Source organism: Gobius niger, assembly GCF_951799975.1.
Source record: "Gobius niger genome assembly, chromosome: 1".
Lineage (NCBI taxonomy): Eukaryota > Metazoa > Chordata > Actinopteri > Gobiiformes > Gobiidae > Gobius > Gobius niger.
The window spans coordinates 509,374-581,462 of NC_136852.1; the positions used below are offsets into that span (position 1 = coordinate 509,374).

Sequence of the window (72,089 nt, forward strand, 5' to 3'; positions counted from 1 at the left end):
GTCGCCAATGCAGCGCAAATAGCATTTGCAGCAGCAAAGCGAAAACGTAGAACAGACACGTTTAACGCAAAGGACTGTTTTAATTGTTACACAAAGCGAATAAAGTCACAAACAAAGAGTTCTGCAACGTTATAAATGTTGTAAGAGTGCTTACTGATGATTCATTTCGCAGCTTATTTCCGTGTTTCGTCAAACTCCTCCTACCCCTTCGTCTGAAGTGTGCATCAGCAAAACCCTCGCTTGAAGGGCTATGTGACCTCTCCCTCACCCCTACCCCTCACCACAAAATAGAATGGGGAAACCCCTTCGTCTCTCGTGAACACGCAAAACGAAGGGAAAGGGCTAAGCGGAGGCTGAGGGGGAGAATTGAGATTGGGCCTTAGTGTCTATTCATTAATAATGATATTATATAATATGAATACTGTTGTTAAATATGCTTATTAATAATTTTATTAACAATGATGGTTATTAATAGCATTGTTTTAAACAATGATATTTATTAGTAACAATGTTTTAAAATTCTATGTTCATTAATACTATGTTTATTAATAAAAATTGTTTTCTTATTATTGTTGTTAAATATGAATTGCATTGATAATAATATGATCAATAATGATGTTTATTAATAATATTGTTATTAACTATGATGTTTATTAAAAGCAATGTTTTAAAATACTATGTTTCTTAATTAGCAGTTTTGACAGTTTTAATTAAAATGCAGCTGTTCAGGAGAAAGGCTGGGCGCGCTGGGAGGGCGTCCGGCGCAGCGCGGGCCAGGCGGGCGCGCCGGGCCGTTTTCCACACGCTCTGTTGGATTTCCCGTGTCTTGACGCCGTAGACGATGGGGTTGAACAGCGGTGGGAAAACGAAGAAAACCAAACCCACCACGATGTTGAGCGTTTTGGGAGCGCCGTCGCCGCCGTCGTTCAGGCGCCGCGAGATGAAGCCGAAAAACGACGCCATGGAGAAGTTGGCGAAGGTGATGAGGTGCGGCGTGCACGTCTTCAGCGCTTTCCTCCGCGACTCTCGGGAGGTTTTAAAGACGACGATGAAGATCTGAGCGTACGACAGGACGATGAGGAGCGCCGGGAGGATGATGGCGCTGACGGAGGCGAAGAGTCCGAACGCCCCGATCACAAACGTGTGCTCGCACGCCAAGCTCACCACGGCTAACGCGCTACACATCAGCTCATCCACAGAGAACCTGCAGAGACGAACCCGTGACGCGAGGAAGACCTGCGCCGCCGACAGCGCCACGAGGAAGGTGTAGACGCACAGCAGCGCGAGCCGGAGCCGGGCGGGCGTCACCGCGGCGTGATACCGCAGCGGGAAGACGATGGCGAGGTAGCGGTCGAGCGCCATGAGGCCGAGGAGGCAGAACAGGCAGCCGCTGTAGAGGTTCACCAAGAAAACCTGCGCCAGGCACTCGGCCAGGGACAAGCGCGTCTCGCCGAGCGCCAGGAAGCGCAGCACGGTCGGGCACAGCGCCGAGCCGCCCAGCACGCCGCCCAGCGACAGGTGAGCGAGCAGCACGTGCACCGGGCGCCGCAGACGCCCGTCCCACACGATCACCGCCACCAGGAACAACGTCACCATCAAACCGGCCAAATACAGGAGCAGCAGCAGCGACAGGAGCGACAGGTGCAGGGGCGAGAGCGCCGAGTAGACCGGGAACACCAGGGAGACTGAGGGGAGCGCCACGGAGTTAGAGGGGAACGCCACGGAGTTAGACGGGAATGCCAGGGAGTTAGACGGGAACGCCACGGAGTCAGAGGGGAACGTCATGGAGACTGAGGGGAACGCCACGGAGTTAGATGGAAACGCCGCCGACACATTCATGGTTTGGACCGGGACAAAGCTCCAGAGTCACACACAATGAACACAATGAGACAATATTTACACCAAAATAAAAACTTTCACACAAAGGTTTGGAATGATCTGAGTGAACTTCCACCTGCTCATCCACACACAGATCAATGAGGAGCTTCAAAGACTCACACCTTTAATATTCACCTTTTCCTCTTTAGTTTGAACTCGTGAAGGTGAAATGATTTTTCCCTTTGAATCAAACTGGAGTTAGGAACGTTTGTATCAGAAACACACTCAGGGTTTACAGGTTATGTCCTCTACGTTTGGCTTCATCTGAGCAGATCATTATTAATACATTTCATTAAAACTGGAGCTTTTGTGAGTCTAAAGTTTGGCCTAAAAACCTCATGTTCTGGTTTACAAACACTGAGGCCTTTCGGGCGTCCAGGCCACAGGAAACATTTCAGAACAAATGTGTGAAAGAGACAAACCCCGGGCTCTGAACGAGACTGTTTCACTAAACCTGAAGTCCCTGCAGATCCGGTGCTTTACGGCCCATGAAACGTGCCTCGTCTATGAAGGAAACGGCGCTAAAAGGTTCTGGGGAAACGTATCACAAAAACATCGAGTTCCAGGACCTGAGGAGCATCACATACTTTAACTAATGATGGAAATATATCGAGTCACAAGTGCGTTTAAATGCCTCTTAACTCCCGCCTGAACTGAGCACACTTTCTCCAGCTTTACCCCAATCCAAAAGCTTCTGGAAAAAAGGTGTGAAAATAGCAACAAAACTGAGACGAAAACAATGATGAAAATGAAAAAAAGCGAGAAAAAATTGACGAAAAGAGAGAGAGAAAATGGAGGAAAAAGTGATAAGAATTTCCCCCCCAAAAAAGTCACAAAAATTGGACAAAAATGAGACGACTGCCAAACAAAAAAAGTGATGAAAAAAAATCTGACGTGAGGAAAAAGATCAATTCAGTTTTGTAGATCTTAGCTTTCAAATGAGGCGTTACACTGGCCTACAGGATTTGGGTAAAGCTGAACTGCAGAAAATGCTCTGGGTTCAGGCAGGAGTTAAGAGGTTAAAGTCAAAGCGAGGCACAGAGGGAGGGGGAGTGAAGGAAAAGGACATTTACAAACGTAGCTCACAGTGATGGGACTTATTACAAACAGTAACAACGTAAAACAAACATAATATTAAGGAACTCCATTATAAAAGTCACAAAAGTGTTAATATGGCTGGTTATTGTGAAGCAACTAATAAAGCTTTAACATGAGTGGACATGAGCAGCATCACAGTGTAGGATTAACAACATTCCTGATTCTATAAAGACTCTATATGAAGGGTTATGTTGTATATTAAGAGGTTTGTTAAAGTCCAGATGTGTTTCAGATTAAGGAAAGTCAAAAATAAAACAGGTCCTTTTTTTGTGACTGTTTGAAAAGCAGATGTTTCTCAGTCCAGGCTGAAGACGGGAGAGAAACCCCGAGTGAAAAGTGGCTTTGCAGAAACAGAATGTGAAGGAGAGTGAGAGTTCAGCAGAGGAGCCTGAGCCTCTGCAGATCCACAGCGACGCCGCCGTTTATACCGGTCCAGACGCACACGAGGGAACTGGGGAAAAGAATCGTGTCTCTGAGCTCAGGGACAGACGTCACTGCTTCAGCTCAAATCAAGGAGACACATTCAAGGAAAGTTTGGTTTGTGGAAGAGCTCTGGAGGCCTCTGAGAGAAACGGAGTTGGTGTTTGTAACACAGGTCTTTCACATCACTCGTACGTACGTAGTCGTGACTCTGTCTCTGTCCCGTCACTGAGAGACGTCGGGGAATCATGAAGTTAACGTGAGTCTGACTTTCAACTTCCCCAGAGATTCACCACCATTCCTCCAACTGCACCTAAGGAGCTAGCTAAGGAGCTAGGCTAGCTACTAGCCTTGCTGCAACTAGCCTAGCCAAACATTGCCAAGCAACGCGCAAACTTTTGGGAACTATTTGCAGTGGAAGTCATTAAATAAACCTTTAGGCTTCATAAAAGTGTACGAAGTTTCGTTGTGTGTGTTCAGTTGGCAAATGGCCGAATAATAAGCGGATAATGTTTAGAACGCTGGTCATTATTATGCAATTTTCAGGGCGAAGCATCGGGGTCTGGTTCGTCCTGTGCTTATTTTCACGATAATGACCAGCATTTTATACATTATCCCTTACTTATTAATCCATCCATCCATTTTCTTCCTCTTTATCCGGGGCCGGGTCGCGGGGGCAGCAGAGACACCCAAACTTCCCGATCCACACACACCTCCTCCAGCTGTTCTGACCCCGAGGCCACACCTCCTCCAGCTGTTCTGACCCCGAGGCGACACCAGGCCAGCTCGGAGACATAGTCCCACCACCGTGTCCTGGGTCCACGAGGCCTTGTCCCACTAGGACATGCCTGGAACACCTCCCGCGGGAGGCGACCAGGAGGCATCCGGAACAGATGCCCGAGCCACCTCAGCTGCTCCTTTCCACGTGAAGGAGCAGCGACTCTACTCCGAGCTCCTCCCGGGTAACTGAGCTCCTCCCCCCCAGCCACCCTGCGAAGGGAACTCATTTCGGCCGCTTGTATTCGCGATCTTGTCCTTTCGGTCATGACCCAAATCTCATGACCATAGGTGAGGATCTCATGACTATAGGTGAGGGCGGGAACGTAGATCGATCGGTAAATCGAGAGCTTTGCCCCGACTCAGCTCCCTCTTCACCACGACAGACCGATACAGCGACCGCATCACTGCTGACGCCGCACCGATCCGTCTGTCCATCTCACGCTCCATCCGTCCCTCACTGAGAACAAGAACCCGAGATACTTGAACTCCTCCACTTGAGGCAAGGACTCCCCACCGACCTGTAGAGGGGAAGGAGAACCATGGCCTCAGATTTGGAGGTGCTGATCCTCATCCCGGCCGCTACACACTCGGCTGCAAACCGCCCCAGAGCAGCTGAAGGTCCTGGTTTGTTGAAGCCAACAGAACAACATCCACAAACAGCAGAGACGAGACTCTGAGGCTCCCAAACCGGACGCCCTCCGGCCCCTGGCTGCGCCTAGAAACTCTGTCCATAAAAGTAATGAACAGAACCGGTGACAAAGGGCAGCCCTGAGGAGACCAACACGCACCGGGAACAGGTCTGACTTACTGCCGGCAATGAACCAAGCTCCTGCTGCTCATACAGGGAACGGACAGCCCTTAGCAGAGGGCCCCGGACCCCATACTCCCGGAGCACCCCCCACAGGGCACCACGAGGGCCCCGGACCCCATACTCCCGGAGCACCCCCCACAGGGCACCACGAGGGCCCTGGACCCCATACTCCCGGAGCACCCCCCACAGGGCACCACGAGGGACGCGGTCGAACGCCTTCTCCAAGTCCACAAAACACATGTGGACTGGTTGGGCGAACTCCCACAAACCCTCGAGCACCGGATGAAGGGTATAGAGCTGGTCCAGTGTGCCACGACCAGGACGAAAACCGCATTGTTCCTCCTGGATCCGAGGTTCAACTATCGGCCGGATCCTCCTCTCCAGCACCCCGGAGTGGACCTTACCGGGGAGGCTAAGGAGGGTGATTCCTCTGTAATTGGAACACACCCTCCGATCCCCCTTTTTAAAGAGAGGGACCACCACCCCGGTCTGCCAAGCTCTTCCGGAGGTGGGAGTTGAAGACCCCACTGACAGAGGGATCCGCCAGACGTTCCCAGCAGACCCTCACAACACGCTTGGGCCTGCCAGGTCTGACCGGCTTCCTCCCCTGCCAGCGGATCCAGCTCACCACCAGGTGGGGATCAGTTGACAGCTCAGCCCCTCTCTTCACCCGAGTGTCCGAGACACGCGGCCGGAGATCAGACGACACAACTACAAAGTCGATCATCGACCTCCTGCCTAGGGTGTCCTGGTGCCACGTGCACTTATGGACACCCTTGTGCTCGAACATGGTGTTCGTTATGGACAAACCATGACTAGCACAGAAGTCCAATAACAGAACACCACTCGGGTTCAGATCGGGGAGGCCGTTCCTCCCAATCACTCCCTCCCAGGTCTCACTGTCATTACCCAAAAATCAATCCATGAGAGTAAATGGGGAGTTCTGGTCGTCGCTACGGCAACGCCATCAAACATATGACAAGGGTTTCATTGACTTTCAACTACGTTTTTTACTCCCCATATAAATGTTATTATTAGGCCCGAGGGACTAATTAAAATCGATAACTGGGACAAAAACGCAAGAATTCACGTAGCAAACGTGAAACGATTCGCAAGTAACAGGGGTCAAAACGTAGTGCTCCACAAGCTCTAATTTTGGGTGGGGTTCGCGAGAGAAAATAATAAAAGTTGGCTCTGTGGCGCCCCCTCAAACAGGCAGTTTACATTGAGTCAATGAGAGGCCGGTCACAAAAAAAATCATGGTACAAAAGTGACATTGGCCAGGGACATAGACCACGTCAGGACATGTCAAAAATGATATTACAACCCCGCCCTAAATGCTACAGGAAGTCGGCCATCTTGGCCCGAACCTCAAACCTTCAAAATCGTACTTCTTGAACTTCTGGCCCCTGATCCCCGAGTTTTCAATGGAAAGCCTCCAATTTTGGCCAACATGTCCCAAACTCATGTGGCTTTCAAAATCATCAACTACATTTTTTTTAAACTATTGGGTGTGGTCATGACAAGGCCGCAACTGAGAGGCCATTTTCAGTAAATTTCAAAGCCTCATATCTTTCACAGACTTCCAATCTGGCGCGCGAGCACATTCCCCCTTGAAAGTGGCTTGTAAGTGGCTTGTAAGTGGCTTGTAAGTGGCTTGTGAGTGGCTTGTAAGTGGCTTGTGAGTGGCTTGTAAGTGGCTTGTAAGTGGCTTGAAAGTGGCTTGTAAGTGGCTTGTAAGTGGCTTGTAAGTGGCTTGAAAGTGGCTTGTAAGTGGCTTGAAAGTGGCTTGTTAGTGGCTTGTAAGTGGCTTGAAAGTGGCTTGTAAGTGGCTTGTAAGTGGCTTGAAAGTGGCTTGTAAGTGGCTTGAAAGTGGCTTGTAAGTGGCTTGAAAGTGGCTTGTAAGTGGCTTGAAAGTGGCTTGTAAGTGGCCCGCCCATCCTCCGTGAAAATAACCAGAGTTCTTTGCCTGGCAGCACGAATTTCAGTTTCTCCTGAAATTCGTCAGGCATTAGACGGGAACATATTTTTAAATACTTGCAGGTACAGGTGTGTGAGTGGGAGGGACGAGGGGAGGGGCTTATGCCAGAGTGCACCACGAGGGACACAGTTGATCCCTCTGTAATTGGAACACACCCTCCGATCCCCCTTCTTAAAGAGAGGGACCACCACCCCGGTCTGCCAATCCAGGGGCACTGTCCCCGACCGCCACGCGATGTTGCAGAGACGTGTCAGCCAAGACAGTCCTACAACATCCAGAGACTTAAGGTACTCAGGGCGAATCTCATCCACCCCCGGAGCCACCGAGGAGCTTTCTCACCACCTCGGTGACTTCAGCCCCGGTGATGGGCGAGCCCACCTCCGAGCCCCCAGCCTCTGCTTCCTCACGTGACGGTGGGATTGAGGAGGTCCTCGAAGTACTCCTTCCACCGCCCGACGACATCCCCAGTCGAGGTCAGCAGCCCCCCACCCGCACTGTAAACAGTGTTGGTGAAGCACTGCTTCCCCCTCCTGAGGCGCCGGATGGTTTGCCAGAATCTCTTCGAGGCCGACCGATAGTCTTCCTCCATGGCCTCCCCGAACTCCCCCCAGACACGAGTTTTAGCCTCCGCGACCGCACGAGCTGCAGCACGCTTGGCCTGCTGGTAGGACTCCTTCTTCAGCTTGACGGCATCCCTTACTTCCGGGCGCAGTTTAATACATATATTAATATAAAGTAAAAAGTGTAATTTTTGTCTTTTTTTAAATGTCCAGGGTGCCATCTGTTAATAGTGATGTTAATAATTATGTTTATTTATGATTCTAATACATTTATCGGGACAGAACAAAAAGCATTGTTACAGTAACTGATACAATGCTCATGTTCCTTATAGCTCAAGAGGTTTAGGCCCAATCTCATTTCTCTTTTCTACCCCTACCCCTTCCCCTTGCCCTTGCCCTTCCCCTTTCCCTACACCCTGAAACCAAGGGCTAAGGGCGAGGGTTGAAAAGACCACCCTTAGAAATGGGACAGCCCTCCATTTGACTGCATTTACTAGGTTAAGGTTATGTTAAAAAAAAAACAATAAAAAAAAAAACAAGCGGGACACAGCGGGCGCAGCAGCGATGAACCCGTGTGTCATGGCAATAGCGACGTAACGAGAGTTTGGAAAGAAATTGCAAAAGTCGCCAATGCAGCGCAAATAGCATTTGCAGCAGCAAAGCGAAAACGTAGAACAGACACGTTTAACGCAAAGGACTGTTTTAATTGTTACACAAAGCGAATAAAGTCACAAACAAAGAGTTCTGCAACGTTATAAATGTTGTAAGAGTGCTTACTGATGATTCATTTCGCAGCTTATTTCCGTGTTTCGTCAAACTCCTCCTACCCCTTCGTCTGAAGTGTGCATCAGCAAAACCCTCGCTTGAAGGGCTATGTGACCTCTCCCTCACCCCTACCCCTCACCACAAAATAGAATGGGGAAACCCCTTCGTCTCTCGTGAACACGCAAAACGAAGGGAAAGGGCTAAGCGGAGGCTGAGGGGGAGAATTGAGATTGGGCCTTAGTGTCTATTCATTAATAATGATATTATATAATATGAATACTGTTGTTAAATATGCTTATTAATAATTTTATTAACAATGATGGTTATTAATAGCATTGTTTTAAACAATGATATTTATTAGTAACAATGTTTTAAAATTCTATGTTCATTAATACTATGTTTATTAATAAAAATTGTTTTCTTATTATTGTTGTTAAATATGAATTGCATTGATAATAATATGATCAATAATGATGTTTATTAATAATATTGTTATTAACTATGATGTTTATTAAAAGCAATGTTTTAAAATACTATGTTTCTTAATTAGCAGTTTTGACAGTTTTAATTAAAATGCAGCTGTTCAGGAGAAAGGCTGGGCGCGCCGGGAGGGCGTCCGGCGCAGCGCGGGCCAGGCGGGCGCGCCGGGCCGTTTTCCACACGCTCTGTTGGATTTCCCGTGTCTTGACGCCGTAGACGATGGGGTTGAACAGCGGTGGGAAAACGAAGAAAACCAAACCCACCACGATGTTGAGCGTTTTGGGAGCGCCGTCGCTGCCGTCGTTCAGGCGCCGCGAGATCAAGCCGAAAAACGACGCCATGGAGAAGTTGGCGAAGGTGATGAGGTGCGGCGCGCACGTCTTCAGCGCTTTCCTCCGCGACTCTCGGGAGGTTTTAAAGACGACGATGAAGATCTGAGCGTACGACAGGACGATGAGGAGCGCCGGGAGGATGATGGCGCTGACGGAGGCGAAGAGTCCGAACGCCCCGATCACAAACGTGTGCTCGCACGCCAAGCTCACCACGGCTAACGCGCTACACATCAGCTCATCCACAGAGAACCTGCAGAGACGAACCCGTGACGCGAGGAAGACCTGCGCCGCCGACAGCGCCACGAGGAAGGTGTAGACGCACAGCAGCGCGAGCCGGAGCCGGGCGGGCGTCACCGCGGCGTGATACCGCAGCGGGAAGACGATGGCGAGGTAGCGGTCGAGCGCCATGAGGCCGAGGAGGCAGAACAGGCAGCCGCTGTAGAGGTTCACCAAGAAAACCTGCGCCAGGCACTCGGCCAGGGACAAGCGCGTCTCGCCGAGCGCCAGGAAGCGCAGCACGGTCGGGCACAGCGCCGAGCCGCCCAGCACGCCGCCCAGCGACAGGTGAGCGAGCAGCACGTGCATCGGGCGCCGCAGACGCCCGTCCCACACGATCACCGCCACCAGGAACGACGTCACCATCAAACCGGCCAAATACAGGAGCAGCAGCAGCGACAGGAGCGACAGGTGCAGGGGCGAGAGCGCCGAGTAGACCGGGAACACCAGGGAGACTGAGGGGAGCGCCACGGAGTTAGAGGGGAACGCCACGGAGTTAGACGGGAATGCCAGGGAGTTAGACGGGAACGCCACGGAGTCAGAGGGGAACGTCATGGAGACTGAGGGGAACGCCACGGAGTTAGATGGAAACGCCGCCGACACATTCATGGTTTGGACCGGGACAAAGCTCCAGAGTCACACACAATGAACACAATGAGACAATATTTACACCAAAATAAAAACTTTCACACAAAGGTTTGGAATGATCTGAGTGAACTTCCACCTGCTCATCCACACACAGATCAATGAGGAGCTTCAAAGACTCACACCTTTAATATTCACCTTTTCCTCTTTAGTTTGAACTCGTGAAGGTGAAATGATTTTTCCCTTTGAATCAAACTGGAGTTAGGAACGTTTGTATCAGAAACACACTCAGGGTTTACAGGTTATGTCCTCTACGTTTGGCTTCATCTGAGCAGATCATTATTAATACATTTCATTAAAACTGGAGCTTTTGTGAGTCTAAAGTTTGGCCTAAAAACCTCATGTTCTGGTTTACAAACACTGAGGCCTTTCGGGCGTCCAGGCCACAGGAAACATTTCAGAACAAATGTGTGAAAGAGACAAACCCCGGGCTCTGAACGAGACTGTTTCACTAAACCTGAAGTCCCTGCAGATCCGGTGCTTTACGGCCCATGAAACGTGCCTCGTCTATGAAGGAAACGGCGCTAAAAGGTTCTGGGGAAACGTATCACAAAAACATCGAGTTCCAGGACCTGAGGAGCATCACATACTTTAACTAATGATGTATCGAGTCACAAGTGCGTTTAAATGCCTCTTAACTCCCGCCTGAACTGAGCACACTTTCTCCAGCTTTACCCCAATCCAAAAGCTTCTGGAAAAAAGGTGTGAAAAAAGCAACGAAACTGAGACGAAAACAAGGATAAAGTGAAAAAACGCGAGAAAAAATTGACGAAAAGAGAGAGAGAAAATGGAGGAAAAAGTGATAAGAATTTCCCCCCCAAAAAAGTCACAAAAATTGGACAAAAATGAGACGACTGCCAAACAAAAAAAGTGATGAAAAAAAATCTGACGTGAGGAAAAAGATCAATTCAGTTTTGTAGATCTTAGCTTTCAAATGAGGCGTTACACTGGCCTACAGGATTTGGGTAAAGCTGAACTGCAGAAAATGCTCTGGGTTCAGGCAGGAGTTAAGAGGTTAAAGTCAAAGCGAGGCACAGAGGGAGGGGGAAGTGAAGGAAAAGGACATTTACAAACGTAGCTCACAGTGGTGGGACTTATTACAAACAGTAACAACGTAAAACAAACATAATATTAAGGAACTCCATTAAAAAAGTCACAAACGGCTGGTTCTTGTGAAGCAACTAATAAAGCTTTAACATGAGTGGACATGAGCAGCATCACAGTGTAGGATTAACAACACTCCTGATTCTATAAAGACTCTATATGAAGGTTTATGTTGTCTATTAAGAGGTTTGTTAAAGTCCAGATGTGTTTCAGATTAAGGAAAGTCAAAAATAAAACAGGTCCTTTTTTTGTGACTGTTTGAAAAGCAGATGTTTCTCAGTCCAGGCTGAAGACGGGAGAGAAACCCCGAGTGAAAAGTGGCTTTGCAGAAACAGAATGTGAAGGAGAGTGAGAGTTCAGCAGAGGAGCCTGAGCCTCTGCAGATCCACAGCGACGCCGCCGTTTATACCGGTCCAGACGCACACGAGGGAACTGGGGAAAAGAATCGTGTCTCTGAGCTCAGGGACAGACGTCACTGCTTCAGCTCAAATCAAGGAGACACATTCAAGGAAAGTTTGGTTTGTGGAAGAGCTCTGGAGGCCTCTGAGAGAAACGGAGTTGGTGTTTGTAACACAGGTCTTTCACATCACTCGTACGTACGTAGTCGTGACTCTGTCTCTGTCCCGTCACTGAGAGACGTCGGGGAATCATGAAGTTAACGTGAGTCTGACTTTCAACTTCCCCAGAGATTCACCACCATTCCTCCAACTGCACCTAAGGAGCTAGCTAAGGAGCTAGGCTAGCTACTAGCCTTGCTGCAACTAGCCTAGCCAAACATTGCCAAGCAACGCGCAAACTTTTGGGAACTATTTGCAGTGGAAGTCATTAAATAAACCTTTAGGCTTCATAAAAGTGTACGAAGTTTATGTTGTGTGTGTTCAGTTGGCAAATGGCCGAATAATAAGCGGATAATGTTTAGAACGCTGGTCATTATTATGCAATTTTCAGGGCGAAGCATCGGGGTCTGGTTCGTCCTGTGCTTATTTTCACGATAATGACCAGCATTTTATACATTATCCCTTACTTATTAATCCATCCATCCATTTTCTTCCTCTTTATCCGGGGCCGGGTCGCGGGGGCAGCAGAGACGCCCAAACTTCCCGATCCACACACACCTCCTCCAGCTGTTCTGACCCCGAGGCCACACCTCCTCCAGCTGTTCTGACCCCGAGGCGACACCAGGCCAGCTCGGAGACATAGTCCCACCACCGTGTCCTGGGTCCACAAGGCCTTGTCCCACTAGGACATGCCTGGAACACCTCCCGCGGGAGGCGACCAGGAGGCATCCGGAACAGATGCCCGAGCCACCTCAGCTGCTCCTTTCCACGTGAAGGAGCAGCGACTCTACTCCGAGCTCCTCCCGGGTAACTGAGCTCCTCACCCCCAGCCACCCTGCGAAGGAAACTCATTTCGGCCGCTTGTATTCGCGATCTTGTCCTTTCGGTCATGACCCAAATCTCATGACCATAGGTGAGGATCACATGACCATAGGTGAGGGTGGGAACGTAGATCGATCGGTAAATCGAGAGCTTTGCCCCGACTCAGCTCCCTCTTCACCACGACAGACCGATACAGCGACCGCATCACTGCTGACGCCGCACCGATCCGTCTGTCCATCTCACGCTCCATCCGTCCCTCACTGAGAACAAGACCTGAGATACTTGAACTCCTCCACTTGAGGCAAGGACTCCCCACCGACCTGTAGAGGGGAAGGAGAACCATGGCCTCAGATTTGGAGGTGCTGATCCTCATCCCGGCCGCTACACACTCGGCTGCAAACCGCCCCAGAGCAGCTGAAGGTCCTGGTTTGTTGAAGCCAACAGAACAACATCCACAAACAGCAGAGACGAGACTCTGAGGCTCCCAAACCGGACGCCCTCCGGCCCCTCCGGCCCCTCCGGCCCCTCCGGTCCCTCGGGCCCCTGGCTGCGCCGAGAAACTCTGTCCATAAAAGTAATGAACAGAACCGGTGACAAAGGGCAGCCCTGAGGAGACCAACACGCACCGGGAACAGGTCTGACTTACTGCCGGCAATGAACCAAGCTCCTGCTGCTCATACAGGGAACGGACAGCCCTTAGCAGAGGGCCCCGGACCCCATACTCCCGGAGCACCCCCCACAGGGCACCACGAGGGCCCCGGACCCCATACTCCCGGAGCACCCCCCACAGGGCACCACGAGGGCCCTGGACCCCATACTCCCGGAGCACCCCCCACAGGGCACCACTAGGGACGCGGTCGAACGCCTTCTCCAAGTCCACAAAACACATGTGGACTGGTTGGGCGAACTCCCACAAACCCTCGAGCACCGGATGAAGGGTATAGAGCTGGTCCAGTGTGCCACGACCAGGACGAAAACCGCATTGTTCCTCATGGATCCGAGGTTCGACTATCGGCCGGATCCTCCTCTCCAGCACCCCGGAGTGGACCTTACCGGGGAGGCTAAGGAGGGTGATTCCTCTGTAATTGGAACACACCCTCCGGTCCCCCTTCTTAAAGAGAGGGACCACCACCCCGGTCTGCCAAGCTCTTCCGGAGGTGGGAGTTGAAGACCCCACTGACAGAGGGATCCGCCAGTCGTTCCCAGCAGACCCTCACGACACGCTTGGGCCTGCCAGGTCTGACCGGCTTCCTCCCCTGCCAGCGGATCCAGCTCACCACCAGGTGGTGATCGGTTGACAGCTCCGCCCCTCTCTTCACCCGAGTGTCCGAGACACGCGGCCGGAGATCAGACGACACAACTACAAAGTCGATCATCGACCTCCTGCCTAGGGTGTCCTGGTGCCACGTGCACTTATGGACACCCTTGTGCTCGAACATGGTGTTCGTTATGGACAAACCATGACTAGCACAGAAGTCCAATAACAGAACACCACTCGGGTTCAGATCGGGGAGGCCGTTCCTCCCAATCACTCCTCCCAGGTCTCACTGTCATTACCCAAAAATCAATCCATGAGAGTAAATGGGGAGTTCTGGTCGTCGCTACGGCAACGCCATCAAACATATGACAAGGGTTTCATTGACTTTCAACTACGTTTTTTACTCCCCATATAAATGTTATTATTAGGCCCGAGGGACTAATTAAAATCGATAACTGGGACAAAAACGCAAGAATTCACGTAGCAAACGTGAAACGATTCGCAAGTAACAGGGGTCAAAACGTAGTGCTCCACAAGCTCTAATTTTGGGTGGGGTTCGCGAGAGAAAATAATAAAAGTTGGCTCTGTGGCGCCCCCTCAAACAGGCAGTTTACATTGAGTCAATGAGAGGCCGGTCACAAAAAAAATCATGGTACAAAAGTGACATTGGCCAGGGACATAGACCACGTCAGGACATGTCAAAAATGATATTACAACCCCGCCCTAAATGCTACAGGAAGTCGGCCATCTTGGCCCGAACCTCAAACCTTCAAAATCGTACTTCTTGAACTTCTGGCCCCTGATCCCGAGTTTTCAATGGAAAGCCTCCAATTTTGGCCAACATGTCCCAAACTCATGTGGCTTTCAAAATCATCAACTACATTTTTTTTAAACTATTGGGTGTGGTCATGACAAGGCCGCAACTGAGAGGCCATTTTCAGTAAATTTCAAAGCCTCATATCTTTCACAGACTTCCAATCTGGCGCGCGAGCACATTCCCCCTTGAAAGTGGCTTGTAAGTGGCTTGTAAGTGGCTTGTAAGTGGCTTGTGAGTGGCTTGTAAGTGGCTTGTGAGTGGCTTGTAAGTGGCTTGTAAGTGGCTTGAAAGTGGCTTGTAAGTGGCTTGTAAGTGGCTTGTAAGTGGCTTGAAAGTGGCTTGTAAGTGGCTTGAAAGTGGCTTGTTAGTGGCTTGTAAGTGGCTTGAAAGTGGCTTGTAAGTGGCTTGTAAGTGGCTTGAAAGTGGCTTGTAAGTGGCTTGAAAGTGGCTTGTAAGTGGCTTGAAAGTGGCTTGTAAGTGGCTTGAAAGTGGCTTGTAAGTGGCCCGCCCATCCTCCGTGAAAATAACCAGAGTTCTTTGCCTGGCAGCACGAATTTCAGTTTCTCCTGAAATTCGTCAGGCATTAGACGGGAACATATTTTTAAATACTTGCAGGTACAGGTGTGTGAGTGGGAGGGACGAGGGGAGGGGCTTATGCCAGAGTGCACCACGAGGGACACAGTTGATCCCTCTGTAATTGGAACACACCCTCCGATCCCCCTTCTTAAAGAGAGGGACCACCACCCCGGTCTGCCAATCCAGGGGCACTGTCCCCGACCGCCACGCGATGTTGCAGAGACGTGTCAGCCAAGACAGTCCTACAACATCCAGAGACTTAAGGTACTCAGGGCGAATCTCATCCACCCCCGGAGCCACCGAGGAGCTTTCTCACCACCTCGGTGACTTCAGCCCCGGTGATGGGCGAGCCCACCTCCGAGCCCCCAGCCTCTGCTTCCTCACGTGACGGTGGGATTGAGGAGGTCCTCGAAGTACTCCTTCCACCGCCCGACGACATCCCCAGTCGAGGTCAGCAGCCCCCACCCGCACTGTAAACAGTGTTGGTGAAGCACTGCTTCCCCCTCCTGAGGCGCCGGATGGTTTGCCAGAATCTCTTCGAGGCCGACCGATAGTCTTCCTCCATGGCCTCCCCGAACTCCCCCCAGACACGAGTTTTAGCCTCCGCGACCGCACGAGCTGCAGCACGCTTGGCCTGCTGGTAGGACTCCTTCTTCAGCTTGACGGCATCCCTTACTTCCGGGCGCAGTTTAATACATATATTAATATAAAGTAAAAAGTGTAATTTTTGTCTTTTTTTAAATGTCCAGGGTGCCATCTGTTAATAGTGATGTTAATAATTATGTTTATTTATGATTCTAATACATTTATCGGGACAGAACAAAAAGCATTGTTACAGTAACTGATACAATGCTCATGTTCCTTATAGCTCAAGAGGTTTAGGCCCAATCTCATTTCTCTTTTCTACCCCTACCCCTTCCCCTTGCCCTTCCCCTTTCCCTACACCCTGAAACCAAGGGCTAAGGGCGAGGGTTGAAAAGACCACCCTTAGAAATGGGACAGCCCTCCATTTGACTGCATTTACTAGGTTAAGGTTATGTAAAAAAAAAAACAATAAAAAAAAAAACAAGCGGGACACAGCGGGCGCAGCAGCGATGAACCCGTGTGTCATGGCAATAGCGACGTAACGAGAGTTTGGAAAGAAATTGCAAAAGTCGCCAATGCAGCGCAAATAGCATTTGCAGCAGCAAAGCGAAAACGTAGAACAGACACGTTTAACGCAAAGGACTGTTTTAATTGTTACACAAAGCGAATAAAGTCACAAACAAAGAGTTCTGCAACGTTATAAATGTTGTAAGAGTGCTTACTGATGATTCATTTCGCAGCTTATTTCCGTGTTTCGTCAAACTCCTCCTACCCCTTCGTCTGAAGTGTGCATCAGCAAAACCCTCGCTTGAAGGGCTATGTGACCTCTCCCTCACCCCTACCCCTCACCACAAAATAGAATGGGGAAACCCCTTCGTCTCTCGTGAACACGCAAAACGAAGGGAAAGGGCTAAGCGGAGGCTGAGGGGGAGAATTGAGATTGGGCCTTAGTGTCTATTCATTAATAATGATATTATATAATATGAATACTGTTGTTAAATATGCTTATTAATAATTTTATTAACAATGATGGTTATTAATAGCATTGTTTTAAACAATGATATTTATTAGTAACAATGTTTTAAAATTCTATGTTCATTAATACTATGTTTATTAATAAAAATTGTTTTCTTATTATTGTTGTTAAATATGAATTGCATTGATAATAATATGATCAATAATGATGTTTATTAATAATATTGTTATTAACTATGATGTTTATTAAAAGCAATGTTTTAAAATACTATGTTTCTTAATTAGCAGTTTTGACAGTTTTAATTAAAATGCAGCTGTTCAGGAGAAAGGCTGGGCGCGCCGGGAGGGCGTCCGGCGCAGCGCGGGCCAGGCGGGCGCGCCGGGCCGTTTTCCACACGCTCTGTTGGATTTCCCGTGTCTTGATGCCGTAGACGATGGGGTTGAACAGCGGTGGGAAAACGAAGAAAACCAAACCCACCACGATGTTGAGCGTTTTGGGAGCGCCGTCGCCGCCGTCGTTCAGGCGCCGCGAGATCAAGCCGAAAAACGACGCCATGGAGAAGTTGGCGAAGGTGATGAGGTGCGGCGCGCACGTCTTCAGCGCTTTCCTCCGCGACTCTCGGGAGGTTTTAAAGACGACGATGAAGATCTGAGCGTACGACAGGACGATGAGGAGCGCCGGGAGGATGATGGCGCTGACGGAGGCGAAGAGTCCGAACGCCCCGATCACAAACGTGTGCTCGCACGCCAAGCTCACCACGGCTAACGCGCTACACATCAGCTCATCCACAGAGAACCTGCAGAGACGAACCCGTGACGCGAGGAAGACCTGCGCCGCCGACAGCGCCACGAGGAAGGTGTAGACGCACAGCAGCGCCAGCCGGAGCCGGGCGGGCGTCACCGCGGCGTGATACCGCAGCGGGAAGACGATGGCGAGGTAGCGGTCGAGCGCCATGAGGCCGAGGAGGCAGAACAGGCAGCCGCTGTAGAGGTTCACCAAGAAAACCTGCGCCAGGCACTCGGCCAGGGACAAGCGCGTCTCGCCGAGCGCCAGGAAGCGCAGCACGGTCGGGCACAGCGCCGAGCCGCCCAGCACGCCGCCCAGCGACAGGTGAGCGAGCAGCACGTGCACCGGGCGCCGCAGACGCCCGTCCCACACGATCACCGCCACCAGGAACAACGTCACCATCAAACCGGCCAAATACAGGAGCAGCAGCAGCGACAGGAGCGACAGGTGCAGGGGCGAGAGCGCCGAGTAGACCGGGAACACCAGGGAGACTGAGGGGAGCGCCACGGAGTTAGAGGGGAACGCCATGGAGACTGAGGGGAACGCCAGGGAGACTGAGGGGAGCGCCACGGAGTTAGAGGGGAGCGCCAAGGAGACTGAGGGGAACGCCACGGAGTTAGACGGGAACGCCAGGGAGTTAGACGGGAACGCCACGGAGTCAGAGGGGAACGTCATGGAGACTGAGGGGAACGCCACGGAGTTAGATGGAAACGCCGCCGACACATTCATGGTTTGGACCGGGACAAAGCTCCAGAGTCACACACAATGAACACAATGAGACAATATTTACACCAAAATAAAAACTTTCACACAAAGGTTTGGAATGATCTGAGTGAACTTCCACCTGCACATCCACACACAGATCAATGAGGAGCTTCAAAGACTCACACCTTTAATATTCACCTTTTCCTCTTTAGTTTGAGCTCGTGAAGGTGAAATGATTTTTCCCTTTGAATCAAACTGGAGTTAGGAACGTTTGTATCAGAAACACACTCAGGGTTTACAGGTTATGTCCTCTACGTTTGGCTTCATCTGAGCAGATCATTATTAATACATTTCATTAAAACTGGAGCTTTTGTGAGTCTAAAGTTTGGCCTAAAAACCTCATGTTCTGGTTTACAAACACTGAGGCCTTTCGGGCGTCCAGGCCACAGGAAACATTTCAGAACAAATGTGTGAAAGAGACAAACCCCGGGCTCTGAACGAGACTGTTTCACTAAACCTGAAGTCCCTGCAGATCCGGTGCTTTACGGCCCATGAAACGTGCCTCGTCTATGAAGGAAACGGCGCTAAAAGGTTCTGGGGAAACGTATCACAAAAACATCGAGTTCCAGGACCTGAGGAGCATCACATACTTTAACTAATGATGTATCGAGTCACAAGTGCGTTTAAATGCCTCTTAACTCCCGCCTGAACTGAGCACACTTTCTCCAGCTTTACCCCAATCCAAAAGCTTCTGGAAAAAAGGTGTGAAAAAAGCAACGAAACTGAGACGAAAACAAGGATAAAGTGAAAAAACGCGAGAAAAAATTGACGAAAAGAGAGAGAGAAAATGGAGGAAAAAGTGATAAGAATTTCCCCCCCAAAAAAGTCACAAAAATTGGACAAAAATGAGACGACTGCCAAACAAAAAAAGTGATGAAAAAAAATCTGACGTGAGGAAAAAGATCAATTCAGTTTTGTAGATCTTAGCTTTCAAATGAGGCGTTACACTGGCCTACAGGATTTGGGTAAAGCTGAACTGCAGAAAATGCTCTGGGTTCAGGCAGGAGTTAAGAGGTTAAAGTCAAAGCGAGGCACAGAGGGAGGGGGAAGTGAAGGAAAAGGACATTTACAAACGTAGCTCACAGTGGTGGGACTTATTACAAACAGTAACAACGTAAAACAAACATAATATTAAGGAACTCCATTAAAAAAGTCACAAACGGCTGGTTCTTGTGAAGCAACTAATAAAGCTTTAACATGAGTGGACATGAGCAGCATCACAGTGTAGGATTAACAACACTCCTGATTCTATAAAGACTCTATATGAAGGTTTATGTTGTCTATTAAGAGGTTTGTTAAAGTCCAGATGTGTTTCAGATTAAGGAAAGTCAAAAATAAAACAGGTCCTTTTTTTGTGACTGTTTGAAAAGCAGATGTTTCTCAGTCCAGGCTGAAGACGGGAGAGAAACCCCGAGTGAAAAGTGGCTTTGCAGAAACAGAATGTGAAGGAGAGTGAGAGTTCAGCAGAGGAGCCTGAGCCTCTGCAGATCCACAGCGACGCCGCCGTTTATACCGGTCCAGACGCACACGAGGGAACTGGGGAAAAGAATCGTGTCTCTGAGCTCAGGGACAGACGTCACTGCTTCAGCTCAAATCAAGGAGACACATTCAAGGAAAGTTTGGTTTGTGGAAGAGCTCTGGAGGCCTCTGAGAGAAACGGAGTTGGTGTTTGTAACACAGGTCTTTCACATCACTCGTACGTACGTAGTCGTGACTCTGTCTCTGTCCCGTCACTGAGAGACGTCGGGGAATCATGAAGTTAACGTGAGTCTGACTTTCAACTTCCCCAGAGATTCACCACCATTCCTCCAACTGCACCTAAGGAGCTAGCTAAGGAGCTAGGCTAGCTACTAGCCTTGCTGCAACTAGCCTAGCCAAACATTGCCAAGCAACGCGCAAACTTTTGGGAACTATTTGCAGTGGAAGTCATTAAATAAACCTTTAGGCTTCATAAAAGTGTACGAAGTTTATGTTGTGTGTGTTCAGTTGGCAAATGGCCGAATAATAAGCGGATAATGTTTAGAACGCTGGTCATTATTATGCAATTTTCAGGGCGAAGCATCGGGGTCTGGTTCGTCCTGTGCTTATTTTCACGATAATGACCAGCATTTTATACATTATCCCTTACTTATTAATCCATCCATCCATTTTCTTCCTCTTTATCCGGGGCCGGGTCGCGGGGGCAGCAGAGACGCCCAAACTTCCCGATCCACACACACCTCCTCCAGCTGTTCTGACCCCGAGGCCACACCTCCTCCAGCTGTTCTGACCCCGAGGCGACACCAGGCCAGCTCGGAGACATAGTCCCACCACCGTGTCCTGGGTCCACAAGGCCTTGTCCCACTAGGACATGCCTGGAACACCTCCCGCGGGAGGCGACCAGGAGGCATCCGGAACAGATGCCCGAGCCACCTCAGCTGCTCCTTTCCACGTGAAGGAGCAGCGACTCTACTCCGAGCTCCTCCCGGGTAACTGAGCTCCTCACCCCCAGCCACCCTGCGAAGGAAACTCATTTCGGCCGCTTGTATTCGCGATCTTGTCCTTTCGGTCATGACCCAAATCTCATGACCATAGGTGAGGATCACATGACCATAGGTGAGGATCACATGACCATAGGTGAGGGTGGGAACGTAGATCGATCGGTAAATCGAGAGCTTTGCCCCGACTCAGCTCCCTCTTCACCACGACAGACCGATACAGCGACCGCATCACTGCTGACGCCGCACCGATCCGTCTGTCCATCTCACGCTCCATCCGTCCCTCACTGAGAACAAGACCTGAGATACTTGAACTCCTCCACTTGAGGCAAGGACTCCCCACCGACCTGTAGAGGGGAAGGAGAACCATGGCCTCAGATTTGGAGGTGCTGATCCTCATCCCGGCCGCTACACACTCGGCTGCAAACCGCCCCAGAGCAGCTGAAGGTCCTGGTTTGTTGAAGCCAACAGAACAACATCCACAAACAGCAGAGACGAGACTCTGAGGCTCCCAAACCGGACGCCCTCCGGCCCCTCCGGCCCCTCCGGCCCCTCCGGTCCCTCGGGCCCCTGGCTGCGCCGAGAAACTCTGTCCATAAAAGTAATGAACAGAACCGGTGACAAAGGGCAGCCCTGAGGAGACCAACACGCACCGGGAACAGGTCTGACTTACTGCCGGCAATGAACCAAGCTCCTGCTGCTCATACAGGGAACGGACAGCCCTTAGCAGAGGGCCCCGGACCCCATACTCCCGGAGCACCCCCCACAGGGCACCACGAGGGCCCCGGACCCCATACTCCCGGAGCACCCCCCACAGGGCACCACGAGGGCCCTGGACCCCATACTCCCGGAGCACCCCCCACAGGGCACCACTAGGGACGCGGTCGAACGCCTTCTCCAAGTCCACAAAACACATGTGGACTGGTTGGGCGAACTCCCACAAACCCTCGAGCACCGGATGAAGGGTATAGAGCTGGTCCAGTGTGCCACGACCAGGACGAAAACCGCATTGTTCCTCATGGATCCGAGGTTCGACTATCGGCCGGATCCTCCTCTCCAGCACCCCGGAGTGGACCTTACCGGGGAGGCTAAGGAGGGTGATTCCTCTGTAATTGGAACACACCCTCCGGTCCCCCTTCTTAAAGAGAGGGACCACCACCCCGGTCTGCCAAGCTCTTCCGGAGGTGGGAGTTGAAGACCCCACTGACAGAGGGATCCGCCAGTCGTTCCCAGCAGACCCTCACGACACGCTTGGGCCTGCCAGGTCTGACCGGCTTCCTCCCCTGCCAGCGGATCCAGCTCACCACCAGGTGGTGATCGGTTGACAGCTCCGCCCCTCTCTTCACCCGAGTGTCCGAGACACGCGGCCGGAGATCAGACGACACAACTACAAAGTCGATCATCGACCTCCTGCCTAGGGTGTCCTGGTGCCACGTGCACTTATGGACACCCTTGTGCTCGAACATGGTGTTCGTTATGGACAAACCATGACTAGCACAGAAGTCCAATAACAGAACACCACTCGGGTTCAGATCGGGGAGGCCGTTCCTCCCAATCACTCCCTCCCAGGTCTCACTGTCATTACCCAAAAATCAATCCATGAGAGTAAATGGGGAGTTCTGGTCGTCGCTACGGCAACGCCATCAAACATATGACAAGGGTTTCATTGACTTTCAACTACGTTTTTTACTCCCCATATAAATGTTATTATTAGGCCCGAGGGACTAATTAAAATCGATAACTGGGACAAAAACGCAAGAATTCACGTAGCAAACGTGAAACGATTCGCAAGTAACAGGGGTCAAAACGTAGTGCTCCACAAGCTCTAATTTTGGGTGGGGTTCGCGAGAGAAAATAATAAAAGTTGGCTCTGTGGCGCCCCCTCAAACAGGCAGTTTACATTGAGTCAATGAGAGGCCGGTCACAAAAAAAATCATGGTACAAAAGTGACATTGGCCAGGGACATAGACCACGTCAGGACATGTCAAAAATGATATTACAACCCCGCCCTAAATGCTACAGGAAGTCGGCCATCTTGGCCCGAACCTCAAACCTTCAAAATCGTACTTCTTGAACTTCTGGCCCCTGATCCCCGAGTTTTCAATGGAAAGCCTCCAATTTTGGCCAACATGTCCCAAACTCATGTGGCTTTCAAAATCATCAACTACATTTTTTTTAAACTATTGGGTGTGGTCATGACAAGGCCGCAACTGAGAGGCCATTTTCAGTAAATTTCAAAGCCTCATATCTTTCACAGACTTCCAATCTGGCGCGCGAGCACATTCCCCCTTGAAAGTGGCTTGTAAGTGGCTTGTAAGTGGCTTGTAAGTGGCTTGTGAGTGGCTTGTAAGTGGCTTGTGAGTGGCTTGTAAGTGGCTTGTAAGTGGCTTGAAAGTGGCTTGTAAGTGGCTTGTAAGTGGCTTGTAAGTGGCTTGAAAGTGGCTTGTAAGTGGCTTGAAAGTGGCTTGTTAGTGGCTTGTAAGTGGCTTGAAAGTGGCTTGTAAGTGGCTTGTAAGTGGCTTGAAAGTGGCTTGTAAGTGGCTTGAAAGTGGCTTGTAAGTGGCTTGAAAGTGGCTTGTAAGTGGCTTGAAAGTGGCTTGTAAGTGGCCCGCCCATCCTCCGTGAAAATAACCAGAGTTCTTTGCCTGGCAGCACGAATTTCAGTTTCTCCTGAAATTCGTCAGGCATTAGACGGGAACATATTTTTAAATACTTGCAGGTACAGGTGTGTGAGTGGGAGGGACGAGGGGAGGGGCTTATGCCAGAGTGCACCACGAGGGACACAGTTGATCCCTCTGTAATTGGAACACACCCTCCGATCCCCCTTCTTAAAGAGAGGGACCACCACCCCGGTCTGCCAATCCAGGGGCACTGTCCCCGACCGCCACGCGATGTTGCAGAGACGTGTCAGCCAAGACAGTCCTACAACATCCAGAGACTTAAGGTACTCAGGGCGAATCTCATCCACCCCCGGAGCCACCGAGGAGCTTTCTCACCACCTCGGTGACTTCAGCCCCGGTGATGGGCGAGCCCACCTCCGAGCCCCCAGCCTCTGCTTCCTCACGTGACGGTGGGATTGAGGAGGTCCTCGAAGTACTCCTTCCACCGCCCGACGACATCCCCAGTCGAGGTCAGCAGCCCCCCACCCGCACTGTAAACAGTGTTGGTGAAGCACTGCTTCCCCCTCCTGAGGCGCCGGATGGTTTGCCAGAATCTCTTCGAGGCCGACCGATAGTCTTCCTCCATGGCCTCCCCGAACTCCCCCCAGACACGAGTTTTAGCCTCCGCGACCGCACGAGCTGCAGCACGCTTGGCCTGCTGGTAGGACTCCTTCTTCAGCTTGACGGCATCCCTTACTTCCGGGCGCAGTTTAATACATATATTAATATAAAGTAAAAAGTGTAATTTTTGTCTTTTTTTAAATGTCCAGGGTGCCATCTGTTAATAGTGATGTTAATAATTATGTTTATTTATGATTCTAATACATTTATCGGGACAGAACAAAAAGCATTGTTACAGTAACTGATACAATGCTCATGTTCCTTATAGCTCAAGAGGTTTAGGCCCAATCTCATTTCTCTTTTCTACCCCTACCCCTTCCCCTTGCCCTTGCCCTTCCCCTTTCCCTACACCCTGAAACCAAGGGCTAAGGGCGAGGGTTGAAAAGACCACCCTTAGAAATGGGACAGCCCTCCATTTGACTGCATTTACTAGGTTAAGGTTATGTAAAAAAAAAAACAATAAAAAAAAAAACAAGCGGGACACAGCGGGCGCAGCAGCGATGAACCCGTGTGTCATGGCAATAGCGACGTAACGAGAGTTTGGAAAGAAATTGCAAAAGTCGCCAATGCAGCGCAAATAGCATTTGCAGCAGCAAAGCGAAAACGTAGAACAGACACGTTTAACGCAAAGGACTGTTTTAATTGTTACACAAAGCGAATAAAGTCACAAACAAAGAGTTCTGCAACGTTATAAATGTTGTAAGAGTGCTTACTGATGATTCATTTCGCAGCTTATTTCCGTGTTTCGTCAAACTCCTCCTACCCCTTCGTCTGAAGTGTGCATCAGCAAAACCCTCGCTTGAAGGGCTATGTGACCTCTCCCTCACCCCTACCCCTCACCACAAAATAGAATGGGGAAACCCCTTCGTCTCTCGTGAACACGCAAATCGAAGGGAAAGGGCTAAGCGGAGGCTGAGGGGGAGAATTGAGATTGGGCCTTAGTGTCTATTCATTAATAATGATATTATATAATATGAATACTGTTGTTAAATATGCTTATTAATAATTTTATTAACAATGATGGTTATTAATAGCATTGTTTTAAACAATGATATTTATTAGTAACAATGTTTTAAAATTCTATGTTCATTAATACTATGTTTATTAATAAAAATTGTTTTCTTATTATTGTTGTTAAATATGAATTGCATTGATAATAATATGATCAATAATGATGTTTATTAATAATATTGTTATTAACTATGATGTTTATTAAAAGCAATGTTTTAAAATACTATGTTTCTTAATTAGCAGTTTTGACAGTTTTAATTAAAATGCAGCTGTTCAGGAGAAAGGCTGGGCGCGCTGGGAGGGCGTCCGGCGCAGCGCGGGCCAGGCGGGCGCGCCGGGCCGTTTTCCACACGCTCTGTTGGATTTCCCGTGTCTTGACGCCGTAGACGATGGGGTTGAACAGCGGTGGGAAAACGAAGAAAACCAAACCCACCACGATGTTGAGCGTTTTGGGAGCGCCGTCGCTGCCGTCGTTCAGGCGCCGCGAGATCAAGCCGAAAAACGACGCCATGGAGAAGTTGGCGAAGGTGATGAGGTGCGGCGCGCACGTCTTCAGCGCTTTCCTCCGCGACTCTCGGGAGGTTTTAAAGACGACGATGAAGATCTGAGCGTACGACAGGACGATGAGGAGCGCCGGGAGGATGATGGCGCTGACGGAGGCGAAGAGTCCGAACGCCCCGATCACAAACGTGTGCTCGCACGCCAAGCTCACCACGGCTAACGCGCTACACATCAGCTCATCCACAGAGAACCTGCAGAGACGAACCCGTGACGCGAGGAAGACCTGCGCCGCCGACAGCGCCACGAGGAAGGTGTAGACGCACAGCAGCGCCAGCCGGAGCCGGGCGGGCGTCACCGCGGCGTGATACCGCAGCGGGAAGACGATGGCGAGGTAGCGGTCGAGCGCCATGAGGCCGAGGAGGCAGAACAGGCAGCCGCTGTAGAGGTTCACCAAGAAAACCTGCGCCAGGCACTCGGCCAGGGACAAGCGCGTCTCGCCGAGCGCCAGGAAGCGCAGCACGGTCGGGCACAGCGCCGAGCCGCCCAGCACGCCGCCCAGCGACAGGTGAGCGAGCAGCACGTGCATCGGGCGCCGCAGACGCCCGTCCCACACGATCACCGCCACCAGGAACAACGTCACCATCAACCCGGCCAAATACAGGAGCAGCAGCAGCGACAGGAGCGACAGGTGCAGGGGCGAGAGCGCCGAGTAGACCGGGAACGCCAGGGAGACTGAGGGGAACGCCACGGAGTTAGAGGGGAACGCCAGGGAGACTGAGGGGAGCGCCACGGAGTTAGAGGGGAACGCCATGGAGTCTGAGGGGAGCGCCACGGAGTTAGAGGGGAGCGCCACGGAGTTAGACGGGAACGCCAGGGAGACTGAGGGGAGCGCCACGGAGTTAGAGGGGAACACCAGGGAGACTGAGGGGAACGCCACGGAGTTAGACGGGAACGCCACAGAGTTAGACGGGAACGCCGCCGACACATTCATGGTTTGGACCGGGACAAAGCTCCAGAGTCACACACAATGAACACAATGAGACAATATTTACACCAAAATAAAAACTTTCACACAAAGGTTTGGAATGATCTGAGTGAACTTCCACCTGCTCATCCACACACAGATCAATGAGGAGCTTCAAAGACTCACACCTTTGATATTCACCTTTTCCTCTTTAGTTTGAGCTCGTGAAGGTGAAATGATTTTTCCCTTTGAATCAAACTGGAGTTAGGAACGTTTGTATCAGAAACACACTCAGGGTTTGCAGGTTTTGTCCTCTACGTTTGGCTTCATCTGAGCAGATTATTATTAATACATTTCATTAAAACTGGAGCTTTCGTGAGTCTAAAGTTTGGCCTAAAAACCTCATGTTCTGGTTTACAAACACTGAGGCCTTTCGGGCGTCCAGGCCACAGGAAACATTTCAGAACAAATGTGTGAAAGAGACAAACCCCGGGCTCTGAACGAGACTGTTTCACTAAACCCGAAGTCTCTGCAGATCCGGTGCTTTACGGCCCATGAAACGTGCCTCGTCTATGAAGGAAACGGCGCTAAAAGGTTCTGGGGAAACGTATCACAAAAACATCGAGTTCCAGGACCTGAGGAGCATCACATACTTTAACTAATGATGGAAATATATCGAGTCACAAGTGCGTTTAAATGCCTCTTAACTCCCGCCTGAACTGAGCACACTTTCTCCAGCTTTACCCCAATCCAAAAGCTTCTGGAAAAAAGGTGTGAAAATAGCAACAAAACTGAGACGAAAACAATGATGAAAATGAAAAAAAGCGAGAAAAAATTGACGAAAAGAGAGAGAGAAAATGGAGGAAAAAGTGATAAGAATTTCCCCCCCAAAAAAGTCACAAAAATTGGACAAAAATGAGACGACTGCCAAACAAAAAAAGTGATGAAAAAAAATCTGACGTGAGGAAAAAGATCAATTCAGTTTTGTAGATCTTAGCTTTCAAATGAGGCGTTACACTGGCCTACAGGATTTGGGTAAAGCTGAACTGCAGAAAATGCTCTGGGTTCAGGCAGGAGTTAAGAGGTTAAAGTCAAAGCGAGGCACAGAGGGAGGGGGAGTGAAGGAAAAGGACATTTACAAACGTAGCTCACAGTGATGGGACTTATTACAAACAGTAACAACGTAAAACAAACATAATATTAAGGAACTCCATTATAAAAGTCACAAAAGTGTTAATATGGCTGGTTATTGTGAAGCAACTAATAAAGCTTTAACATGAGTGGACATGAGCAGCATCACAGTGTAGGATTAACAACATTCCTGATTCTATAAAGACTCTATATGAAGGGTTATGTTGTATATTAAGAGGTTTGTTAAAGTCCAGATGTGTTTCAGATTAAGGAAAGTCAAAAATAAAACAGGTCCTTTTTTTGTGACTGTTTGAAAAGCAGATGTTTCTCAGTCCAGGCTGAAGACGGGAGAGAAACCCCGAGTGAAAAGTGGCTTTGCAGAAACAGAATGTGAAGGAGAGTGAGAGTTCAGCAGAGGAGCCTGAGCCTCTGCAGATCCACAGCGACGCCGCCGTTTATACCGGTCCAGACGCACACGAGGGAACTGGGGAAAAGAATCGTGTCTCTGAGCTCAGGGACAGACGTCACTGCTTCAGCTCAAATCAAGGAGACACATTCAAGGAAAGTTTGGTTTGTGGAAGAGCTCTGGAGGCCTCTGAGAGAAACGGAGTTGGTGTTTGTAACACAGGTCTTTCACATCACTCGTACGTACGTAGTCGTGACTCTGTCTCTGTCCCGTCACTGAGAGACGTCGGGGAATCATGAAGTTAACGTGAGTCTGACTTTCAACTTCCCCAGAGATTCACCACCATTCCTCCAACTGCACCTAAGGAGCTAGCTAAGGAGCTAGGCTAGCTACTAGCCTTGCTGCAACTAGCCTAGCCAAACATTGCCAAGCAACGCGCAAACTTTTGGGAACTATTTGCAGTGGAAGTCATTAAATAAACCTTTAGGCTTCATAAAAGTGTACGAAGTTTCGTTGTGTGTGTTCAGTTGGCAAATGGCCGAATAATAAGCGGATAATGTTTAGAACGCTGGTCATTATTATGCAATTTTCAGGGCGAAGCATCGGGGTCTGGTTCGTCCTGTGCTTATTTTCACGATAATGACCAGCATTTTATACATTATCCCTTACTTATTAATCCATCCATCCATTTTCTTCCTCTTTATCCGGGGCCGGGTCGCGGGGGCAGCAGAGACACCCAAACTTCCCGATCCACACACACCTCCTCCAGCTGTTCTGACCCCGAGGCCACACCTCCTCCAGCTGTTCTGACCCCGAGGCGACACCAGGCCAGCTCGGAGACATAGTCCCACCACCGTGTCCTGGGTCCACGAGGCCTTGTCCCACTAGGACATGCCTGGAACACCTCCCGCGGGAGGCGACCAGGAGGCATCCGGAACAGATGCCCGAGCCACCTCAGCTGCTCCTTTCCACGTGAAGGAGCAGCGACTCTACTCCGAGCTCCTCCCGGGTAACTGAGCTCCTCCCCCCCAGCCACCCTGCGAAGGGAACTCATTTCGGCCGCTTGTATTCGCGATCTTGTCCTTTCGGTCATGACCCAAATCTCATGACCATAGGTGAGGATCTCATGACTATAGGTGAGGGCGGGAACGTAGATCGATCGGTAAATCGAGAGCTTTGCCCCGACTCAGCTCCCTCTTCACCACGACAGACCGATACAGCGACCGCATCACTGCTGACGCCGCACCGATCCGTCTGTCCATCTCACGCTCCATCCGTCCCTCACTGAGAACAAGAACCCGAGATACTTGAACTCCTCCACTTGAGGCAAGGACTCCCCACCGACCTGTAGAGGGGAAGGAGAACCATGGCCTCAGATTTGGAGGTGCTGATCCTCATCCCGGCCGCTACACACTCGGCTGCAAACCGCCCCAGAGCAGCTGAAGGTCCTGGTTTGTTGAAGCCAACAGAACAACATCCACAAACAGCAGAGACGAGACTCTGAGGCTCCCAAACCGGACGCCCTCCGGCCCCTGGCTGCGCCTAGAAACTCTGTCCATAAAAGTAATGAACAGAACCGGTGACAAAGGGCAGCCCTGAGGAGACCAACACGCACCGGGAACAGGTCTGACTTACTGCCGGCAATGAACCAAGCTCCTGCTGCTCATACAGGGAACGGACAGCCCTTAGCAGAGGGCCCCGGACCCCATACTCCCGGAGCACCCCCCACAGGGCACCACGAGGGCCCCGGACCCCATACTCCCGGAGCACCCCCCACAGGGCACCACGAGGGCCCTGGACCCCATACTCCCGGAGCACCCCCCACAGGGCACCACGAGGGACGCGGTCGAACGCCTTCTCCAAGTCCACAAAACACATGTGGACTGGTTGGGCGAACTCCCACAAACCCTCGAGCACCGGATGAAGGGTATAGAGCTGGTCCAGTGTGCCACGACCAGGACGAAAACCGCATTGTTCCTCCTGGATCCGAGGTTCAACTATCGGCCGGATCCTCCTCTCCAGCACCCCGGAGTGGACCTTACCGGGGAGGCTAAGGAGGGTGATTCCTCTGTAATTGGAACACACCCTCCGATCCCCCTTTTTAAAGAGAGGGACCACCACCCCGGTCTGCCAAGCTCTTCCGGAGGTGGGAGTTGAAGACCCCACTGACAGAGGGATCCGCCAGACGTTCCCAGCAGACCCTCACAACACGCTTGGGCCTGCCAGGTCTGACCGGCTTCCTCCCCTGCCAGCGGATCCAGCTCACCACCAGGTGGGGATCAGTTGACAGCTCAGCCCCTCTCTTCACCCGAGTGTCCGAGACACGCGGCCGGAGATCAGACGACACAACTACAAAGTCGATCATCGACCTCCTGCCTAGGGTGTCCTGGTGCCACGTGCACTTATGGACACCCTTGTGCTCGAACATGGTGTTCGTTATGGACAAACCATGACTAGCACAGAAGTCCAATAACAGAACACCACTCGGGTTCAGATCGGGGAGGCCGTTCCTCCCAATCACTCCCTCCCAGGTCTCACTGTCATTACCCAAAAATCAATCCATGAGAGTAAATGGGGAGTTCTGGTCGTCGCTACGGCAACGCCATCAAACATATGACAAGGGTTTCATTGACTTTCAACTACGTTTTTTACTCCCCATATAAATGTTATTATTAGGCCCGAGGGACTAATTAAAATCGATAACTGGGACAAAAACGCAAGAATTCACGTAGCAAACGTGAAACGATTCGCAAGTAACAGGGGTCAAAACGTAGTGCTCCACAAGCTCTAATTTTGGGTGGGGTTCGCGAGAGAGAATAATAAAAGTTGGCTCTGTGGCGCCCCCTCAAACAGGCAGTTTACATTGAGTCAATGAGAGGCCGGTCACAAAAAAATTCATGGTACAAAAGTGACATTGGCCAGGGACATAGACCACGTCAGGACATGTCAAAAATGATATTACGACCCCGCCCTAAATGCTACAGGAAGTCGGCCATCTTGGCCCGAACCTCAAACCTTCAAAATCGTACTTCTTGAACTTCTGGCCCCTGATCCCCGAGTTTTCAATGGAAAGCCTCCAATTTTGGCCAACATGTCCCAAACTCATGTGGCTTTCAAAATCATCAACTACATTCTTTTTAAACTATTGGGCGTGGTCATGACAAGGCCGCAACTGAGAGGCCATTTTCAGTAAATTTCAAAGCCTCATATCTTTCACAGACTTTGTCGGATTGGAACATTCCCCACCTGGACCTAATGGTGTGCACACGCAGCCGTTATTGCCAAAAATGCCTTTAAAGTGGCTTGTAAGTGGCTTGTAAGTGGCTTGTAAGTGGCTTGTAAGTGGCTTGTAAGTGGCCCGCCCATCCTCCGTGAAAATAGCCAGAGTTCTTTGCCTGGCAGCATGTTGGACTCAGTCAGGGTTTCTCCTGAAATTCATCAGGCATTAGACAGGAACATGTTTTTAAATACTTGCAGGTGCAGGTGTGTGAGTGGGAGGGACGAGGGGAGGGGCTTATGAAAGAGATGCACTTTATGTATTGTGTAGTCGTTGTCCTTGCTGCCTGTTTCGTCTGTAATGCACTGCTGTGTGTTGTGGCTTGTGTGTTTTATATTTTGTATGTTCTTGTCTTGTTTTTTACCTCATGGGACTGTGGATGGAAATTAGCCTTGAGCCAAATTATTTTTGCCCAAACTGTAATCACGTTTTTTGCAAATACACAACTGTGGTCTTTCATAGATTAATGCGAAATCTGCTACATTGTTCACTCAGCCTGTGTAGCTCCATTGGTTAGAGTGCTGGGTTCCCATCTGTAAGGTTGCAGGATCAATCCCAACCTTGACTCTTTGTTTTCCCTTTTTTTTCTTTTGGACTCTGCACTTACTGCCTATGGTTCCACCCTCATTAAAAACGGGGAAATAACCCCTCTCCTCCAATGGGGTGCTGGGACCTAATTTCGGCCCTTGAATTTAGAGAATCCTCGCCCTCGTCAGGCCCATGTTTGTATGAACTTATAGCTCAGTGATAGTGTGGTCGTCTGAGGTGAAGGAGGGAGCTGGTCCACACACAGCCTCCACTCTTTTCTAATGCCTTCTCCTTTTACACGGGCCGCTGCACACTTGTCCAAGTCTAAAACACGAGAGAAATTTAACATTTTTCTCCCAGGCGTTTGCTGTCCCTGTGTCATGTCATAGCTAGAGTGTTGGTTTCCCAATCATGAGACTGCTGGAGCAATTCCTTAAGTCTTTTTTTTTTTTGTCACGGGTTCGTATTTCAACAAGTATAAAAATTATAGCAAAGGCCGAATATTCAGATCACCGGCTTTTATTTACAGTGCAGCATCAACAGAAAATAAAGTATGTACAAAAAAATTACATTATCCCCCTCCTCCTTGAGGTTGGCGATGTGCGGCAACCTTGAGAGATAATCCACCCCAACGTTGAGGTTGCCAGCCCGGTGACGGATCCGAAACTGGAACGGCTGAAGGGAGAGGTACCACCGGGTGAGACGGCTGTTGTGGTCCTTCATGGAGTTCATCCAGGTTAGGGCGCGATGGTCGGTCTCCAGGTCATAACTCCCTCCCCAGCAAGTAGTACCGCAAGCTCCCCAAGACCCACTTGATGGCCAGGCCCTCCTTCTCCACAGTGGAGGACCTGGGCTCCCGTGGCAGCAGCTTCCCACTCAGGTACAGCACCGGCCGTTCTTCCCCAGGAGTACCCTGCGCCAGGACAGCTCCCAGCCCCAAGGCAGAGGCGTCGGTCTGGACCAGGAACTTCTGGGTGAAGTCGGGACTTCTCAGCACGGGCGAAGTACACAGGCCAGTTGTGGAATGCAGTCTCGCAGTCCTCACTCCAGGCCTCCCATCAGTCTCTGGAAGGTGCTCCGAAGTCCAGAGGCACCTGCCAGTATCCCTTGCAAAGGTCAAAGGTGGTGATGAATCTGGCTCCAGCAGGTCATCGATCCGGGGCATCGGGAGGGCGTCGAACTCCGACACAGCGTTGAGCTTCCGGATGACGATGCAGATGCGAAGCGAGCCGTCCTTCTTCACCACGATGACCACTGGACTGCACCACTCGGACGAGGCTCGATCACCCCCAGGCGCAGCATCTCCTCCACTTCCGTCAGGAGCTTTCCCACCAGGTGCTGCGGTGCCCGGTAGGACCGCTGGCGGATGGGACCCCTCTCCTTCAGGCAGATAACGTGCTCGACCAGGACCGTCCTCCCTGGGTTGGCAGCAAACAGCTTGGAGACTCGTGGGAAAACCGCGCCGAGCTGACCAGGCTGGACCGCGGAGAGATGGTCAAGGCCTCCTCCTCCCCCTCGCTGTCCACCTCCGTCACCAGCAGGGACGCCACTGGAACCGGGACAGGAGCCTCCTTCCACTCCTTCAGCAGATTCACATGGCACGTCTGCTTAGCCTTCCTCTTCTCCGGGTGGTGGATCTCATAAGGACCCATCTTACGGAGGACTGTGTGAGGGCCCTGCCACTTGGCGAGCAGCTTGCTGGTGGAGGATGGCAGGAGCAGCAGAACCTTCTGGCCAGGCTGGAGCTCTCGGTGTCGGGCCTGGCCTTCTGGGACTGCTGGGCTGCACGTAGGTTGACCTCTGCTTCCTCCCGATACTTCGCCAACCGGTCCCACATCTCGAGCACGAACTGGACCACACCCCGATCACTGGCCGCTGACGAAGGCGGTGGGAAGAAGGGAAGAAGCATCGCAACCTCATGTTACAGTGTTTTAACCTCACTCTGCAGAACTTAGTCTCTGCTCCAGTGAGTAAATGAAACTGAAGCCGCTGGGTCTGTTCTGGAGCCGAGCGGGAGACACTTCTGGTTGTTATTGTTTATCACACCACTTCAGTCTGAAGCGTCTGCAGGCGGCTCCGCAGGCGGCTCCGCAGGCGGCTCTGAAGAGTCCGCAGGCGGCTCTGAAGCGTCTGCAGGCGGCTCCGCAGGCGGCTCCGCAGGCGGCTCTGAAGAGTCCGCAGGCGGCTCTGAAGCGTCTGCAGGCGGCTCCGCAGGCGGCTCCGCAGGCGGCTCTGAAGAGTCCGCAGGCGGCTCCGCAGGCGGCTCCGCAGGCGGCTCTGAAGAGTCCGCAGGCGGCTCTGAAGCGTCTGCAGGCGGCTCCGCAGGCGGCTCCGCAGGCGGCTCTGAAGCGTCCCCAGGCGGCTCCGCAGACGTCTGTGCAGGCGTCTCGCAGCTGCGTGAGCTTCAGGCCGTACATGAGCGGGTTGAACAGCGGCTGCGCCGTCAGCAGGTACAGCGGCAGGACGGCGCGCAGCGTCTCAGGTAAACGGGCGGAGTCGAAGCGCGCCTGAGCCACTTGAAACAAAATGCCGAGCGTGTAGTTGAGGAGCGAGCAGAGGTGCGGCGTGCAGGTGGCGAGGGCTTTCCGTCGCGTGTGTGCGGCGCCGTGGAAACACACCCTCAGGATGTGGAAGTACGTGACCAGGATGACGCCCAGCGGGATGACGACGGTGACGGCGGCGGCCACGAGCTCGTACACGTTGTTCAGCGCGGCGCCGGAGCACGACAGTTTGGCGATGCTGTAGTTCTCGCAGAAGACTTGGTCGATGGCGTTTCCGCAGAGCGTCAGCGACGCCGTGAGGACCGTGGTCACGCCCACCGCCACAAACGGGGGCAGCCAGATCAGCGCCAGCAGAGACGCCACGCGGCCGGGGCTCATGATGGCGGCGTACCGCAGCGGCACGCAGATGGCCACGTAGCGGTCGTACGAGATGACGGCGAGGGCGGTGAACTCCACGGAGACGTAGGAGTAGATCTGAAACACCTGCAGCAGGCAGAGCGCGGCGGGAACGGCCCGGACGCGGCGCAGGAGCCGGTCCAGCACGAACGCCGTGACGCAGCAGCCGCCGCCCAGCTCGTTCAGGAAGAGCGCGGCGAGGAACGCGAACATGGGCCGGTGGAGGCGCGGCGTCACCAGGATCACGGCGAGGAGCAGCGCGTTGGCCACGACCATGAGGAGGAGCAGAACCAGCAGCAGCAGAACCAAGAGCGGCTTCAGGCGGCCCAGGTCACGGAACGCCAGCAGAGAGATGTGCGTCACCACGGAGACGTTCGCCATCGCAGACGACCACGAGTCTGTCCAGAGCAAACGTTAGAGAAGGTCCTGATTCCAGAGGCTCTGATCTGGAGCCACTCTGTCCACACAGACCCCGCCTTAAACCATCTGCAGACCCCGCCTTAAACCGTCTGCAGACCCCGCCTTAAACCGTCTGCAGACCCCGCCTTAAACCATCTGCAGACCCCGCCTTAAACCGTCTGCAGACCCCGCCTTAAACCATCTGCAGACCCCGCAGCACGAGCTGAACCTTTAAGGCAGTCGGCCCTAGTCCCTGAGGGCCCCGACTGTTGAGGCCTGTCAGTCTGTTAAAGTTCTTCGACGGTTTTGCACTTGTGCTTTGTTTTATTGTCAATGTTCACTTTGTTTTTCTCTGGAAACATTTTGTCGTTTAAATGTGATACAAAAACAGTGGATTGGATGAAATCAAAGTGCTGCAGAAAAGATCATCAAAACTATACATACGAAAAACACAGATTAAAACAAACAAACAGATATTTTAGACTTTGAGGTTTCTTTTAAATGTAAAGTGCAACATAAGTAAAAAAAATATTATTGTTTTTATTGTTATTATTATTAATATTATTATTATTATTGTCATCATCATCTCAGCATTTGAGCTGGTTCTTTCACCAGGGCCAACCCGGTCCCTCAGGTTGGGCTCAGGTCTTCAGTCCCCGACAGACTTTTGTATTTCTTTGGCACTGATTCTGAAGGGAGTTTGTCCAGGTGATCTTGGAGCCTTTTCTTGGCAGTTCCTAAAGCTCCGAAGACAATCGGCATAATTATAATAATAATAATAAATATTATTATGATTGTTATTATTATTGATATTATTGTTGTTGTTATGAACCTTATTTACAGATCTAACTCCTGACACATTGATACAGACTTTTATTCCCAAACTAAACCAGGTCTAAAAGGTTTATTTGCCGTTACAAACACGGCTCTCAAAGTGTCAATAATAAATAATAATAAAAACAGACGAATCTGTCACAAAATCAAACATTCAAACCTGGCTCTTATTATCTAACTCGTCTCCGGTTCGAGAGTTTCCTTCGTTTGGTTTCTGGTCTAAAGCAGAACCAACCACAGACGGAACTGATTTCACCTCTAGGAAAGACTAATGTTCCTGCTTCATCTTTTTGCTTCCAGTCATTGATTCTTGTTGAATTCTCTGTTTTCAGGTCGTTCACTTTTGTCGACGCTTCGTAAAAGTGTCGTCTCTCTCGTCTGAGGCTAAAGCGAAACTTCAGGTTCCTTCACATCAGAACGTTCAGTCCAGGAGAAAAAACTGTGCCGTTATTCTGATATTTGTCTCATTCCTGTTTCTGGAAGGATTCGGGAGTGAGGAGTGACATTGAAACCTGACTGAAAGATTAGACCTTTGGACGTCTTTAGTTTTAAAGCCTCATTTTTATATGAAAACATAAAATGACACTTGCTCTGTATGTTTTCCTCACATTTCTGTCACTAATCTACAGGTTTCCATCGATACCTGTGCATTTACAGAGTTTCCCTTTTCACGAGTCTCACATTAACACATCGTCTTTAAACATAAAGAAAACACAATATAACAAACTGACAGTGAAGTAAACTGTTCTATGAGTTTTCATTGATCATGATGTAAAGCAGGGGTCGGCAACGTCAGGCCCGGGGGCCAAATCCGGCCCTTCAGCACAGAACCTCTGGCCCTCAAGATGATTTTGAGAAACATTATTACACAAATCAGAGAGTACTTTTAACATTGTTAGAGTTAAATGGGAGAAAAACTGTCAATGCACCCAATTAGGTCATATATTATGTACAACACTAGTGCACTGGAAAAAGAATAATCGTTTTAAGGAAGAAATGACATAAATCTACTTGAAGGAACAGATTAAATCTAAGGTTTGAGTAGATTTGGTCTGGTCTCAGATGAGATAAAACCTCTGGTCGTCGTTATTCTCTTAATTCAGATAATTTTGTGTCATTTCACATTAAAATCAATTATTTGTCTGATTTCAAGTGGGTTTTATTCGTGTTCCATTGGCGCTATAGCATTTGTATCTTGGATTAGTTCAAACCGACTCAAATTCAACATAAAATGGCTTGAATTCATCAAATTCTAAGTCATTTATCTCATTTTTCCAGTGTTGTGCTTCACTTTGGGCTAATAACCATAATAATCAGCGCCTTCGGCCCTCGGTCTATTTACAATAAAGAAACTCGGCCCTCTACCAAGAGAACTTGCCTCCCCCTGATGTAAAGAGAGTTTAGTTTAGTCTCAAATGTAACTGCATCGTGTCCGACATAACTTGGTGCGTAGAAGTTTAAGGAAAGAAACTCCTAAAACGACGTTCGAAGTGAAAGATTCAAATGGAAGCACAAAGAGAGGACATACATTTAGAGTCATGGAAACAAAGCTTATGTTTGGTCCCAGTTTTGTTCCTTAGAAACAAAACGAGCGTCAGGTTCATGAACGTGGGGAACGAAACGCCGAAAAAGAGCCGAGAAAACACCGCGAAGCAAAAACACGGCAAACGTTCACAGAGACCAGAGTGTGAGCCTGCGTTTCCCTGACGACAGTGAACCCGTGAACCAACGGGACCAGAGGTTCTACTTAAAGCCCTCCTCGGCCAATCAGAGCCCAGGCTGCTCCGGGGGCGGGCTTTAGGAGACCAGATACAGATGTTTATCCATGAACAGGTTCAGTTTAGGTTCGTTTAGTTTTCATTTAAGCAACAACAGGAAAAGGAGTGAATATGCAGATGCTCCGATCCAGCTGTTGTTTTGTGTTCAGGTGTTAGTCCTGAGCTGCTGCGACTGAGCTGACACTGTGCGCCAACCTGACCAGCATTCACACCTCAACAACTTATTTACACTGTCATTAACACTATTATTAACACTATTATTAACAGTATTATTAACACTATCATTAACACTATCATTGACACTGTTATTAACACTATTATTAACACTATTATTAACACTATCATTAACACTATCATTGACACTGTTATTAACACTGTCATTAACACTATTATTAACACTATTATTAACACTATCATTAACACTATCATTGACACTGTTATTAACACTGTCATTAACACTGTCATTAACACTATTATTAACACTATCAATAGCATTATTATTAACACGGTCATTAACACTATTATTAACACTGTTATTAACACTATTATTAACACTGTTATTAACACTATTATTAACACTGTTATTAACACTATTACTAACACTGTCATTAACACTGTTATTAACACTATTATTAACACTGTCATTAACACTGTCATTAACACTATCATTAACAATATTATTAACACTGTCATTAACACTGTCATTAACACTATTATTAACACTGTTATTAACACTATTATTAACACTGTCATTAACACTGTTATTAACACTATTATTAACACTGTTATTAACACTATTATTAACACTGTCATTAACACTGTTATTAACACTGTTATTTACACTGTCATTAACACTATTATTAATACTATTATTAACACTGTTACTAACACTATCATTAACACTATCATTAACACTATTATTCACACTATCATTAACACTGTCATTAACACCATCATTAACACTGTCATTAACACTATTATTAACGCTACTATCAACAGTATCATTAACACTATCATTAACACTGTCATTAACACTATCATTGACACTGTTATTAACACTGTCATTAACACTGTCATTAACACTATTATTAACACTATCAATAGCATTATTATTAACACGGTCATTAACACTATTATTAACACTGTTATTAACACTATTATTAACACTGTTATTAACACTATTATTAACACTGTTATTAACACTATTACTAACACTGTCATTAACACTGTTATTAACACTATTATTAACACTGTCATTAACACTGTCATTAACACTATCATTAACAATATTATTAACACTGTCATTAACACTGTCATTAACACTATTATTAACACTGTTATTAACACTATTATTAACACTGTCATTAACACTGTTATTAACACTATTATTAACACTGTTATTAACACTATTATTAACACTGTCATTAACACTGTTATTAACACTGTTATTTACACTGTCATTAACACTATTATTAACACTATTATTAACACTGTTACTAACACTATCATTAACACTATCATTAACACTATTATTCACACTATCATTAACACTGTCATTAACACCATCATTAACACTGTCATTAACACTATTATTAACGCTACTATCAACAGTATCATTAACACTATCATTAACACTGTCATTAACACTGTTATTAACACTGCCATTAAGACTATTATTAACACTATAATTAACACTGCCATTAACACTGCCATTAAGACTATTATTAACACTGTTATTAACACTATCATTAACACTATCATTAACACTATTATTCACACTATCATTAACACTGTCATTAACACTATCATTAACACTGTCATTAACACTATTATTAACGCTACTATCAACAGTATCATTAACACTATCATTAACACTATCATTAACACTGTCATTAACATTGCCATTAACACTATTATTAACACTATAATTAACACTGCCATTAACACTATTATCAACACTATTATTAACACTATCATTAACACTATTATTAACACTGTTATTAACACTATTATTCACACTATCATTAACACTGTCATTAACACTGTCATTAACACTATTATTAAAACTATTATTAACACTATAATTAACAATGCCATTAACACTATTATTAGCACTATCATTAACACTATCATTAACACTATCATTAACACTATTATTAACACTATCATTAACACTATCATTAACACTATTATTAACACTGTTATTAACACTATTATTAAAACGGTCATTAACACTGTCATTAACACTATCATTAACACTGTCATTAACACTGTCATTAACACTATTATTAACACTATTATTAGCACTGTCATTAACATTATTATTAACACTATCACCGACACTATTATTAACACGGTCATTAACACTATCACTAACACTATTATTATCACGAACAGTAACACTGACACTCACTACTATCACTAACACTATCATTAACATTATTTTTAACATTATTATTAACCTACACTATTATTAACCCTGCCACTATTATTAACACTAACACTATTATTAGCACTATATATTTTATTTTTTTTACCCCAAGATAATCTGGTCAGAGATTAGTTAGAGACTAGTTCCAGATTTGTCAGACAAGTTGGAGATACGTTAGAGACTAGTTAGAGGCTGTCTCTAACTAGTCCCCAACAGGTCTAACTAGTCTCCAAGACTCCAACTAGTCTCTGACCAGTGGAAAGTTGTCGATGCAGCTGCTCGCAGTTGTGGCCGTAAGGTCTCTGGTTTCTGTCGCGGCACCAATCCTCGATTTGTGCTTTGTGACTCTACAGGTCCTTCTCAAAAAATTAGCATATTGTGATAAAGTTCATTCTTTTCCATAATGTAATGATAAAAATGGAAAAACTTTCATGTATTGTAGATTCATTTCACACCAACTGAAATATTTCAGGTCTTTTATTGTTTTAAAACTGATGATTTTGGCAAACAGCTCATGAAAACCCAAAATTCCTATCTAAAAAAAAATAGCATATCATAAAAAAGTTCTCAAAACGAGCTGTTAACCTAATCATCTGAATCAACTCATTAACTCGAAACACCTGCAAACGATTCCTAAGGCTTTTAAAAACTCCCAGCCTGGTTCATTACTCAAAACCACAGTCATGGGTAAGACTGTGACCTGACAGTGTCCAGGAGGCATCACTGACACCCTCAAGCCTAACCCCACCCGGGAGGAGCTCGGAGTAGAGTCGCTGCTCCTTCACATGGAAAGGAGCAGCTGAGGTGGCTCGGGCATCTGTTCCGGATACCTCCTGGTCGTCTCGAACAGGAGGTGTTCCAGGAATGTCCTATTGGGAAGAAGCCTTGTGGGAGACCCAGGACACGCTGGTGGGACTATGCCTCCAGCTGGCCTGGTGTTGCCTCGGGGTCAGACTGCTGCCCCCACGACCCGGCCCCGGATAAAGAGGAAGAAAGGGGATGGATTATTAATGATGGTGATCTGAAACCGCTGTCTAATCAGCTGATCTGCAGGTGCTTTACAGCCTCATGTTCAAATGTTTGCAGTTTCAGTGGCATCACAAAGTATTTTAATGACACAAACTCTGTCATTTGTGTCAGGCAGAAGCAGTTTAGAGTTTAATCAAAGACCCAAAAGAAAAAGGATTTGCTTTATTTCAATCTGTGTACATTAAGTTTATTCGGACATGGTTGAAGTATTATTGGTTTTCATTCCGCTTCAGTCTGGAGCGTCTGCAGGCGTCTGCGCAGGCGGCTCTGCAGGCGTCGCGCAGCTGCGTCAGCTTCAGGCCGTATATGAACGGGTTGAACAGCGGCTGCGCCGTCAGGAGGTAAAACGGCAGAACTGCACGGACAGAATCAGGAAACTGACCCGAGTCAGAGCGAGTCCGAACCAACTCGAACAAAATGCCGAGCGTGTAGTTGAGGAGCGAGCAGAGGTGCGGCGTGCAGGTGGCGAGGGCTTTCCGCCGCGTGTGTGCGGCGCCGTGGAAACACACCCTCAGGATGTGGAAGTACGTGACCAGGATGACGCCGAGCGGGATGACGACGGTGACGGCGGCGATGACCAGCTCGTACACGTTGTTCATCGCGGCGTCGGAGCACGACAGTTTGGCGATGCTGCGGTTTTCACAGAAAAATCTATCGATGGCGTTTCCGCAGAGCGTCAGCGACGCCGTGAGGACCGTGGTCACGCCCACCGCCACAAACGGGGGCAGCCAGATCAGCGCCAGCAGAGACGCCACGCGGCCGGGGCTCATGATGGCGGCGTACCGCAGCGGCACGCAGATGGCCACGTAGCGGTCGTACGAGATGACGGCGAGGGCGGTGAACTCCACGGACACGTAGGAGTAGATCTGAAACACCTGCAGCAGGCAGAGCGCGGCGGGAACGGCCCGGACGCGGCGCAGGAGCCGGTCCAGCACGAACGCCGTGACGCAGCAGCCGCCGCCCAGCTCGTTCAGGAAGAGCGCGGCGAGGAACGCGAACATGGGCCGGTGGACGCGCGGCGTCACCAGGATCACGGCGAGGAGCAGCGCGTTGGCCACGACCATGAGGAGGAGCAGAACCAGCAGCAGCAGAACCAAGAGCGGCTTCAGGCGGCCCAGGTCACGGAACGCCAGCAGAGAGATGTGCGTCACCACGGAGACGTTCGCCATCGCAGACGACCGCGAGTCTGTCCAGACCAAACGTTAGAGAAGGTCCTGATTCCAGAGGCTCTGACCTGGAGCCACTCTGTCCACACAGACCCCGCCTTAAACCATCTGCAGACCCCGCCTTAAACCGTCTGCAGACCCCGCCTTAAACCGTCTGCAGACCCCGCCTTACACCATCTGCAGACCCCGCCTTAAACCGTCTACAGACCCCGCCTTACACCATCTGCAGACCCCGCCTTATGCTGCGCATAAGATCATCAAAACTATATATAATAAAACGGATTAAAACAAATAAATAGAAATAAAACCAGATATAAAAAGCTTTTTTTTTATTTTATTCACCTGTTGTAGCACTTTGAGGGTTTTTTTTAATGCAAAGTGCAATATAAATAAATAAAAATATTATTATTATTAGGCCCGAGCGCCATACATGGCGATAGGGACTATTGCTTCTGCAACTCAGGGGGGCACCAGGGTGCGCTTCGATGGCGTATGGAGTGCACAACGGACACGACAGCGACCTCCGACCACGACAGACGCATAGGACTCGGCCAGAGCTTTCCGAAAATGTCTAATGTGTGAAAACAGCTACAATGGAAAAACGCCTATATTGTATTTGCTCAGAATATTATTATTATTCTATCCGTACCACTTTTTAAAACTGGATTTTGATCCCCTGAACATGCTGGAAAACTCAATTAAAAATCACCGAAAAATCCGGTCTGGTGAAAAATTTACGAAAATGTGAGTGGCCAATGTGGGACGTGCAAAATGGCACAACAGCGCCACCTGCAAAATTGAAAAAAATAATTCAATGACGGAGAGCCTCCACCAACTTGGACACACACTCGCGCCTTTGGGCCTTAAGTGGGTTTTTAGTGGTTCTAAGTGGTCCCACCCATCCTCCGTGGAAATGGCCAGAGGTCTTAGCCAGGCAGCGTGCTGGCCTCTGTAAGACTTTTCTCTGAAATTCGTCAATTTTCCAAATTTCCTTCTTTAATCACAACGGCTACAGTTTTGGACTCGTACATGTTTATACTACCCCTCTGTCACAGAAAGATGCTTCAATTTTGATGTTTTTGACTCCAAAATCAACTTTTTCTAAAGTTTATAGTGACAGGAAGTTTAGTTTACCCGTTTCCTGTCCGTCCCTCTGTGTGTTCCTCGTACTATTTCGCTCTCAACGAAATATTCTTTATATGGAGGGTGCTGCTGGGCTGGTGCACCCTCTCATCAAATCTTTGGGCGGTCAGAGGAATTTACCCTCATTAAAAAGAATGAAATATATTAATGCTTAAGCTGTAATGTCCGTTTTCTGCAAAGACACAAGTGCAGTCTTTCATAACATTAATGTTCAATTGGCTGCAGTATTCACTAAGCTTGTGAAGCTCCATTGGTAGAGTGCCGGGTTCCTATCTGTTAGGTTGATGGATCGATCCCAGCCATCACCTTTTTTTTTTTTTTTTTGGACTCGGTAATTTCTGGTCCCACCCTCATGAAAAATGGGGAAATGATCCCTCTCCTCCAGTGGGGTGCTGTCACCTAATTTTGGCCTGAGAATTGAGAGAACCCTCACCCTCATCAGGCCCATGTTTGTATGGACTTATATCTCAGTAGTAGCAAGGTTGTCTTCAGTGAATGAGCTAGTCCTAACACAGCCTTCACACTTTTCTTATGCTTTCTCATTTTACATGGACCACTGTACACATTATCTCAGCCTAAGACCATGCGTGCGTGTGTTTCATAAGATATTTTTTTGTTCGACTAATACATTGTCTGTGCCTGTATAGTGTCATGGGCAGAGCATTGGGTTTATAACCAAGAGGCCCCTGGATCAATTCTGAACTTCATAAGTGTTTTTTCTTTCTTTCTTTCTTTCCTTCTTTCTTTTTTTTGGCCCTTTCTGGGAAGAACATGATTTACCGCCTATGGTCCCACCCTCATGAAAAATGGGGAAATGTTCCCTCTCCTCCAGTGGGGTGCTGTCCCCTAATTTCGGCCCAGAAATTTAGAGAAGCCTTGCCCTCATCAGGCCCATGTTTGTATGGACTTATATCTCAGTGGTAAAAGGTCGTCTTAGGTGAAGGAGGTAGCTTGTCCTAACATTTCTAATGCACGGGGAGTTTCATAAGAAACTCCTTTCTTCAGCTAGTATTTTCACTGTGCCTGTATAGTGTCATAGGTAGAGCATTGGGTTCATAACCATGAGACTGCTGGATCAATTCTGACCTTTACCCTCTCTGCACTGGCTTCCTGTCACTCAGAGAATAGACTTTAAAACAGCTCTGCTCGTGTACAAGTCTTTTCATGGTTTAGCTCCAAAGTACATCTCTGACATGTTAGAGCCGTATGAACCATCTCGGGCCCTGAGAACTTCAGGGAGGGGCCTCCTGGTGGTTCCCAGAGTCAATAATAAACACGGTGAGGCTGCATTTCAGTTTCATGCAGCTAAAATCTGGAACAGTCTTCACGAGGATGTGAGACAGGCCTCAACTCTGACAATGTTCAAATCCAGGCTGAAAACAGTTCTTTTTACCAATGCATATGACTGAAAGTATTTTATCTGCACTCTCGCCTTTTACTGTAATTGATAAATTTTATGTTGATGTTTTTATTGATTCTATTTGTTTTCAACTGTGAAGCACTTTGAATTGCCTTGTGTATGAATTGTGCTCTACAAATAAACTTGCCTTGCCTTGCCTTGCCTACTATTTTTATCTATTTTTTTTTTCCTCGGCACCTACTGGAAATTACATAATTCAGCACCTATGGTCCCACCCTCATGAAAAAAGTGGGAACAACGCTTACAGAATTTGCATAACTAAAGACATGGCAGGATAGTAGGGCAACTATTGAGGCAACACCAGGGACTATGTCGAAAACAATCTAGAAAATGGAGAGGGAAAATTGACCAAAAATGACCTCTCCTCAGGTGTTGGGACCTAATTTTGGAGCGTTATTCTAGAGAATAGTAGCCCACATCATGTCAATGACAGTATGTAGTTATAGCTCAGTGATAGTGTGCTGGTCTCTGGTATAGGAGGTGTCCAGTTCAAACACTGCCATGACAACTTTCCAATTCTTTGTTTTTTCACATGATTCACATATTTTCGAGCCTGATAAAAGTACACAATGAGAACCAAGTAATGTGACACAATTGTGTATTCCCTTCCCCCTCTTCACTCGTGCAGCCCATTGCAGAGAGGTGTTCCCTTTAAACACCCCTCTGGTTCGTTCCACATTACAGTAAAACGTGTCTTCCTACAACAAGTATGAAAAGTTTGCAACGTCTTTTTCTGATTCTCCTGTTTCCGTTTGTTATCTTTGATAGACTTACATTACTTATAGACTTGTGTTACAAGCTTCATATCTGGAACAGCAGCCCAGGCTGAGGACAGGGGGCCTTCAGGCTGAGGACAGGGGGCCTTCAGGCTGAGGACAGGGGCCTTCAGGCTGAGGCAACAGTGGGCCGGCACCAAAGCTACTTGGGACAAGAGTGAGGCCGGTGTGTGACAAAGGCTCAGGCGAGAGTGGGATGGGGCAGGAGTTATCAGGCGTAAGAGAGTGGTTTGGGTGTGAGACAGAGGCTAAAGCAGGTTTGGGTGACAGCGAATGTGGGCATTCGCAAGGGGGAGGTCGCCAGGGGCAAGAGCGATCAGAAGGGCTCACAAGGAGCATAGCAATCGGGGGGCTCGCATGGGGCGACAGCGAGCAGGGGCGGTTGCAAGGGGGGGAATGCCAGGGGCGAGGGCCGCACGACGCCGCTTGCGGCTTTAATTATTATTGTTGTTGTTATTGTTATGAACCTTATTTACAGATCTAACTCCTGACACATTGATACAGACTTTTATTCCCAAACTAAACCAGGTCTAAAAGGTTAATTTGTCGTTACAAACACGGCTCTCAAAGTGTCTATAATAAATAATAATAAAAACAGACGAATCTGTCACAGAATCAAACATTCAAACCTGGCTCTTATTATCTAACTCGTCTCCAGTTCGAGAGTTTCCTTCTTTTGGTTTCTGGTCTAAAGCAGAACCAACCACAGTCTGATTTCACCTCTAGGACAGGGGTAGGCAACGTCAGGCCCGGGGGCCAAATCCGGCCTTCCACACAGAACCTCTGGCCCCCCAAGATGATTTTGAGAAATATGAGATCAAATCCTAAAAACGCGAGATATGGTGTCAGTTTTCTGTGGGTCGCGAGCCCATAGGAAATGTTCCACTGTTAACAGCATGGAATCCGTTAAAATTAATGTTATTGGGCTGATTTTTTCGACGATATATGACAATTTACAGTTTTATTTGGGTTGCAGCTTTTCACCCTTGGGTAATGGCGGGTCCCAAAGCCAGGACACTGGAGAATTTGCAGAAAAACGTTCTTTGCTTTAGGATAAAATGATGAGGTTCGGCCCTTGGTGTTTTGGCAGTGATTAAAGTCGGCCCTCCACACCTGCCTAACCCTGCTCTAGGAAAGACTAATGTTCCTGCTTCATCTTTTTGCTTCCAGTCATTGATTCTTGTTGAATTCTCTGTTTTCAGGTCGTTCACTTTTGTCGACGCTTCGTAAAAGTGTCGTCTCTCTCGTCTGAGGCTAAAGCGAAACATCAGGTTCCTTCACATCAGAACGTTCAGTCCAGGAGAAAAACTGTGCCGTTATTCTGATATTTGTCTCATTCCTGTTTCTGGAAGGATTCGGGAGTGAGGAGTGACATTTAAACCTGACTGAAAGATTAGACCTTTGGACGGTTTTAGTTTTAAAGCCTCATGTTTATATGAAAACATAAAATGACAGAACACTTGCTCTGTATGTTTTCCTCACATTTCTGTCACTAATCTACAGGTTTCCATCGATACCTGTGCATTTACAGAGTTTCCCTTTTCTCGAGTCTCACATTAACACATCGTCTTTGAACATAAAGAAAACACAATATAACAAACTGACAGTGACGTGAACTTTTCTATGAGTTTTCATTGATCATGATGTAGAGCAGTCGGGGTCGGCAACGTCAGCACAGAACCCCTGGCCTTCAAGATGATTTTGAGAAACATTATTACACAAATCAGAGAGGACTTTTAACATTGTTAGAGTTAAATGGGAGAAACAAAGGTAGAAAAACTGTCAATGCACCCGATGAGCTCATATATTATGTACAACACTAGTGCACAGGAAAAAGAATACTCGTTTTAAGGAAGAAATGACATAAATCTACTTGAAGGAACAGATTAAATCTAAGGTTTGAGTAGATTTGGTCTGGTCTCAGACGAGATAAAACCTCTGGTCGTCGTTATTCTCTTAATTCAGATAATTTTGTGTCATTTCACATTAAAATCAATTATTTGTCTGATTTCAAGTGGGTTTTATTCTTGTTCCATTGGCGCTATAGCATTTGTATCTTGGATTCGTTCAAACCGACTCAAATTCAACATAAAATGGCTTGAATTCATCAAATTCTAAGTCATTTATCTCATTTTTCCAGTGTTGTGCTTCACTTTGGGTAAATAACCATAATAATCAGCGCCTTCGGCCCTCGGTCTGTTTACAATAAAGAGAGAGAACTTGCCTCCCCCTGATGTAAAGAGAGTTTAGTTTAGTCTCAAATATAACTGCATCGTGTCCGACATAACGTAGTGCGTAGAAGTTTAAGGAAAGAAACTCCTAAAACGACGTTCGAAGTGAAAGATTCAAATGGAAGCACAAAGAGAGGACATACATTTAGAGTCATGGAAACAAAGCTTATGTTTGGTCCCAGTTTTGTTCCTTAGAAACAAAACGAGCGTCAGGTTCATGAACGTGGGGAAAGAAACGCCGAAAAAGAGCCGAGAAAACACCGCGAAGCAAAAACACGGCAAACGTTCACAGAGACCAGAGTGTGAGCCTGCGTTTCCCTGACGACAGTGAACCTGTGAACCAACGGGACCAGAGGTTCTACTTAAAGCCCTCCTCGGCCAATCAGAGCCCAGGCTGCTCCGGGGGCGGGCTTTAGGAGACCAGATACAGATGTTTATCCATGAACAGGTTCAGTTTAGGTTCGTTTAGTTTTCATTTAAGCAACAACAGGAAAAGGAGTGAATATGCAGATGCTCCGATCCAGCTGTTGTGCTGTGTTCAGGTGTTCGTCCTGAGCTGCTGCGACTGAGCCGACACTGTGCGCCCACCTGACCAGCATTCACACCTCAACAACTTATTAACATTGTCATTAACACTGTTATTTACACTGTCATTAACACTATTATTAACACTATTATTAACACTATCATTAACACTATCATTAACACTATCATTAACACTATCATTAACACTATTATTAACACTATCATTAACACTATCATTAACACTATCATTAACACTATTATTAACACTATCAATAGCATTATTATTAACACGGTCATTAACACTATTATTAACACTGTTATTAACACTATTATTAACACTGTTATTAACACTATTACTAACACTGTCATTAACACTGTTATTAACACTATTATTAACACTGTCATTAACACTATCATTAACAATATTATTAACACTGTCATTAACACTGTCATTAACACTGTCATTAACACTATTATTAACACTGTTATTAACACTATTATTAACACTGTCATTAACACTGTTATTAACACTATTATTAACACTGTTATTAACACTATTATTAACACTGTCATTAACACTGTTATTAACACTGTTATTTACACTGTCATTAACACTATTATTAATACTATTATTAACACTATTATTAACAGTATCATTAACACTATTATTAACAATATCAATAGCATTATTATTAACACGGCCATTAACACTGTTATTAACACTATCATTAACACTGTCATTAACACTGCCACTAAAACTGCCATTAACACTATCATTAACACTATCATTAACACTATCATTAACACTATTATTAACACTATTATTCACACTATCATTAACACTGTCATTAACACTATTATTAAAACGGTCATTAACACTGTCATTAACACTATCATTAACACTATCATTAACACTATCATTAACACTGTCATTAACACTGTCATTAACACTATTATTAACACTATTATTAGCACTGTCATTAACATTATTATTAACACTATCACCAACACTATTGTTAACACTGTCATTAACAATATCATTAACAATATTATTAACACTATCATTAACACTATTATTAACACTATTATTAACACTATTATTAACACTATTATTAACACTATTATTAACACTGTCATTAACACTGTTATTTACACTGTTATTTACACTATTATTAACACTATTATTAACACTATTATTAACACTGTCATTAACACTGTTATTTACACTGTTATTTACACTGTTATTTACACTATTATTAACACTATTATTAACACTGTCATTAACACTGTTATTAACACTGTCATTAACACTGTTATTAACACTATCATTAACACTATTATTAACACTATTATCAACAGTATTATTAACACTATCACTAACACTATTATTATCACGAACAGTAACACTGACACTCACTACTATCACTAACACTATCATTAACATTATTTTTAACATTATTATTAACCTACACTATTATTAACCCTGCCACTATTATTAACACTAACACTATTATTAGCACTATATATGTATATTTTTTTTTACCCCAAGATAATCTGGTCAGAGACTAGTTAGAGACTAGTTAGAGACTAGTTAGAGACTAGTTAGAGACTAGTTAGAGACTAGATAGAGACTGGTTAGAGACTGGTCAGAGATTAGTTAGAGACTAGTTCCAGATTTGTCAGACAAGTTGGAGATACGTTAGAGACTAGTTAGAAGCTGTCTCTAACTAGTCCCCAACAGGTCTAACTAGTCTCTAACTAGTCTCCAAGACTCCAACTAGTCTCTGACCAGTGGAAAGTTGTCGATGCAGCTGCTCGCAGTTGTGGCCGTAAGGTCTCTGGTTTCTGTCGCGGCACCAATCCTCGATTTGTGCTTTGTGACTCTACAGGTCCTTCTCAAAAAATTAGCATATTGTGATAAAGTTCATTCTTTTCCATAATGTAATGATGAAAATGGAAAAACTTTCATGTATTGTAGATTCATTGCACACCAACTGAAATATTTCAGGTCTTTTATTGTTTTAAAACTGATGATTTTGGCAAACAGCTCATAATAATAATAACACTGTTATTAACACTATCATTAACACTGTTATTAACACTATCATTAACACTATCATTAACACTATTATTAACACTATTATTAACACTATTATTAACACTGCCATTAACACTATTATTAACACTATTATTAACACTGTTATTAACACTATTATTAACACTGTTATTAACACTATTATTAACACTGTCATTAACACTGTTATTAACACTATTATTAACACTATTATTAACACTATAATTAACAATGCCATTAACACTATTATTAGCACTATCATTAACACTATTATCAACACTATCATTAACACTATCATTAACAATATTATTAACACTGTCATTAACACTGCCATTAACACTATTATTAACACTATTATTAACACTATTGTTAACACTGCCATTAACACTATTATTAACAATATTATTAACACTGTCATTAACACTGTCATTAACACTGTCATTAACACTATTATTAACACTGTTATTAACACTATTGTTAACACTATTATTAACACTGTCATTAACACTGTCATTAACACTTTTATTAACACTATCATTAACACTATCATTAACACTGTCATTAACACTGCCATTAACACTATTATTAACACTATAATTAACACTGCCATTAACACTATTATTAACACTATTATTAACACTGTTATTAACACTATTATTAACACTGTCATTAACACTGTTATTAACACTATTATTAACACTATTATTAACACTATAATTAACAATGCCATTAACACTATTATTAGCACTATCATTAACACTATCATTAACACTATTATTAACACTATTATTAACACTATTATTAACACTGTTATTAACACTGTTATTAACACTATTATTAAAACGGTCATTAACACTGTCATTAACACTATCATTAACACTATCATTAACACTGTCATTAACACTGTCATTAACACTATTATTAACACTATTATTAGCACTGTCATTAACATTATTATTAACACTATCACCGACACTATTATTAACACGGTCATTAACACTATCACTAACACTATTATTATCACGAACAGTAACACTGACACTCACTACTATCACTAACACTATCATTAACATTATTTTTAACATTATTATTAACCTACACTATTATTAACCCTGCCACTATTATTAACACTAACACTTTTATTAGCACTATATATATATATTTTTTTACCCCAAGATAATCTGGTCAGAGATTAGTTAGAGACTAGTTAGAGACTAGTTAGAGACTAGTTAGAGACTGGTTAGAGACTGGTCAGAGATTAGTTAGAGACTAGTTCCAGATTTGTCAGACAAGTTGGAGATACGTTAGAGACTAGTTAGAAGCTGTCTCTAACTAGTCCCCAACAGGTCTAACTAGTCTCTAACTAGTCTCCAAGACTCCAACTAGTCTCTGACCAGTGGAAAGTTGTCGATGCAGCTGCTCGCAGTTGTGGCCGTAAGGTCTCTGGTTTCTGTCGCGGCACCAATCCTCGATTTGTGCTTTGTGACTCTACAGGTCCTTCTCAAAAAATTAGCATATTGTGATAAAGTTCATTCTTTTCCATAATGTAATGATGAAAATGGAAAAACTTTCATGTATTGTAGATTCATTGCACACCAACTGAAATATTTCAGGTCTTTTATTGTTTTAAAACTGATGATTTTGGCAAACAGCTCATAATAATAATAACACTGTTATTAACACTATCATTAACACTGTTATTAACACTATCATTAACACTATCATTAACACTATTATTAACACTATTATTAACACTGCCATTAACACTATTATTAACACTATTATTAACACTGTTATTAACACTATTATTAACACTGTTATTAACACTATTATTAACACTGTCATTAACACTGTTATTAACACTATTATTAACACTATTATTAACACTATAATTAACAATGCCATTAACACTATTATTAGCACTATCATTAACACTATTATCAACACTATAATTAACACTATCATTAACAATATTATTAACACTGTCATTAACACTGCCATTAACACTATTATTAACACTATTATTAACACTATTGTTAACACTGCCATTAACACTATTATTAACAATATTATTAACACTGTCATTAACACTGTCATTAACACTGTCATTAACACTATTATTAACACTGTTATTAACACTATTATTAACACTATTGTTAACACTATTATTAACACTGTCATTAACACTGTCATTAACACTTTTATTAACACTATCATTAACACTGTCATTAACACTGCCATTAACACTATTATTAACACTATAATTAACACTGCCATTAACACTATTATTAACACTATTATTAACACTGTTATTAACACTATTATTAACACTGTCATTAACACTGTTATTAACACTATTATTAACACTATTATTAACACTATAATTAACAATGCCATTAACACTATTATTAGCACTATCATTAACACTATCATTAACACTATTATTAACACTATTATTAACACTATTATTAACACTGTTATTAACACTGTTATTAACACTATTATTAAAACGGTCATTAACACTGTCATTAACACTATCATTAACACTATCATTAACACTGTCATTAACACTGTCATTAACACTATTATTAACACTATTATTAGCACTGTCATTAACATTATTATTAACACTATCACCGACACTATTATTAACACGGTCATTAACACTATCACTAACACTATTATTATCACGAACAGTAACACTGACACTCACTACTATCACTAACACTATCATTAACATTATTTTTAACATTATTATTAACCTACACTATTATTAACCCTGCCACTATTATTAACACTAACACTTTTATTAGCACTATATATATTTTTTTTTTTACCCCAAGATAATCTGGTCAGAGATTAGTTAGAGACTAGTTAGAGACTAGTTAGAGACTAGTTAGAGACTGGTTAGAGACTGGTCAGAGATTAGTTAGAGACTAGTTCCAGATTTGTCAGACAAGTTGGAGATACGTTAGAGACTAGTTAGAGGCTGTCTCTAACTAGTCCCCAACAGGTCTAACTAGTCTCTAACTAGTCTCCAAGACTCCAACTAGTCTCTGACCAGTGGAAAGTTGTCGATGCAGCTGCTCGCAGTTGTGGCCGTAAGGTCTCTGGTTTCTGTCGCGGCACCAATCCTCGATTTGCGCTTTGTGACTCTACAGGTCCTTCTCAAAAAATTAGCATATTGTGATAAAGTTCATTCTTTTCCATAATGTAATGATGAAAATGGAAAAACTTTCATGTATTGTAGATTCATTGCACACCAACTGAAATATTTCAGGTCTTTTATTGTTTTAAAACTGATGATTTTGGCAAACAGCTCATGAAAACCCAAAATTCCTATCTAAAAAAAAATAGCATATCATAAAAAAGTTCTCAAAACGAGCTGTTAACCTAATCAACTGAATCAACTCATTAACTCGAAACACCTGCAAACGATTCCTAAGGCTTTTAAAAACTCCCAGCCTGGTTCATTACTCAAAACCGCAGTCATGGGTAAGACTGTGACCTGACAGTGTCCAGGAGGCATCACTGACACCCTCAAGCCTAACCCCACCCGGGAGGAGCTCGGAGTAGAGTCGCTGCTCCTTCACATGGAAAGGAGCAGCTGAGGTGGCTCGGGCATCTGTTCCGGATACCTCCTGGTCGTCTCGAACAGGAGGTGTTCCAGGAATGTCCTATTGGGAAGAAACCTTGTGGGAGACCCAGGACACGCTGGTGGGACTATGCCTCCAGCTGGCCTGGTGTTGCCTCGGGGTCAGACTGCTGCCCCCACGACCCGGCCCCGGATAAAGAGGAAGAAAGGGGATGGATTATTAATGATGGTGATCTGAAACCGCTGTCTAATCAGCTGATCTGCAGGTGCTTTACAGCCTCATGTTCAAATGTTTGCAGTTTCAGTGGCATCACAAAGTATTTTAATGACACAAACTCTGTCATTTGTGTCAGGCAGAAGCAGTTAAGAGTTTAATCAAAGACCCAAAAGAAAAAGGATTTGCTTTTTTTCAATCTGTGTACATTAAGTTTATTCTGACATGGTTGAAGTATTATTGGTTTTCATTCCGCTTCAGTCTGGAGCGTCTGCAGGCGTCTGCGCAGGCGGCTCTGCAGGCGTCGCGCAGCTGCGTCAGCTTCAGGCCGTATATGAACGGGTTGAACAGCGGCTGCGCCGTCAGGAGGTAAAACGGCAGAACTGCACGGACAGAATCAGGAAACTGACCCGAGTCAGAGCGAGTCCGAACCAACTCGAACAAAATGCCGAGCGTGTAGTTGAGGAGCGAGCAGAGGTGCGGCGTGCAGGTGGCGAGGGCTTTCCGCCGCGTGTGTGCGGCGCCGTGGAAACACACCCTCAGGATGTGGAAGTACGTGACCAGGATGACGCCGAGCGGGATGACGACGGTGACGGCGGCGATGACCAGCTCGTACACGTTGTTCATCGCGGCGTCGGAGCACGACAGTTTGGCGATGCTGCGGTTTTCACAGAAAAATCTATCGATGGCGTTTCCGCAGAGCGTCAGCGACGCCGTGAGGACCGTGGTCACGCCCACCGCCACAAACGGGGGCAGCCAGATCAGCGCCAGCAGAGACGCCACGCGGCCGGGGCTCATGATGGCGGCGTACCGCAGCGGCACGCAGATGGCCACGTAGCGGTCGTACGAGATGACGGCGAGGGCGGTGAACTCCACGGAGACGTAGGAGTAGATCTGAAACACCTGCAGCAGGCAGAGCGCGGCGGGAACGGCCCGGACGCGGCGCAGGAGCCGGTCCAGCACGAACGCCGTGACGCAGCAGCCGCCGCCCAGCTCGTTCAGGAAGAGCGCGGCGAGGAACGCGAACATGGGCCGGTGGAGGCGCGGCGTCACCAGGATCACGGCGAGGAGCAGCGCGTTGGCCACGACCGTGAGGAGGAGCAGAACCAGCAGCAGCAAAACCAAGAGCGGCTTCAGGCGGCCCAGGTCACGGAACGCCAGCAGAGAGATGTGCGTCACCACGGAGACGTTCGCCATCGCAGACGACCACGAGTCTGTCCAGAGCAAACGTTAGAGAAGGTCCTGATTCCAGAGGCTGTGACCTGGAGCCACTCTGTCCACACAGACCCCGCCTTAAACTGTCTGCAGACCCCGCCTTAAACCGTCTGCAGACCCCGCCTTATGCTGCGCATAAGATCATCAAAACTATATATAATAAAACGGATTAAAACAAATAAATAGAAATAAAACCAGATATAAAAAGCTTTTTTTTAATTTTATTCACCTGTTGTAGCACTTTGAGGTTTTTTTTTAATGCAAAGTGCAATATAAATAAATAAAAATATTATTATTATTAGGCCCGAGCGCCATACATGGCGATAGGGACTATTGCTTCTGCAACGCAGGGGGGCACCAGGGTGCGCTTCGATGGCGTACGGAGTGCACAACGGACACGACAGCGACCTCTGACCACGACAGACGCATAGGACTCGGCCAGAGCTTTCCGAAAATGTCTAATGTGTGAAAACAGCTACAATGGAAAAACGCCTATATTGTATTTGCTCAGAATATTATTATTATTCTATCCGTACCACTTTTTAAAACTGGATTTTGATCCCCTGAACATGCTGGAAAACTCAATTAAAAATCACCGAAAAATCCGGTCTGGTGAAAAATTTACGAAAATGTGAGTGGCCAATGTGGGACGTGCAAAATGGCACAACAGCGCCACCTGCAAAATTGAAAAAAATAATTCAATGACGGAGAGCCTCCACCAACTTGGACACACACTCGCGCCTTTGGGCCTTAAGTGGGTTTTAAGTGGTTCTAAGTGGTCCCACCCATCCTCCGTGGAAATGGCCAGAGGTCTTAGCCAGGCAGCATGGTGGCCTCTGTAAGACTTTTCTCTGAAATTCGTCAATTTTCCAAATTTCCTTCTTTAATCACAACGGCTACAGTTTCAGAATCGTACATGTTTATACTACCCCTCTGTCACAGAAAGATGCTTCAATTTTGATGTTTTTGACTCCAAAATCAACTTTTTCTAAAGTTTATAGTGACAGGAAGTTTAGTTTACCCGTTTCCTGTCCGTCCCTCTGTGTGTTCCTCGTACTATTTCGCTCTCAACGAAATATTCTTTATATGGAGGGTGCTGCTGGGCTGGTGCACCCTCTCATCAAATCTTTGGGCGGTCAGAGGAATTTACCCTAATTAAAAAGATGAAATATATTAATGCTTAAGCTGTAATTTCCATTTTCTGCAAATACACAAGTGCAGTCTTTCATAACAGTAATGTTAAATTAGCTGCACTTACTAAGCTTGTGAAGCTCCATTGGTAGAGTGCCGGGTTCCTAAATGGGGAAATGATCCCTCTCCTCCAGTGGGGTGTTGTGACCTAATTTTGCCCTGAGAATTGAGAACCCTCACCCTCATCAGGCCCATGTTTGTATGGACTTATATTTCAGTAGTAGCAAGGTTGTCTTCAGTTAATGAGCTAGTCCTAACACAGCCTTCACACTTTTCTTATGCTTTCTCATTTTACATGGACCACTGTACACATTGTCTCAGCCTAAGACCATGCGTGCGGGTGTTTCATAAGATATTTTTTTGTTCGACTAATACATTGTCTGTGCCTGTATAGTGTCATGGGCAGAGCATTGGGTTTATAACAAAGAGGCCCCTGGATCAATTCTGAACTTCATAAGTGTTTCTTTTTTTTTCTTTCTTTCTTTCTTTTTTTTGGCCCTTTCTGGGAAGAACATGATTTACCGCCTTTGGTCCCACCCTCATGAAAAATGGGGAAATGTTCCCTCTCCTCCAGTGGGGTGCTGTCCCCTAATTTCGGCCCAGAAATTTAGAGAAGCCTTGCCCTCATCAGGCCCACGTTTGTATGGACTTATATCTCAGTGGTAAAAGGTCGTCTTAGGTGAAGGAGGTAGCTAGTCCTAACATTTCTAATGCACGGGGAGTTTCATAAGACATTGCTTTGTTCAGCTGGTATTTTAATTGTGCCTTTATAGTGTCATAGGTAGAGCATTGGGTTCTTAACCATGAGACTGCTGGATCAATTCTGACCTTTACTATTTTTATCTATTTTTTTTCCCCTCGGCACCTACTGGAAATTACATAATTCAGCACCTATGGTCCCACCCTCATGAAAAAAGTGGAAAGAACGCTTACAGAATTTGCATAACTAAAGACATGGCAGGATAGTAGGGCAACTATTGAGGCAACACCAGGGACAATGTCAAAACAATCTAGAAAATGGGGGGGGAAATTGACCAAAAATGACCTCTCCTCAGGTGCTGGGACCTAATATTGGAGCGTTATTCTAGAGAATAGTAGCCCACATCATGTCAATGACAGTATGTAGTTATAGCTCAGTGATAGTCTGCTGGTCTCTGGTATAGGAGGTTGCCAGTTCAAACACTGCCATGACAATTTTCCAATTCTTTGTTTTTTCACATGAATCACATATTTTCGAGCCTGATAAAAGTACACAATGAGAACCAAGTAATGTGACACAATTGTGTATTCCCTTCCCCCTCTTCACTCGTGCAGACCATTGCAGAGAGGTGTTCCATTTAAACATCCCTCTGGTTACTTCCACATTACAGTACAACGTGTCTTCCTACAACAAGTATGAAAAGTTTGATGCAACGTCTTTTTCTGATTCTCCTGTTTCCGTTTGTTATCTTTGATAGACTTACATTACTTTTAGGCTTGTGTTACAAGCTTCATATCTGGAACAGCAGCCCAGGTTGAGGACAGGGGGCCTTCAGGCTGAGGCAACAGTGGGCCGGCACCAAAGCTACTTGGGACAAGAGTGAGGCCGGTGTGTGACAAAGGCTCAGGCGAGAGTGGGATGGGGCAGGAGTTATCAGGCGTAAGACAGTGGTTTGGGTGTGAGACAGAGGCTAAAGCAGGTTTGGGTGAAAGCGAATGTGGGCATTCGCAAGGGGGGAGGTCGCCAGGGGCAAGAGCGATCAGACGGGCTCACATAGAGCATAGCAATCGGGGGCCTCGCATGGGGCGACAGCGAGCAGGGGCGGTTGCAAGGGGGGGAATGCCAGTGCAATGCCTTGCGGCTTTAATTATTATTGTTGTTGTTATTGTTATGAACCTTATTTACAGATCTAACTCCTGACACATTGATACAGACTTTTATTCCCAAACTAAACCAGGTCTAAAGGTTTATTTGTCGTTACAAACACGACTCTCAAAGTGTCTATAATAAATAATAATAAAAAAAATTAAAAAATCAAACATTCAAACCTGGCTCTTATTATCTAACTCGTCTCCAGTTCGAGAGTTTGCTTCTTTTGGTTTCTGGTCTAAAGCAGAACCAACCACAGTCTGATTTAACCTCTAGGACAGGGGTAGGCAATGTCAGGCCCGGGGGCCAAATCCGGCCCTCCACCCAGAACCTCTGGCCCCCCAAGATGATTTTGAGAAATATGAGATCAAATCCTAAAAATGCGAGATATGGTGTCAGTTTTCTGTGGGTCGCGAGCCCATAGGAAATGTTCCACTGAAACAGCATGGAATCCGTTAAAATTAATGTTATTGGGCTGTTTTTGCGACGATATATGACAATTTATAGTTTTATTTGGGTTGCAGCTTGTCACCCTTGGGTAATGGCGGGTCCCAAAGCCAGGACACTGGAGAATTTGCAGAAAAACGTTCTTTGCTTTAGGATAAAATGATGAGGTTCGGCCCTTGGTGTTTTGGCAGTGATTAAAGTTGGCCCTCCACACCTGCCTAACCCTGCTCTAGGAAAGACTAATGTTCCTGCTTCATCTTTTTGCTTCCAGTCATTGATTCTTGTTGAATTCTCTGTTTTCAGGTCGTTCACTTTTGTCGACGCTTCGTAAAAGTGTCGTCTCTCTCGTCTGAGGCTAAAGCGAAACTTCAGGTTCCTTCACATCAGAGAGAAAAAACTGTGCCGTTATTCTGATATTTGTCTCATTCCTGTTTCTGGAAGGATTCGGGAGTGAGGAGTGACATTTAAACCTGACTGAAAGATTAGATCTTTTATATGAAAACATAAAATGACAGAACACTTGCTCTGTATGTTTTCCTCACATTTCTGTCACTAATCTACAGGTTTCCATCGATACCTGTGCATTTACAGAGTTTCCCTGTTCACGAGTCTCACATTAACACATCGTCTTTGAACATAAAGAAAACACAATATAACAAACTGACAGTGAAGTGAACTGTTCTATGAGTTTTCATTGATCATGATGTTGTGCAGGGGTCGGCAACGTCAGCACAGAACCCCTGGCCTTCAAGATGATTTTGAGAAACATTATTACACAAATCAGAGAGTACTTTTAACATTGTTAGAGTTAAATGGGAGAAAAACTGTCAATGCACCCAATTAGGTCATATATTATGTACAACACTAGTGCACAGGAAAAAGAATAATTGTTTTAAGGAAGAAATGACATAAATCTACTTGAAGGAACAGATTAAATCTAAGGTTTGAGTAGATTTGGTCTGGTCTCAGATGAGATAAAACCTCTGGTCGTCGTTATTCTCTTAATTCAGATAATTTTGTGTCATTTCACATTAAAATCAATTATTTGTCTGATTTCAAGTGGGTTATATTCGTGTTCCATTGGCGCTGTAGCATTTGTATCTTGGATCAGTTCAAACCGACTCAAATTCAACATAAAATGGCTTGAATTCATCAAATTCTAAGTCATTTATCTCATTTTTCCAGTGTTGTCACTTTGGGCTAATAATCATAATAATCAGCGCCCTCGGTCTATTTACAATAAAGAAACTCGGCCTCCCCTAAGAGAACTTCCCTCCCCCTGATGTAAAGAGAGTTTAGTTTAGTCTCAAATATAACTGCATCGTGTCCGACATAACTTAGTGCGTAGAAGTTTAAGGAAACAAACTCCTAAAATGACGTTCGAAGTGAAAGATTCAAATGGAAGCACAAAGAGAGGACATACATTTAGCGTCATGGAAACAAAGCTTATGTTTGGTCCCAGTTTTGTTCCTTAGAAACAAAACGAGCGTCAGGTTCATGAACGCGGGGAACGAAACGCCGAAAAAGAGCCGAGAAAACACCGCGAAGCAAAAACACGGCAAACGTTCACAGAGACCAGAGTGTGAGCCTGCGTTTCCCTGACGACAGTGAACCTGTGAACCAACGGGACCAGAGGTTCTACTTAAAGCCCTCCTCGGCCAATCAGAGCCCGGGCTGCTCCGGGGGCGGGCTTTAGGAGACCAGATACAGATGTTTATCCATGAACAGGTTCAGTTTAGGTTCGTTTAGTTTTCATTTAAGCAACAACAGGAAAAGGAGTGAATATGCAGATGCTCCGATCCAGCTGTTGTTTTGTGTTCAGGTGTTAGTCCTGAGCTGCTGCGACTGAGCCGACACTGTGCGCCCACCTGACCAGCATTTACACCTCAACAACTTATTAACACTATCATTAACACTGTTATTTACACTGTCATTAACACTGTCAACAACACTATTATTAACACTATCATTAACACTATCATTAACACTGTCATTTACACTGTCATTAACACTATTATTAACACTATTATTAACAGTATTATTAACACTATTATTAACACTGTCATTAACACTATCATTAACACTGTTATTAACACTGTCATTAACACTGCCATTAACACTGTTATTAACACTGTTATTAGCAGTATTATTAACACTATTATTAACACTGTCATTAACACTGTTATTTACACTGTTATTTACACTATTATTAACACTATTATTAACAGTATCATTAACACTGTCACCAACACTATTATTAACACTATTATTAACACTATTATTAACACTGTTATTATCACTGTTATTAACACTATTATTAACATTATCATTAACACTGTCATTAACACTATCATAAACACTGTTATTAACACTATCATTAACACTGTCAACAACACTGTTATTAACACTGTTATTAACACTGTTATTAACACTATTATTAACACTATCATTAACACTATCATTAACACTATTATTAACACTATCATTAACACTATCATTAACACTATTATTAACACTATTATTAACACTGTCATTAACACTATCATTAACACTATTATTAACACTATTATTAACACTATCATTAACACTATTATTAACACTATCATTAACATTATTATGAACACTGTTATTAACACTATTATTAACACTATCATTAACACTATTATTAACACTGTCATTGACACTATAATTAACACTGTTATTAACACTATCATTAACACTATCATTAACACTATTATTAACACTGTCATTAACACTATCATTAACACTATCATTAACACTGTCATTAACACTGCCATTAACACTGTTATTAACACTGTTATTAGCAGTATTATTAACACTATTATTAACACTGTCATTAACACTGTTATTTACACTGTTATTTACACTATTATTAACACTATTATTAACAGTATCATTAACACTGTCACCAACACTATTATTAACACCATTATTAACACTATTATTAACACTGTTATTATCACTGTTATTAACACTATCATTAACACTATCATTAACACTATTATTAACACTGTCATTAACACTATCATTAACACTATCATTAACACTGTCATTAACACTGCCATTAACACTGTTATTAACACTGTTATTAGCAGTATTATTAACACTATTATTAACACTGTCATTAACACTATTATTAACACTGTCATTAACACTATCATTAACACTATCATTAACACTGTCATTAACACTGCCATTAACACTGTTATTAACACTGTTATTAGCAGTATTATTAACACTATCATTAACACTATCATTAACACTATTATTAACACTGTCATTAACACTATCATTAACACTGTCATTAACACTGCCATTAACACTGTTATTAACACTGTTATTAGCAGTATTATTAACACTATTATTAACACTGTCATTAACACTATTATTAACACTGTCATTAACACTATCATTAACACTATCATTAACACTGTCATTAACACTATCATTAACACTGTCATTAACACTGCCATTAACACCATTATTAACACTATTATTAACACTGTTATTATCACTGTTATTAACACTATTATTAACATTATCATTAACACTGTCATTAACACTATCATAAACACTGTTATTAACACTATCATTAACACTGTCAACAACACTGTTATTAACACTGTTATTAACACTGTTATTAACATTATCATTAACACTGTCATTAACACTATCATAAACACTGTTATTAACACTATTATCAACAGTATTATTAACACTATCATTAACACTATCATTAACATTATTATTAACACTGTTATTAACACTATTATTAACACTATCATTAACACTATTATTAACACTACCATTGACACTATAATTAACACTGTTATTAACACTATCATTAACACTATCATTAACACTATTATTAACACTGTCATTAACACTATTATTAACACTATCATTAACACTATCATTAACACTATCATTAACACTATTATTAACACTATTATTAACACTATCATTAGCACTATTATTAACACTATCATTAACACTATTATTAACACTGTCATTAACACTATTATTAACACTATCATTAACACTATTATTAACACTATTATTAACACTATCATTAACACTATCATTAACACTATTATTAACACTGTCATTAACACTATTATTAACACTATCATTAACACTATCATTAACACTATCATTAACACTATTATTAACACTATTATTAACACTATCATTAGCACTATTATTAACACTATCATTAACACTATTATTAACACTGTCATTAACACTATTATTAACACTGTTATTAACACTATCATTAACACTATCATTAACACTATTATTAACACTGTCATTAACACTATTATTAACACTATCATTAACACTATCATTAACACTATTATTAACACTGTCATTAACACTATTATTAACACTATCGTTAGCACTATTATTAACACTGTTATTAGCACTATTATTAACACTATAATTAACACTGTTATTAACACTATCATTAACACTATTATTAACACTGTCATTAACACTATTATTAACACTATCGTTAGCACTATTATTAACACTGGTATTACACTATTATTAACACTATCATTAACACTATTATTAACACTATCATTAACACTATTATTAACACTGTTATTAGCACTATTATTAACACTATCACCGACACTATTATTAACACTGTCATTAACACTGTCATTAACATTATTATTAACACTATCACCAACACTATTGTTAACACTGTCATTAACAATATCATTAACAATATTATTAACACTATCATTAACACTATTATTAACACTATTATTAACACTATTATTAACACTATTATTAACACTATTATTAACACTGTCATTAACACTGTTATTTACACTGTTATTTACACTATTATTAACACTATTATTAACACTGTCATTAACACTGTTATTAACACTGTCATTAACACTGTTATTAACACTATCATTAACACTATTATTAACACTATTATCAACAGTATTATTAACACTATCACTAACACTATTATTATCACGAACAGTAACACTGACACTCACTACTATCACTAACACTATCATTAACATTATTTTTAACATTATTATTAACACTAACACTATTATTAGCACTATATATGTATATTTTTTTTTACCCCAAGATAATCTGGTCAGAGACTAGTTAGAGACTAGTTAGAGACTTGTTAGAGACTAGTTAGAGACTTGTTAGAGACTAGTTAGAGACTAGTTAGAGACTGGTTAGAGACTGGTCAGAGATTAGTTAGAGACTAGTTCCAGATTTGTCAGACAAGTTGGAGATACGTTAGAGACTAGTTAGAGGCTGTCTCTAACTAGTCCCCAACAGGTCTAACTAGTCTCTAACTAGTCTCCAAGACTCCAACTAGTCTCTGACCAGTGGAAAGTTGTCGATGCAGCTGCTCGCAGTTGTGGCCGTAAGGTCTCTGGTTTCTGTCGCGGTACCAATCCTCGATTTGTGCTTTGTGACTCTACAGGTCCTTCTCAAAAAATTAGCATATTGTGATAAAGTTCATTCTTTTCCATAATGTAATGATAAAAATTAAACTTTCATGTATTTTAGATTCATTGCAAACCAACTGAAATATTTGAGGTCTTTTATTGTTTTAAAACTGATGATTTTGGCAAACAGCTCATGAAAACCCCAAATTCCTATCTAAAAAAAAATAGCATATCATAAAAAAGTTCTCAAAACGAGCTGTTAACCTAATCATCTGAATCAACTCATTAACTCGAAACACCTGCAAACGATTCCTAAGGCTTTTAAAAACTCCCAGCCTGGTTCATTACTCAAAACCGCAGTCATGGGTAAGACTGTGACCTGACAGTGTCCAGGAGGCATCACTGACACCCTCAAGCCTAACCCCACCCGGGAGGAGCTCGGAGTAGAGTCGCTGCTCCTTCACATGGAAAGGAGCAGCTGAGGTGGCTCGGGCATCTGTTCCGGATACCTCCTGGTCGTCTCGAACAGGAGGTGTTCCAGGAATGTCCTATTGGGAAGAAACCTTGTGGGAGACCCAGGACACGCTGGTGGGACTATGCCTCCAGCTGGCCTGGTGTTGCCTCGGGGTCAGACTGCTGCCCCCACGACCCGGCCCCGGATAAAGAGGAAGAAAGGGGATGGATTGTTAATGATGGTGATCTGAAACCGCTGTCTAATCAGCTGATCTGCAGGTGCTTTACAGCCTCATGTTCAAATGTTTGCAGTTTCAGTGGCATCACAAAGTATTTTAATGACACAAACTCTGTCATTTGTGTCAGGCAGAAGCAGTTTAGAGTTTAATCAAAGACCCAAAAGAAAAAGGATTTGCTTTATTTCAATCTGTGTACATTAAGTTTATTCTGACATGGTTGAAGTATTATTGGTTTTCATTCCGCTTCAGTCTGGAGCGTCTGCAGGCGTCTGCGCAGGCGGCTCTGCAGGCGTCGCGCAGCTGCGTCAGCTTCAGGCCGTATATGAACGGGTTGAACAGCGGCTGCGCCGTCAGGAGGTAAAACGGCAGAACTGCACGGACAGAATCAGGAAACTGACCCGAGTCAGAGCGAGTCCGAACCAACTCGAACAAAATGCCGAGCGTGTAGTTGAGGAGCGAGCAGAGGTGCGGCGTGCAGGTGGCGAGGGCTTTCCGTCGTGTGTGTTCGGCGCCGTGGAAACACACCCTCAGGATGTGGAAGTACGTGACCAGGATGACGCCGAGCGGGATGACGACGGTGACGGCGGCGATGACCAGCTCGTACACGTTGTTCATCGCGGCGTCGGAGCACGACAGTTTGGCGATGCTGCGGTTTTCACAGAAAAATCTATCGATGGCGTTTCCGCAGAGCGTCAGCGACGCCGTGAGGACCGTGGTCACGCCCACCGCCACAAACGGGGGCAGCCAGATCAGCGCCAGCAGAGACGCCACGCGGCCGGGGCTCATGATGGCGGCGTACCGCAGCGGCACGCAGATGGCCACGTAGCGGTCGTACGAGATGACGGCGAGGGCGGTGAACTCCACGGACACGTAGGAGTAGATCTGAAACACCTGCAGCAGGCAGAGCGCGGCGGGAACGGCCCGGACGCGGCGCAGGAGCCGGTCCAGCACGAACGCCGTGACGCAGCAGCCGCCGCCCAGCTCGTTCAGGAAGAGCGCGGCGAGGAACGCGAACATGGGCCGGTGGAGGCGCGGCGTCACCAGGATCACGGCGAGGAGCAGCGCGTTGGCCACGACCGTGAGGAGGAGCAGAACCAGCAGCAGCAAAACCAAGAGCGGCTTCAGGCGGCCCAGGTCACGGAACGCCAGCAGAGAGATGTGCGTCACCACGGAGACGTTCGCCATCGCAGACGACCACGAGTCTGTCCAGAGCAAACGTTAGAGAAGGACCTGATTCCAGAGGCTCTGACCTGGAGCCACTCTGTCCACACAGACCCCGCCTTAAACCATCTGCAGACCCCGCCTTAAACCGTCTGCAGACCCCGCCTTAAACCGTCTGCAGACCCCGCCTTAAACTGTCTGCAGACCCCGCCTTAAACCGTCTGCAGACCCCGCCTTAAACTGTCTGCAGACCCCGCCTTAAACCGTCTGCAGACCCCGCCTTACACCATCTGCAGACCCCGCCTTACACCATCTGCAGACCCCGCCTTAAACCGTCTGCAGACCCCGCCTTAAACCGTCTGCAGACCCCGCCTTAAACTGTCTGCAGACCCCGCCTTAAACCATCTGCAGACCCCGCCTTAAACCGTCTGCAGACCCCGCCTTACACCATCTGCAGACCCCGCCTTAAACCATCTGCAGACCCCGCCTTAAACCGTCTGCAGACCCCGCCTTAAACTGTCTGCAGACCCCGCCTTAAACCATCTGCAGACCCCGCCTTAAACCGTCTGCAGACCCCGCCTTAAACCGTCTGCAGACCCCGCCTTAAACCGTCTGCAGACCCCGCCTTAAACCGTCTGCAGACCCCGCCTTAAACCGTCTGCAGACCCCGCAGCACGAGCTGAACCTTTAAGGCAGTCGGCCCTAGTCCCTGGGACGCCCGGAGTCCCTGGGGGCCCCGAGTGTTGAGGCCTGTCAGTCTCTTAAAGTTCTTCGACTGTTTCGCTCTTGTGTTTTGTTTTATTGTCAATGTTCACTTTGATTTTGTCTGGAAACATTGTGTCGTTTAAATGTGAAACAAAAACAGTGCTGCAGAAAAGATCATCAAAACTATACAAACGAATAACACAGATTAAAACAAATTATTTTAGACTATGAGGTTTCTTTTATTTGAGCTGGTTCTTTCACCAGGGGCCAACCAGGTCCCTCAGGTTTGGCTAAGGTCCCCAACAGCACTGTCTTTTGCATTTCTTTGGCACTGATTCTGAAGGGAGTTTGTCCAGGTGATCTTGGAGCCCTTTCTTGGCAGTTCCTAAAGCTCTGAAGACAATCGGCACAATTATTATTATTATTGTTATTGTTATGAACCTTATTTACAGATCTAACTCCTGACACATTGATACAGACTTTTGTTCCCAAACTAAACCAGGTCTAAAAGGTTTATTTGCCGTCACAAACACGGCTCTCAAAGTGTCTATAATAAATAATAATAAAAACAAAAACAAAATCAAACATTCCAACCTGGCTCTTATTATCTAACTCGTCTCCAGTTCGAGAGTTTCCTTCGTTTGGTTTCTGGTCTAAAGCAGAACCAACCACAGACTGATTTCACCTCTAGGACAGACTAATGTTCCTGCTTCATCTTTTTGCTTCCAGTCATTGATTCTTGTTGAATTCTCTGTTTTCAGGTCGTTCACTTTTGTCGACGCTTCGTAAAAGTGTCGTCTCTCTCGTCTGAGGCTAAAGCGAAACATCAGGTTCCTTCACATCAGAACGTTCAGTCCAGGAGAAAAAACGTGCCGTTATTCTGATATTTGTCTCATTCCTGTTTCTGGAAGGATTCGGGAGTGAGGAGTGACATTGAAACCTGACTGAAAGATTAGACCTTTGGACGTCTTTAGTTTTAAAGCCTCATTTTTATATGAAAACATAAAATGACAGAACACTTGCTCTGTATGTTTTCCTCACATTTCTGTCACTAATCTACAGGTTTCCATCGATATCTGTGCATTTACAGAGTTTCCCTTTTCACGAGTCTCACATTAACACATCGTCTTTGAACATAAAGAAAACACAATATAACAAACTGACAGTGAAGTGAACTGTTCTATGAGTTTTCATTGATCATGATCTAGTGCAGGGGTCGGCAACGTCAGCACAGAACCTCTGGCCCTCAAGATGATTTTGAGAAACATTATCACACAAATCAGAGAGAACTTTGGACATTGTTAGAGTTAAATGGGAGAAAAACTGTCAATGCACCCAATTAGGTCATATATTATGTACAACACTAGTGCACAGGAAAAAGAATAATCGTTTTAAGGAAGAAATGACATAAATCTACTTGAAGGAACAGATTAAATCTAAGGTTTGAGTAGATTTGGTCTGGTTTTAGACGAGATAAAACCTCTGGTCGTCGTTATTCTCTTACTTCAGATAATTTTGTGTCATTTCACATAAAAATCAATTATTTGTCTGATTTCAAGTGGGTTTTATTCTTGTTCCATTGGCGCTATAGCATTTGTATCTTGGATTCGTTCAAACCGACTGAAATTCAACATAAAATGGCTTGAATTCATCAAATTCTAAGTCATTTATCTCATTTTTCCAGTGTTGTGCTTCACTTTGGGTAAATAACCATAATAATCAGCGCCTTCGGCCCTCGGTCTATTTACAATAAAGAGAGAGAACTTGCCTCCCCCTGATGTAAAGAGAGTTTAGTTTAGTCTCAAATGTAACTGCATCGTGTCCGACATAACTTGGTGCGTAGAAGTTAAAGGAAAGAAACTCCTAAAATGACGTTCGAAGTGAAAGATTCAAATGGAAGCACAAAGAGAGGACATACATTTAGAGTCATGGAAACAAAGCTTATGTTTGGTCCCAGTTTTGTTCCTTAGAAACAAAACGAGCGTCAGGTTCATGAACGTGGGGAAAGAAACGCCGAAAAAGAGCCGAGAAAACACCGCGAAGCAAAAACACGGCAAACGTTCACAGAGACCAGAGTGTGAGCCTGCGTTTCCCTGACGACAGTGAACCTGTGAACCAACGGGACCAGAGGTTCTACTTAAAGCCCTCCTCGGCCAATCAGAGCCCAGGCTGCTCCGGGGGCGGGCTTTAGGAGACCAGATACAGATGTTTATCCATGAACAGGTTCAGTTTAGGTTCGTTTAGTTTTAATTTAAGCAACAACAGGAAAGGAGTGAATATGCAGATGCTCCGATCCAGCTGTGGTGCTGTGTTCAGGTGTTAGTCCTGAGCTGCTGCGACTGAGCCGACACTGTGCGCCCACCTGACCAGCATTCACACCTCAACAACTTATTTACACTGTCATTAACACTATCATTAACACTGTTATTAACACTATCATTAACACTGTTATTAACACTATTATTAACACTGTTATTAACACTATCATTAACACTGTTATTAACACTATTATTAACACTATTATTAACACTATTATTAACACTATTATTAACACTATTATTAACACTATTATTAACACTATTATTAACACTATTATTAACACTATTATTAACACTATCATTAACACTATCATTGACACTGTTATTAACACTGTCATTAACACTATTATTAACACTATTATTAACACTGTCATTAACACTGTTATTAACAGTATTATTAACACTGTCATTAACACTATTATTAACACTATCATTAACACTGTCATTAACACTATCATTAACACTGTTATTAACACTATCATTAACACTATTATTAACACTATCATTAACACTGTTATTAACACTATCATTAACACTGTCATTAACACTGTCATTAACACTGTTATTAACAGTATTATTAACACTGTCATTAACACTATCATTAACAATATTATTAACACTATCATTAACACTGTCATTAACACTATCATTAACACTGTTATTAACACTGTTATTAACACTATCATTAACACTATTATTAACACTATCATTAACACTGTCATTAACACTATCATTAACACTGTTATTAACACTATCATTAACACTGTTATTAACACTATTATTAACACTGTCATTAACACTGTCATTAACACTGTCATTGACACTATTATTAACACTATTATTAACACTATGATCAACACTATTATCAACAGTATTATTAACACTATAATTAACCCTATCATTAACACTATTATTAACACTGCCATTAACACTATTATCAACAGTATTATTAACACTATAATTAACCCTATCATTAACACTGCCATTAACACTATCATTAACACTATTATTAACACTATCATTAACACTGTCATTAACACTATCATTAACACTGTCATTAACACTATTATTAACACTATTATTAACACTATGATCAACACTATTATCAACAGTATTATTAACACTATAATTAACCCTATCATTAACACTGCCATTAACACTATCATTAACACTATTATTAACACTATCATTAACACTGTCATTAACACTATCATTAACACTGTCATTAACACTGTCATTAACACTATCATTAACACTATGATAACACTATCATTAACACTATCATTAACACTATCATTAACACTATCATTAACATTGTTATTAACACTGTCATTAACACTATCATTAACACTATCATTAACACTATCATTAACACTGTCATTAACACTATCATTAACATTATCATTAACACTATCATTAACACTATTATTAACACTATCATTAACACTATTATTAACACTATTATTAACACTATCATTAACACTATTATTAACACTATTATTAACACTATTATTAATATTATAATTAGCAATATAAAATATACAAATTATGTATTTTTTTTTCCCCCCAACAAATTATCTCAGGGGGAACACCCCCTCAGACTAACACCACACCCCCTCAGACTAACACCCCGCCCCCTCAGACTAACACCACACCCCCTCAGACTAACACCACACCCCCTCAGACTAACACCACGCCCCCTCAGACTAACACCACGCCCCCTCAGACTAACACCACGCCCCCTCAGACTAACACCACGCCCCCTCAGACTAACACCACGCCCCCTCAGACTACCACCACGCCCCCTCACACTAACACCACACCCCCTCAGACTAACACCACGCCCCCTCAGACTAACACCACGCCCCCTCAGACTAACACCACGCCCCCTCAGACTAACACCACGCCCCTCAGACTAACACCACGCCCCTCAGACTAACACCACGCCCCCTCAGACTAACACCACGCCCCCTCAGACTAACACCACGCCCCCTCAGACTAACACCACGCCCCCTCAGACTAACACCACGCCCCCTCAGACTAACACCACGCCCCTCAGACTAACACCACGCCCCTCAGACTAACACCACGCCCCATCACACTAACACCACGCCCCATCACACTAACACCACGCCCCTTCAGACTAACACCACGCCCCCTCAGACTAACACCACGCCCCCTCAGACTAACACCACGCCCCCTCAGACTAACACCACACCCCTTCAGACTAACACCACGCCCCCTCAGACTAACACCACGCCCCCTCAGACTAACACCACGCCCCCTCACACTAACACCACACCCCCTCAGACTAACACCACGCCCCCTCAGACTAACACCACACCCCCTCAGACTAACACCACACCCCCTCAGACTAACACCACGCCCCCTCAGACTAACACCACGCCCCCTCAGACTAACACCACACCCCCTCAGACTAACACCACGCCCCCTCGGACTAAAAAAAGATATTAACACCTTAATGAACAAAAAATTCCAAAAACACGTACAGTGAAGGTTCTTTATTTGTCATTACACAACTGTCTCTGCATTTGCCCCGTCAGGAGCAGAGGGCGGAGTCAGGAGCAGAGGGCGGAGTCTCTGGCTTCAGGTTCAAGAAGGTCCTGGGTTCGATTCCCATCTTCTGTGGAGTTTAAGTTCTCCTCAAGTCTGTCCCTTAGCACTAAAAACA

At 45.3% G+C, this 72,089-nt stretch overlaps 7 protein-coding genes across 7 annotated transcripts; all 7 read right to left on the reverse strand.

Moving 5' to 3' along the window:
- Positions 1 to 684: 684 nt before the first annotated feature.
- On the reverse strand, positions 685 to 1,839 carry LOC306977923 (olfactory receptor 52Z1P-like; the record flags this gene model as incomplete). Its single annotated transcript, XM_079576362.1, has 1 exon — positions 685 to 1,839. One exon carries the CDS (start codon positions 1,837 to 1,839, stop codon positions 685 to 687), a length of 1,155 nt encoding a protein of 384 aa, XP_079432488.1.
- A 6,996-nt stretch (positions 1,840 to 8,835) lies between these two features.
- LOC306977941 (olfactory receptor 52Z1P-like) lies at positions 8,836 to 9,990 on the reverse strand (the record flags this gene model as incomplete). Its single annotated transcript, XM_079576379.1, has 1 exon — positions 8,836 to 9,990. The coding sequence occupies one exon, from the start codon at positions 9,988 to 9,990 to the stop codon at positions 8,836 to 8,838; it is 1,155 nt and encodes a 384-aa protein (XP_079432505.1).
- Positions 9,991 to 16,997: 7,007 nt separating this feature from the next.
- Positions 16,998 to 18,035, reverse strand: LOC306977950 (olfactory receptor 52Z1P-like; the record flags this gene model as incomplete). Its single annotated transcript, XM_079576392.1, has 1 exon — positions 16,998 to 18,035. The coding sequence occupies one exon, from the start codon at positions 18,033 to 18,035 to the stop codon at positions 16,998 to 17,000; it is 1,038 nt and encodes a 345-aa protein (XP_079432518.1).
- A 15,843-nt stretch (positions 18,036 to 33,878) lies between these two features.
- LOC306977965 (olfactory receptor 11A1-like) lies at positions 33,879 to 35,126 on the reverse strand (the record flags this gene model as incomplete). Its single annotated transcript, XM_079576409.1, has 1 exon — positions 33,879 to 35,126. One exon carries the CDS (start codon positions 35,124 to 35,126, stop codon positions 33,879 to 33,881), a length of 1,248 nt encoding a protein of 415 aa, XP_079432535.1.
- A 6,299-nt stretch (positions 35,127 to 41,425) lies between these two features.
- On the reverse strand, positions 41,426 to 42,385 carry LOC306977976 (olfactory receptor 11A1-like; the record flags this gene model as incomplete). Its single annotated transcript, XM_079576421.1, has 1 exon — positions 41,426 to 42,385. One exon carries the CDS (start codon positions 42,383 to 42,385, stop codon positions 41,426 to 41,428), a length of 960 nt encoding a protein of 319 aa, XP_079432547.1.
- Positions 42,386 to 54,597: 12,212 nt separating this feature from the next.
- Positions 54,598 to 55,557, reverse strand: LOC306977981 (olfactory receptor 5M5-like; the record flags this gene model as incomplete). Its single annotated transcript, XM_079576434.1, has 1 exon — positions 54,598 to 55,557. The coding sequence occupies one exon, from the start codon at positions 55,555 to 55,557 to the stop codon at positions 54,598 to 54,600; it is 960 nt and encodes a 319-aa protein (XP_079432560.1).
- A 9,881-nt stretch (positions 55,558 to 65,438) lies between these two features.
- On the reverse strand, positions 65,439 to 66,398 carry LOC306978000 (olfactory receptor 11A1-like; the record flags this gene model as incomplete). Its single annotated transcript, XM_079576458.1, has 1 exon — positions 65,439 to 66,398. One exon carries the CDS (start codon positions 66,396 to 66,398, stop codon positions 65,439 to 65,441), a length of 960 nt encoding a protein of 319 aa, XP_079432584.1.
- Between the last annotated feature and the right edge of the window lie 5,691 nt (positions 66,399 to 72,089).